At 40.3% G+C, this 50,777-nt stretch overlaps 8 protein-coding genes and 1 long non-coding RNA gene across 15 annotated transcripts; 4 read left to right on the top strand and 5 right to left on the bottom strand.

Annotated features, from left to right (window-relative positions):
* Positions 1-5,020: 5,020 nt before the first annotated feature.
* LOC112189205 (glutaredoxin-C3) lies at positions 5,021-6,660 on the bottom strand. Of its 3 annotated transcripts, none has more exons than XM_024328482.2 (4): positions 6,254-6,660; positions 5,632-5,705; positions 5,437-5,552; positions 5,021-5,333 (listed from the first exon to the last, which is right to left on the bottom strand). In XM_024328482.2, exons 1-3 carry the CDS (start codon positions 6,436-6,438, stop codon positions 5,449-5,451), a joined length of 363 nt encoding a protein of 120 aa, XP_024184250.1. In that variant the 5' UTR covers positions 6,439-6,660; the 3' UTR covers positions 5,021-5,333; positions 5,437-5,448. The 3 variants fall into 3 exon arrangements, with proteins under 3 accessions (XP_024184250.1, XP_024184249.1, XP_024184248.1); XM_024328481.2 differs by having other exon boundaries at positions 5,426-5,552; XM_024328480.2 differs by having other exon boundaries at positions 5,060-5,333; positions 5,454-5,552; positions 6,254-6,658.
* A 1,362-nt stretch (positions 6,661-8,022) lies between these two features.
* On the top strand, positions 8,023-9,306 carry LOC112189203 (eukaryotic translation initiation factor 3 subunit A-like). Its single transcript, XM_040513258.1, has one exon. The coding sequence runs from the start codon at positions 8,023-8,025 to the stop codon at positions 9,304-9,306; it is 1,284 nt and encodes a 427-aa protein (XP_040369192.1).
* Positions 9,307-14,289: 4,983 nt separating this feature from the next.
* On the top strand, positions 14,290-15,369 carry LOC112189204 (eukaryotic translation initiation factor 5B-like). The gene has a single exon (XM_024328479.2). The coding sequence runs from the start codon at positions 14,290-14,292 to the stop codon at positions 15,367-15,369; it is 1,080 nt and encodes a 359-aa protein (XP_024184247.1).
* A 603-nt stretch (positions 15,370-15,972) lies between these two features.
* LOC112186536 (epoxide hydrolase A) lies at positions 15,973-17,833 on the top strand. The gene is made up of 4 exons (XM_024324983.2): positions 15,973-16,359; positions 16,450-16,632; positions 16,750-16,985; positions 17,435-17,833. Exons 1-4 carry the CDS (start codon positions 16,060-16,062, stop codon positions 17,685-17,687), a joined length of 972 nt encoding a protein of 323 aa, XP_024180751.1. The 5' UTR covers positions 15,973-16,059; the 3' UTR covers positions 17,688-17,833.
* A 669-nt stretch (positions 17,834-18,502) lies between these two features.
* LOC112186537 (epoxide hydrolase A) lies at positions 18,503-20,028 on the top strand. Of its 2 annotated transcripts, XM_024324984.2 has the most exons (4): positions 18,509-18,913; positions 18,993-19,175; positions 19,380-19,621; positions 19,712-20,028. In XM_024324984.2, exons 1-4 carry the CDS (start codon positions 18,623-18,625, stop codon positions 19,959-19,961), a joined length of 966 nt encoding a protein of 321 aa, XP_024180752.1. In that variant the 5' UTR covers positions 18,509-18,622; the 3' UTR covers positions 19,962-20,028. The 2 variants fall into 2 exon arrangements, with proteins under 2 accessions (XP_024180753.1, XP_024180752.1); XM_024324985.2 differs by lacking the exon at positions 18,993-19,175 and having other exon boundaries at positions 18,503-18,913.
* Positions 19,804-24,445, bottom strand: LOC112186538 (folate transporter 1, chloroplastic). Of its 3 annotated transcripts, XM_024324988.2 has the most exons (12): positions 24,097-24,445; positions 23,929-24,005; positions 23,552-23,645; positions 22,972-23,065; positions 22,552-22,625; positions 21,786-21,899; positions 21,047-21,118; positions 20,927-20,947; positions 20,648-20,715; positions 20,201-20,294; positions 20,053-20,118; positions 19,804-19,950 (listed from the first exon to the last, which is right to left on the bottom strand). In XM_024324988.2, the coding sequence occupies exons 1-11, from the start codon at positions 24,292-24,294 to the stop codon at positions 20,086-20,088; spliced, it is 939 nt and encodes a 312-aa protein (XP_024180756.1). In that variant the 5' UTR covers positions 24,295-24,445; the 3' UTR covers positions 19,804-19,950; positions 20,053-20,085. The 3 variants fall into 3 exon arrangements, with proteins under 3 accessions (XP_024180756.1, XP_024180755.1, XP_024180754.1); XM_024324987.2 differs by lacking the exon at positions 19,804-19,950 and having other exon boundaries at positions 20,015-20,294; positions 21,786-21,896; XM_024324986.2 differs by lacking the exon at positions 19,804-19,950 and having other exon boundaries at positions 20,015-20,294.
* Positions 24,446-24,931: 486 nt separating this feature from the next.
* LOC112187773 (50S ribosomal protein L7/L12) lies at positions 24,932-27,101 on the bottom strand. Its single transcript, XM_024326697.2, has 2 exons — positions 26,369-27,101; positions 24,932-25,187 (listed from the first exon to the last, which is right to left on the bottom strand). Exon 1 carries the CDS (start codon positions 26,937-26,939, stop codon positions 26,370-26,372), a length of 570 nt encoding a protein of 189 aa, XP_024182465.1. The 5' UTR covers positions 26,940-27,101; the 3' UTR covers positions 24,932-25,187; position 26,369.
* Positions 27,102-35,583: 8,482 nt separating this feature from the next.
* On the bottom strand, positions 35,584-37,564 carry LOC112188912 (peroxidase 72). Of its 2 annotated transcripts, XM_040515151.1 has the most exons (5): positions 37,245-37,562; positions 36,992-37,117; positions 36,710-36,901; positions 36,457-36,622; positions 35,584-36,187 (listed from the first exon to the last, which is right to left on the bottom strand). In XM_040515151.1, the coding sequence occupies exons 2-5, from the start codon at positions 37,037-37,039 to the stop codon at positions 35,772-35,774; spliced, it is 822 nt and encodes a 273-aa protein (XP_040371085.1). In that variant the 5' UTR covers positions 37,040-37,117; positions 37,245-37,562; the 3' UTR covers positions 35,584-35,771. The 2 variants fall into 2 exon arrangements, with proteins under 2 accessions (XP_040371085.1, XP_024183910.1); XM_024328142.2 differs by having other exon boundaries at positions 36,992-37,564.
* A 9,342-nt stretch (positions 37,565-46,906) lies between these two features.
* On the bottom strand, positions 46,907-47,908 carry LOC121051573. The gene is made up of 3 exons (XR_005806120.1): positions 47,881-47,908; positions 47,579-47,711; positions 46,907-46,963 (listed from the first exon to the last, which is right to left on the bottom strand). It is a non-coding gene; the product is annotated as an uncharacterized LOC121051573 (long non-coding RNA).
* Between the last annotated feature and the right edge of the window lie 2,869 nt (positions 47,909-50,777).

Genomic DNA, 50,777 nt, shown 5'->3' on the forward strand with positions numbered 1-50,777 from the left:
TCTAGATCGCGGCACTGAGATGCTGCCGCCCGCCATCTTGTGACAAATGCCTTCAGTGATTCATCTATCCCTTGCCTGACGCTGAACAGCTGACTTGTGTTGTGATGTCCGGCGGACAATAAGATGAACCGAGATAGGAAGGCGTGTGATAGCGCGTGGAATGAGTCGATGGATCCCGACGGACATTCAAAGAACCAGTTCATTGCCTCACCGTCCAATGTTTCGCTGAACAAGTGGCACAGGGTGGCGTCGTCAAATCCCTTGTTGTTGGTGACCTTCTTGAAGGTGTCCATATGGACGAAGGGGTCAGACATGCCGCTGTAATGTGACATCTTTGGGGTTTTTGCGTACGCTGGTCTGATAGCCTGCAGAATTGCAGCGGTGAATGGTCCTGGTCTGGACGCGAAAAGCGGATTTGGAGTTGGCGGTGGGGTGCCCGACTCCGCCCGGATTAATCTCTGCTCTAGTTGTTGCATCCTTTCCAGTATTTGGGTTGTTGCGTTGCCAGCGGGATCTGCCTGGATATTCCGCTGAACCCGTCTGCGCCCTGGGGCAGGCGGATTGCCCTCAGTCCTTGCCCTAGCTTCCGAGCGATTGGTGCGCGGTAGTGACTCAGCCTCCTGCTCCAACATTAGTTGGGGGACGGGCGGTGGTCCCATCCCCGATAGTTCAGGTGGGTTCAGCGGTACTTGCATATGTACGATTGGTCCCGGTACCAACGTGCCAGTGTTGGGCCGGCTACGCCTGGTGCTTCGTGATTGCTCGCTCTGCGCTGGGTTGGCATTTGCATCCAGTGTCCTCTTTAGTTCATCAAAACGTGACATCAGCGTAGCCACTTGTTTTTGGGCCTCGGCCTTCTCTCTGCTATCCTCTTCACGCTCTCTGTTTGCCTTGTGAAGGTCCACCAGTGCTAGCTCGTACAGAGCGGTGAGATCTTGGCCCGGTGGGCGGCTGCTACTTGGATTTGCCTCACCGCCGGGGTTGGCTGGGGTGCTGAATAGTGCGCGGTTAATGCCTACCGCTGGGTTGGTGGGTTGGGGAATGGCGGATTGGTCCGCCTGCTCTTCAGCGTTTCCCCCGCTACCGTTAGTCATGGTAATTGTGGTGGGATGACCTCTTGTTCAAGGATTCCCACAGACGGCGCCAATGTTAATGCTCAAAGTCCGGCGGTAGCTGAACTTTCGTTTAACGAGGGTCCGGTGGGCGGACCGCTACTCTGAAGACTTGATGATCTTCGCTAGCTCTCAAATGAAAGACAGGGCGTCAGAGGGAGACCGCGTTGGGCAGTCTTCACTTCTCCGATGCCTAAGTTAGTCGATGCATATAGACGGCTTAACAATAAATGAGTAGTCAATGCGTAATTAATGAGGAGAGAGGAGAGAACCTTTTATAGATGAGGAGAAGGCTGATCTCCTCCTTGTTTTCGATGTGGGACTAATGTGTTTCGATTCCCAGTGCTAGGAGCTTCTGATGCCCTCTTGGCATGGCGCGCGGCGGCAGTGATCTGGGGGTGATCCGAGGCTCAGGTGGTAGCTCGCCTGGCTGTGTATCCGTAGGTCACTCCTTTGGCGGGAGTCTGTACCTCTGGCGGTACCATGAGCGTAGCTCATTATAGCTAATTATGCTTGCAAATGCACAAGTAGGTACAGAGGCAAAATACAAAATTGGTTAGCTCATCACAGAAAATTGCACACTCTCAGCTCCTCGGCTTGAAATAGAACCTTCACCTACTGAAGAGAGCATTGAAGAGACTCCGACAAGTCCCCTGAGATATTCATATCATATAATGTCAACACTGGAATAAATGCGTCTTCTTTAACAAATGTTAATCCTTCAGTTTCAATCAATATCATCGTGTTATATTAAACTGACATTTCATCATTGACTATTATGAAATGTGGAGCACAACCAGTAGTCAGGCGGTTCATTCAACTATATATGATGAAAATTGTCAAATGAATACGAATCTCTTTATGCTAATGTGAAATGCCGGATAGGGATGACAAAAATCCCCATCGGGTAGGGTACCCATCGGGTATTCGACCCTAACAGGGAGAAATTCGGGTGAAATCGGGTAACGGGAATGGGAATTCAGAATTCTCAGTATTCGAATTCTGAAATCGGGTACGGGGCGGGGATGGTATTTTGATCCCCATCCCCATACCCACCCAATAAGAATTATCTGAAATAATATATATATATATATATATATATATATATATTAATATATTATATATATATATATTTGATATTATTTATTATTTATTAATAAATATTTATGTAAACTTTATCTTTTTGTTAATATTTAAATTCTGTTAATAAATATGTTAAAAAAGAAGAAGATTCTTTTAATAAAAAATCTTTATTAACATGTTAATTTTCCTTGATTGAAATAAGAAAGTTATTTTATTTTGATGTTTGATTTTAACTTCATATTTTACAATTCATAATTATTTGTATGAATTTTTATATAATCAATTAGTAATATTGTTAATGGGGATTGAGGCGGGTATATGGACCTAATCCCCAATGGGGACAGGGAATCCCTAGCATCTTATTACGAGGATTGGGGCGGGTAAGGGGATGAGGAATGAAGTTGGGTATGGGGATGGTAATTTAATCCCCTTACCCTACCCTCCCCATTGCCATCCCTAATGTCGGATAATGCAATTAGCATTGGGCAAAAGAGAAGACAAATAAACGTGGACACAAATTTAGGAGTCACGAAAATGCTGTAAAGAATAGTAGCATTTCGTGGACTGCATAATCCATGATGAACCGTTGGTCATTGTGAATTACAAATTTGCATTTCATGCAATTTTTTAGGACTTTGATTGAGCTTCACAGTGCAAACCAATCTGTTTCTTATCCTACGGTTAGATAAGTGTTGGAGTTTTAAGAAAGGCAAAATAGCCAAATTACTCCCTAACTTTTCTCATGACTGCCGATTTACCCCCTGACATTTCAATTTTGATTATTTACACCCTCATTTTTCTAAATGTTGCCAATTTACACCCTATAGTAAAAATTTAGACTTTCCATCCAATTTCTCTGTTAACTTAGTTAGCACGTGAGGGGTCTTTTTGTCTCTGCAATTGTCACCTAAAAAAAAAAGAGTGTTGCTATTTGTACCGAACAAAAATCTTAGTACACCCCGGCCAACTCTAAATTTTTTTGCCTCTAATGTTCCAATATTACCCTCATATATTAATAAATTAAGGGAAAAAAACAAAATTACTTTGTTAAAAAATAATAAAAAAAATACTGTTATTCGTCTCCCACAACTGTTTTTTTCCCTCATCCTCTCCTCTTCTTCTCTGTCTATCTCTCAATTATCTTCTTCTCAGCATGACCTCTTCCGCTATGTTCCTTTTATCGAGATCAATATAACACAATCCCAACTTGGATCAATCAAGATGACCTTCACATGCTTGTTGTAATTTTAATTTTCATATTCCATACATATAAATATTTTAGTTTGTTCGATGACTCCTCAATCTTATACACAATACAAACCCCTCCAACTGGAAACATGGAAGATCAAATTCTCATATGAATTTTTGAAATATTAATTTATTCTGGCCTTCAAAGAAAAAGAAAACCAGAAACCTAAATGATCAAAGATGGTTTCTCCTTCAGTGATATGATCATCCAATCATTTGATGTGACTAGCAAATATTAATTAAGCGATCAGTTGTAAGCTAACAACCAATCTTGAAATAAAGGGAGTGAAGAAGAAGAAGAGATGGACAAGGACGAAGAGACAAAGGGCAATTTTTTTTTCCTTCTTTTAACGAAGAACAATTTTGTATTTTTTTTTTATTTCTTTAATGATGTGTTGGTTTGTTTTTTTTATTTTTTTATTGTGATAGTTGAAAAGACGCAAAAACCCCTCACGTGCTAACCAAGTTAACGGAAAATTAGATGGAAAGTCTAAAAAATAACGATAGGGTGTAAATTGGCAACAATTAGAAAAGTGAGGGTGTAGATAATCAAAATTGAAATGTCAGGGGGTAAATCGGCAGCCATGGAAAAAGTCAGGGGGTAATTTGGCTATTTTACCTTTAAGAAAAGAACAACATTGACCATGTCCATAGTAAGCACATCCATTTTTAACTTCACAATGTTAAATTAAAATGACGTAAACTACAAATATCGAGAAAAATATGGACCAACTTTAAATCAACAAGCAAAACATAAGGACAAAAAATACAATTGTTTCATGACTTCGTCATATATGTATATATTTTCAAAGTAACATATATTAAATGGTCCAGATATGTTCGGATGGGGGACAATTTGATGTTATGTTGTACCTAACTCGTAATATTTTGTTAGATTTTTAGATATCAGTTTCAACTCACTATGATTTGGAATACATATATGCGTATTCTCTTGAAAAGAACAAATATTCCTTACCTCCTAGTGAGTCCTAGCTGCTAGCAATCAAACATAATTTTCTCAGCTTTTACACAGTTAATGGGATTAAGAATCTAGTTAATGAAAAGATGATTTTGGCTAATAATCGAACCATTTAAGAATGTAGCATAGAGACGATATAAATCTTCAACTTCAAAAATGGCATAATAGTGTGGTAAGTGAGGCTGTATCTTTTAGAAAAACACATCTTGATTGAACTTCTAAACATGGTTAGTTTCTTCCCATATTTCATAATTTTGATAGGTGATGACTTGCAACAACAAAAAAAAACAGAAAAAAAAAAAAGCACATAGCGGAGATTTTATTATGTTGTGCTTTTAAGTGATAGAAAACCGAATGCTTGATAAAACACCAAAATGCATGCCTCATATGGTGGTATGAGGCCACATACATGTATCTTTTTTGTATGATATCAATTGTTGCGTTTCTAGTATGATGTCCTTATTAACCACAGAGGATTGTTGAAGAACATTCTGATGATGGAGATTGGCAAATGCGTATGTTTTCTTTATGGTAATGTAATGACCACCTGATATGCCGGTTAATACAATCAGCCTTTTAAGCAACTAAATACTTCCAATTCATAGTAAGGAAGACAGATTAATGAGATCTCTGCAGCAATCACAAATTTGGGATGCATCAAAATGTCGGTCGAAAACTACATTTAATTTTTCTTCCATGAATTCGAGCAAATTCAGCACTACATCAATAATTACATGAAGCATTAATATTGAGATACTATAGTGTCATCTCACAATCTTAAGCTCCCAGAAGTGTTCAGATGCAGCTTCATATCAGATGCTAGTCTACTTGTGTTTCTTGATTTCCAATGCTTTCTCAACTTATGCTAAGAAGCTTCTGAAGTTGGCCACTCGCAACAGCGGCTTTGAGATCTGAATTGAAAAAGCGCAAGTTATAAATAGAATGAGGAAATTGTGGCGGATAAATAACTGATCGACTATTGAAGCAAAGAAAGAAGGCAAACATGTTGATTACAGCAGATGAGAGCTAACCATCAGAACCACCGATGTGCTTGCCATTCACAAATACTTGTGGGACAGTGGATCGGCCTACCACATCTAGAAGAACACTCTGAATTTGCCCCCCATCATCTACAACACATAGCTCATTCAAAATCCTTTCCAAATGATGGAAAAGCAGCTGAGTAAAACAAGCATATCCATTTCTTACCTCGAAGATCAAGTTCTACAACATAAGGTTGCTCATGTAATTCACTGAATATGCGCTTGGCACGCAAGCAATACCTGGAAGCAAAAACATAAACAGCTCCTCATTCCACAGGACTCAAATTTAAGTTCTTTTCTGAAGTCATGAACAGTACTGTCCACTATGAGATGTATGAAAACAATCCAAGGCATGATTATGTACACAAGTACATATATATACAAAGGCAATTGAATCAACTTTGGATGTATTACGCTTATTATTCATCCCAATGACCTGCCTGTTCGTTCTGTGAGATATATTTTCGACAACAACTGATTCAGGTCCAACAAGACAAGTTCAAGATTGAGGGAGCCTTGTTCTATTGTTCCTTAAACTAGATTTTGCTTAAGGGTGACAAAGGGCCTTTTAATTGGAAGTAAAAACGTACAAAATTGGATATATATAACTCATTATTAACCCTAAATTGAAAACTCCACACATTTCTCTACCAACAACATTAGATTCGGCAACGGTCAACTCATAATTCTCAAATCCCAATTTGATTGGTAATAAACTTCAGCTGAAAACCCTAAATACATCAAATTCAGAACCTAAAATTGAAGAAGCGAGAGAGACGAGAACGTACGGGCAATACGATTTGGAGAAGATGGCAATCTTGTTGGAGTAGATGACGTTCTGCACAAACGCCGATGGTGAACTCGAAGCCTCAACGACGTCGTTTCCCAACAACAGCAGAACCGCCGCCACCGTGACGATCACAAACTCCGACCGCCCCATATCCTCACCGATCGAGCTGTTACGACATTCCATTCCCTTCCCTTTTCTTTTCTTTTTAATATACCAAAAAATCCACGGGCCAGGCCCATTAACAATTCATCCTTTCTTCTCGGCCCACTACTAAAAAGTCCCCCTCCCCAGAATTGAAAAAATGGATTCACACAGATCAAATCTTTTATATTCATTTCAAATTTTTCAAGAAACAACAGAGGATCTACAAATATGAAATTGAATCCAATAGAAGAACAAAAGCGAATCGAAATTCTAATTTCTAAGAGGTGGAGGTGGAGGTGGAATCACTTTTGTAGAGCTTGTTATATTCGTCGAGCTCGTCGTAATACACGTCCCAAACGCATCGGACGCAACCGCTGCCGCAGCAATCGCCGGGCTCCGGCTTCTCAGGCGGAGGCGGCGGCGGCGGGACTTCCTTTTCCGGCTCTCCGTCTTCTTTTTTCCTCGTCGGCGCCTCAATTGGTCGAGTCTCCGTCGTTGAGGCGCCGCCTTGGTCGCCCATGGAGTTGCCGAGGCACAAGGTTGGTGGTCGGTGGCGGTTGATTCTTGTTCTTTTGAGGGGGGTTATTATATTGGAAGGGATTAGCTTGAGAGAAAAAGGAGGAGGTCCTCCTCTCATGGCCGCCGAGACGGTGTGGGCCCCGGGCTGCATGGGTAATTATTGGGTGTGATGTAGCGCACGCAATGACAGATTAATTTGGTGTTTCGTTTGTTTATAAAACGGAAAGGGGGTGGTTTCTTCGTTGACTGTTGCGTTGACTGAATTGACAGGTGGCAGTACATGATGGATTGGTTATTTTTTTCAAAACAATTGTTCACCATTATGTTTTGTGTATTTGTTTTCAATTACTCTTTGTAGAGATTAAAAAAAAAATTGCTCAAATGAAATAGATGCATCATATTGCCGTATGAGAATAGTTGTCTTTCCACCATTCATCAATTACATCAGGTTACGAATTTGATTCACCTCCAATAACTGGACTGTCATGTAGAAGATACTTGCATCAAAACCTTTTAATCCTACTCTATGACTTTTATTAGTCGAGTTTAAAATATAATAAGCCACGTTCGATCTAAACTTCAATATACAGAAGTGTCCGTACGAGCATGCTGAAGCAGGTAGTTTGTAAGGTGTTAATGGTGTTAACTGATCCTCCACAGAGACATTTACATTCAAGTTGGATTTGCAAGTTTTAAATTGCCAATATAAATTTAGATACCTTCTAAAAAAAAAAATTAGTGTTATATATTTTACTAATTAATGCAGTCAATCAAGGCGAATAATAAGATATTGATTTTAATGAGACCCTAAAAAAGTTATGTGAATTAATCAGGAATCCTTTCGGGATTTGGATTGCTGAGCAAGTAAAGAATCCAGATCGAGGAAGGAAACCGGCCAGTAATATCACAATTACACATCGTTTCAGGAACACCAACTATTTCCAAGTTGTATAAGGAATACCAGCCTAACAAGGTCAGTAGCCTATAAATAACCCCAAGGGAAGACCTTCTTTACCATAAATCCTGATTGCTATCAAAGTTTCTCTCTGAGATATCTCAATTCTCAGCCATCTCTCTCTGCGTTTCAAAAACCCTTGGCCAACCATGGCTCGTCTCGCCAACGCTTTTGATCTGTTGGGCGAGGAATCATCAGATGTGAGGAGAATGATTGCCATCGTCGATGCGAAAGCAGACGCTGGTTTTCTAGCAGCAGAGAAGGAGAGGAAAGAGGAGGCCAAGGAAGCCGAGAGAAAGAAGGAGGAGGAGAGGCAGCAAGGAAAGAAGAAGAATATTCGAGATACCCTACTCAACTCGGTTCTCGCCTTCCCCACTCATCGCCCTTCTTCGTCTAGAAGACGCCCAAATTTTCCTCGAGAATATAATAATGAGCAAAACCAAGGCCAAGGAGTTCATGCCCCTGTCGTTAAAAAAAAGTGGGTGCCAAAGTCGGAGTTGGAGTCAAAATCCGAGAATGGTGCTGCCAAAGCCGCTGCTAGTCCTAGCTCCTCGAATAAAATTCAAGGGACTCAGAAAGAAGAAGTAAAGAATCAGGTTCAGAGTCATCAAGGCTATTATCAGCAGAGACGCGGCAGAGGGTTTGGCCACGGTGCTTATCAGAATCGAGGAACAAGGACTGGATCATACTCGGAGCATAGTGACAAGAAGAATGTGCTGGAGTTGGAGAAGGAGAGGGAGACTCAAGGCTGCGATGCTGCTGTGGAAAAGCAACAGACAAAGGAAGCAGTAGATGGAGATAAGCAATCAAAGGAGGAGGGTGTTAATAATGATGGAGATGGTGGTAGCAGCAGCAAGAGTGTTGATGGGAAGAAAAGGCAAAACAAGAATGGAAGCTTGCGAAGAAAACTAAGGAAGCAGAAGGCTGCTGCTGGAGGAGAGAAAAAGGACGGGGAGGACACTAATCAAGAAGGTGATACTAGTAGCGTGCAAAACCAGTCCACTCCTCGTCTGTACACTTTGAAAGAATATGAGGAGATGAAGACGAGGGAGAGTTTGAACGAGAAAAAAGAAGGTGAGAGTTTGGAGGAGAAGAAAGATAATGACATTAACTCTGCCCACCCCAAGAGAGTGACTGTTGATGTCAATAAGGAATTTCGAACACCGCAGGTGGGTGAGAGGCAACGCGGTTTGGAAAATGGAGGGCGGAGATTTAACAATGAAGGGCGGAGATTCACCAATGGAGGGCAGAGATTCAACAACGGAGGGCCCAGGTTTAACAATGAAGGCCGAAGATTTGACAACGGAGGGCAGAGATCTAACAATGAAGGCCGAAGATTTGACAACGGAGGGCAGAGATCTAACAATGGAGGCCGAAGACTTCAATATAGTTTGGACAATGCTGATGAATTTCCTTCCCTCGGAAGAAAATAAAAAAATTGAATGTGTTTGAATTCTACCATTGTATTGCTTTGCTTTGTTAGTTTTCTTGTGCAATTTCTTTCAAAGCCACAAAATTAAATTTCTTATTTACTTGTATGCATCATTTATGTATGAATATATTCACCAGCATAAGTCGGCCAAAAATGTTTAACTCCACTTGTACTTGATTTTTGGTTGCTAATGGGATTGCTTGGTGATATTGCTGGTTAATTAAATTTCTCCTTTTTAGCTTGTATTTGAGAACGTGATAGGAGTCTGGTAAATTTGGTAATCAGCGCCTGACTTGGGGTTTTGATCCCTTTGCCCTTTGGGTTTTAGCGAAAACTTTTCATCAACAAAAATTATCTGCAGTGAGCACATTACTTATCCTATTGTAATTAGTTCTAAAGTGCTTCAGAAGGTGACTAAACACAGTACAAGTAAGAAAACAGAAAAATATGGAAAATGCTGCCTGCAAGAGAGAGGCTAAGCACGTGAAAAGATGGTGTCACTCTAGAATGATGCTAACCAAGTTGGAACTTATCTTGAAATTTTTTTCTATCATGCCACTTATGTGGGAATTATGAGGCATGCATTACGTGCTTTAGCCATGCACACACAACTAGCATGGAAATGTGCAATCATGACAAAATCCAGTTTTCTTAAATATAACAGATGGAAGATCACCTCCAGCACTGTGAATAGTTGGAATCTTTGGCAAACGGTTGCACTCTATATTTTTCATATTGAAATAGATTCATGAAGTATTGGAAGAAACTAATTGTAATCGTGTTGGGTGCACGTGTTTGGGGGAGTGATTATGCACGGGTTTTCTATCTGAGAGGTCATGTGTTCGAGCCTCATCAATAGCGGAGAGGGTGGGGTTAAAAATAAATAAAAATAAACTATAATTGTTTTTAAATTGCCGGAAAGTTATTGTTGAAAGTGATTCGAAGCTTATCATCAATGCCATTAATAAGAAGTGCCTTCTGCCTTGGTGTCTTCATACCCTCGTGAAGGACATTCTCAATATTGCTAGCAACTTTGATGAGGTCTATTTCTCTGATATCCCTCGTGAAGCCAACTATAGAGACGACTCTATTGCTAATATATATTTTAGGGTATAGTTCGGATACTCCTATCACTTGGTCAAACAAGTTGTCGCTGTCTTCGTCTTCCCTCTTTTAATTTAACTGTGGAGACGATTTCATTGCTAATCTATGACATAATTCGGATACTCCTATCACTTGGTCAAACAAGCTATCGTTGTCTGCCCTCTCTGCTTTTAATTTTGAAAAGTTTAGTTCTGGTTGTATTAGAGATTTCAAGTTGTAATTTTCTTTTCCTCCTAAAAAAAAAAAAGAAAGAAAGAAAGAAAGAAATTGAACGTAATTATGTTTGACAAACACATGTCTTATTCTATTACTTAAATTGACTTTTGAATTTTTGAGAAATTTCCTATCCAGCATATTGATGTTGAGCAGTGTGAAATTGTAAAAAGGGTCATTAACTCAAAGCACCAAAATCAGCCAAAATTGTCCCACTTACCCCATCAACAAATTTTTATTCCCACTAACCCGATTTGAGGCAAAATAACAATTTTTTTTTTGAAATGACAAAATAACAATTTTACCTTTAACCAAATTGTTCATTCTCCTATGTCTCTGTTAGGGCACGTTTACTTACTTGGAATATGAGAGAATGATTACGGGGTAAAAAGAATGATTACGGGGTAAAAATATTCATGCGTTTACTAACACATAAAGGAATCATAATAGATGTAGGTCTCCCCTCCTTATCAGGAATCGATTCCTGAATACTCAGGAATTTGATTACGAAGGGGGGAGACGGGTTTAGGAATCAATCCTCTGGAATCAATACCGATTCCTTTATTCTCTCATTCCACTTGTCTCCAATTCATGATTATTTTCCATTCCAATTAAGTAAACGTGCCATTATTTCAGATCTCGGTCTCTCTCCTCTCTCATCCACGACGTACTTGTCAGTAAACCCGACCTGTCTCACATCCAAATACAACCCTAGCTCTTTGTTTAGGCTGGAAGCACGCCCATTCCCTCCGGCGTTGCCAAACCGCCGTGCTTCAAGGCCGGAGAAACTACCTGGAGGATCGTGCTCTTTGCGCTCTCGACCTTCGCATTCCATTTCCTGGTAATTAAATTTGGGGTTAGTTATTAATTGGGGTTTTGCTTCAGCCGAGAATGCAGAAATGGTGTTTTTGGTGCTCCTGATCAAGCTAATGATGATGATAAAGGTTTCATATTTATAGATATGACTCGATTTGCTTTTTCAATTTTGCAGCTGCTTTTTAGGTGTGATTGTTTTGTTGTTTGGGGTTTTGATCGGTGGTTTGGTAGTGCATGCAGAAGACCAGTAGTTATATAAGAGACACCTGCCATATATGTCACTTTTTTATTTTTCTTTTTTGGTACAAGCCATATATATCACTTTGGTATTTAATACTATGCACTTCCCGAGACTATTTTGGCTTCTCATTTTCCATTGAAATCGATTATGGTTTCTAGGATTCTAACCACGGGCATACAATTTGGGAAGCTTCTTATTTGAAACAAGCAGCTTCCTAGTTAATGGCTTCTAGGCATGCCCTTTAATCCCTTTGTTCTTTATTATGTTGATGAAGGTTTGACAAAAAAAGAAAAAAAGAGGTTGATAGAGGAGGCAGTGGCGGACTAGAGGTTTGAGGTAGTTATTTTCATTGCAATGGTGTTTAGAGAAAAAAAAAATTCTATTGGGGGCAATAGGCGTCTAATAGGGGGTAATACATATTTTGAATTGATGTAATCTCATTGTTTTTTTTAATCAAAGTTTTATCTGTCTAATTTAAAAAAGATTAGTTCCCATTCCGGTGACCGAAAGTTCTATTGGGGGGCAATAGCAATAGATAGTCTATTGCCCCTTTATTAGGGGGCAACATATGTCTATTGGGGGCAATAAACCTTTCCGGCGACTTATGAGATTTCCGATGACCACTTTAGGGAACTCCGGCGAGGTTTTCAGAAAAGTCTGGTGGGCACGCGGCCAATGACTGGAATCCTGCAGCCGGTGACTGGATTTCGGCGAAGTCTCTTATGGTTTTTCTTTGTTTAATTTTCTCTGTCTCTCTAAGTAACAAAGGGGTGAGGGTAAAATAGTCTTTAAAAAAAAAAAACTTAATGGAGTATTAGGGAAGACTTCGTTATAGTGTTTTGGATAAAGGGGGAATTAAAAAAACTTAATGAGGTAAGTGGGAAAAAAAATCCCTAGAAATGGAGTAAATAGACAAAAACCCTTGTAAAATATGTTCACTTCATTCTAGACTTTAGAACATCTCCTTAAACACATATGAGGAGTCGATATTTTGAGGCAAGATCAATGGCTTATATAATGCTCTTCACGTTTTAGGGTTGATGAAGGTATAAGCCGTATAATGGAGATACACCAAACTCCATGTTAATCCATAAAAAGAGTTTAGAGTAATTTGTAGTTTTGTACATAAATGAGACATTTCTTTACTACATTATACTGATAAAATTAATGTTTTACCAGTTAGTTAAATTTGTAAATAATATGAATAATTTGCATGTTTTGCCATTATTAATTTCGTACCTTTGACTGTGACTACTGCAACTCAATCTCAACGCTGCAATCTGATCATGAAATTATACAACTTACGTAGTAGATATGGAGGAGAGAATTTGAATTTGTCTCCAAATTGTTATTTTATATTTTGGACGAAGAAAAATATAAAAAAATGTGTGCAATATTATCTTGGCTTGCAGCGTCTGTTTCTTAATGTTGTTTGGACTTTGAGCCCGCCATATTTTCTTCAGCAAAGTAAATGTTTTTTTTTTAAATGTTTTTTATTTTATTTTTTATGTTCAAGTTGCCCATTACAATCAGATTCAGAAGATAAAGTTTTAACAAGATGTTTCTTTCCCAATCGGATAGTGTAAAGTTTCGGTTTCTGTTGCCTTGGCCTGCTTTCTTTTACCAATACTTATCATATGACAGAGCAAAAACTATCGCAGTTTGATTAAAGACTGCTGCTAAATGTAGCAAAGAAAGTCCTAGCTTGTCGTGGTAATTAGCATTTTAGCACTGACGTACACCTTCAGTCAGGAACTTCGTAATCCATCTGTTTATCAGGAATTCCATTGTTCGCTTGACCAAGATTGAAGACAGAACCATGCTTGCTGTTTGAAGTATATATAAGGTTTGGTTTTTACAGCGGTTTCTGTTTTCATGGTATTGAAGACCGAGGGACGGAGGTGGATCTGGTACTTTGATCTGTATAGGAGCTGCATCCACAGATGGGGCTGGAGCTTCACAAATACATAAGGGCATTCCCATGCACACTTACACTCTAAAACTGCTGACACAGGCTGAGACTGTATGGTCGGTTTAGTCTTTGAATCTGCATCCCCACCAATATCCAATCTACAAACTGCAGCTGTAACAGAACCAGTTCCATCGTAAGAAGCTTGTATAAATCGAAATCGATCATTCTCAGTCACAGAGAATTTGGGGATGATCCATTTCGATTTATACAAATCAATTTTCAATTCATTGCTGCCCGATCGTTTAGCAGATCGGAGGAGTCAATGTAACGTAAGTCAAAGTATTTTTTTTTTTTTCCGAATATGATTTAAACTTTAAAGTAAATGGTTAAATTATTTTGTTTTTCCATGTTTGGATATAAATTTACTTTCTTCTTTGCTTGGGGAGAACGAAAAGATCTAACAGAAAAGGTAATTAAATCAGGAATTTATTTTGGGTTTGGCTTGGGGAGCAAGTGCATTAATCAGCATAGATCAAGGACAGCCAAACCAATCGGGAATTATCGATCACTCTCATGAGGAGCCTATAAATACACCCAAAACGAACACCATCCTCCATCCCTTGTGATCACAAGGCATCACAAGCCCTAGCACTCACTCTGTGATCTATCTCAAAAACCCTAGTAAACCCCTCATCAATATGGCTCGCCCAGCTAAGAAGGAGGTGGAGGCTAAGAAGAAGCCGGTTGTGGTGGAGGTGAAAACCCAAGAGAAGCCCTCACCGCAGCCCTCTCCTGCTCCTCAAAAACCCTTATCATCGGCTGCCCTAGCCAATGCCTTTGATCTGTTGGATGAGGACTCTTCAGATCTCGTCAGCATCGTCGATGCGAAAGAAGATGATGCTTTTGTAGCAGCAGAGAGAAAGAGGATCGAGGAGGAGAAGAAGGCAGCGAGGGAATCCAAGATTAAGGTCAGGGTGGAGGAGAAGAAGGACGCGAGAGAGGCTAAGAAGAGGGCTATCCAAGAGAAGAAGGTTTATGAAGCCTCGATTCTCAGGTTCCACAGCGCTCGTCCTAATCTTAGTTTTTCCAGGCCTTCTGCTTTGGCTAGTGATGGTGTGCAGTCCCAATTAGCCAAGAACCTGAGCGGGTTGGAGTTGCAGGCGAAGGAGAGTCAAGGTGCTCCTGTGGAACAGGAGGCTGCTAGTGTTGATGGAAGCAGCAGCAAGAGTTCTGATGGGAGGAGGAGAGCAAATGTGAATGGAAGCTTGCGGCGAAAACAGAAGAAGAAGAAGGTTGAAGGAGAGAAAAAGGAGGGAAAGGATCAACAGGAAAAGCAAGACAGCAACAATGGTGCTCCTGTTGTGAATAGCAACTATCCTCGTTCTTACACTTTAAAAGAATATGAGGAGAAGAAGAAGAGAGAAGAAGATGAGAAGAACAAAAAAGCCGATGCCATCAATAATGGGATGGATCATAGACAACAGAGGTTTGACAATGGTGGGCAGAGGAGGTTTGCCAATGGTGAACCGAGGAGGTTTAACAATGGAGGGCAAAGATTTGATAAACAGCAAGCCCTTGCAGAAGAAGCTGTTGTAAAAGAAGATGCTTCATTTAGCTTGGAGGATGCTGATTTTCCGGTTCTTGCAAAACAGGTCCCTGCAGTAAAAGCCCCTGCCGAAGAAGTTATTGCCGGAAAAGCTGTTGTAGAAAAAGCCCCTACAGGAAAACCTGTTGCAGGTAAAGCTGTGGCAAAAAAATCTGGTGCAAAGAAAGCCTAATATCAATCTGCTCACTTTTTGCCATAGTATTTCTAGTTTTGAATTTTGATAATTCCTACTGGAATTGAGGTAGCCATAGAGGCGATTTTGGATTGTGACGAAAACTTGTTTGGTTTAGTGAAGATTTTATGCAGTACTTCTGCTTTATTAACTTCTATGTGCAATGTGTTTCCTTTAGCCAAGTCAGCCACACTTTTCCTATTTACATATGCCATGCTAAATCATTGGATTCAGAGAGAAGCAATACAATGTCACTGAAATTCATACTTCCTGATTATGTATGTTGGATCACAGGAAAAAAAATCCTGATTATGTTCCTGATTAAATTTGCTTAATGGCTAGATGTTCTGGGCCGAACTACACAAATTAATCGACTTCTTCACTAAATTCACTAAACAAGTTCACCGTGTCAAATATGTACAAGCTGCCCAGCATATGTAGTTCCTCGGAAAGATGGTGCCTATTTTGGACTTTAGCTCCAACTAAGGGTGCACATCATTGGACCCTAAAGCTCGAGTTTTTTAAGTACTGGTAAACCAATAACTTTAGGTGCCCAAGTCAAAATTCTCAGCTCTGACCATTCACACCATAATATAAAGTCAATTATGCACACAGCATCATGTTCATTTTTGCCGGCCATTGAACAAAACCTCTTCTCTTCTCTCTACCTGGGATTAGAGAGAAGCAGAGATGAATATGATGATGATGAATTATCAGGTTGATCACCAAAGGATCAAAACCAATGGAATATGGATGCATGTAGCAGAGAAAGGTATGGGTCCTCTTGTTCTATTGATTCATGGCTTCCCAGAATTCTGGTATGCTTGGCGCCACCAGATCAACTTCTTGGCTGACAACGGTTACCATGTCGTGGCTCCTGATTTGAGAGGCTATGGTGACTCTGACTCTCCCCTCAGCCCCAGCTCCTACACCATGATGCACATAGTTGGAGACCTCATCGGCCTAATTGACCATTTTGGTCAACAAAAGGTGAGAGTAAAAATTCACCGTTTTGTAACTGGTTAGCTCTAGAGCGCTAGCTTTTGTATACTTATGTGCATATTTTTGTGATTTGAGAAGGTGTATGTAGTAGGACATGACTGGGGAGCAGTTGCCGGGTGGTATCTGAGTTTGTTCAGGCCAGATAGAGTTATGGGGTTTGTCGCTCTAACTGTTCCATACTATCCAAGGTCTCCGAACTGTAAAACTGTCCAATCAATCAAAAAAATCTACGGAGATGGATGTCATGTCATTCAATTCCAGGTACCTCATTTCCCTAGAGCCAACTTAGTCAATGATCAGATCAAATTGATGGTGTGACAAATTGAAATGTGACAAAAGATACTTAATCAATTTATCCTTGTTTTCTTGCCTGAGAAGGAACCGGGAAGAGCAGAGAGAGCGTTTGCGAGGTATGACTACACGACAGTGATGAAGAAGTTCTTGCTTATAACCGACAAAATGATAGCCCCTCCGGACATGGAGATCATTGATTTCCTGGAGACAAAGTGGTCATTGCCACCATGGCTAACAGAAGAGGATATCCAAGTGTATGCTGAGAAATTTGAGGAATCTGGCTTCACTGGTGCTTTCAACTACTACCGTGCAATGGACCTGTAAGTATGCAAAGAATAATCATTTTTGTGCTTATTCCTTTAAGCATCGAGGAAGATGTTAAAAACATCGACAAACCTCACATGCGTTAGGTACAACCATCATATGCACAAGGAATATGGTCCCATTTAAACAGATATATATATATATATATATATATATATATATATATATATATATAAGTTAAGGATAAGTATTGCACAGAACTTTAAGGGCAAATGACATTCAGTCCCTAATTTCTTTTCATGGTTAAATGAAAACAGGAAGTCTTTTTCTCTGGGAGAATAATTTTTTCAAACTAGCATATTGAATGATCCCATGTTCTTACATCATTAATCGACCACTCATAATCAACAGATTGTTTTAAAGTTTGTTACCAATAATAGAGCCAGAGAAACTGTGCATGAATTTGGTCTTCTGTTGTGACTTTACCTGCTGAAATGATGAACAGGACTTGGGAGCTTCTTGCACCCTGGCAAGGATCAAAAATCACAGTTCCCGTGAAGTTCATAGTCGGTGACAAAGAATTTGGTTTCCAGTCTGGTGGCGCAAAGGATTTTGTGGAAGGTGATGAGTTCAAGAGCCTTGTCCCGGACGTGGAAGTGGTTATTATAGACGGACACCATTTTATTCAAGAAGAGAACCCTCAAGAAGTCTCCAACCAAATACTTTCCTTCCTGCGTAAACACCCCATGGATCTGTGAATTTGCATCGTTTTGTATCAGCTTTGAGTGTTTAATTTTATGATATTTGTGTTTTCTTTATCTTCCTAAGACATGTAGGAAACTCTCTGTTTATAGTCTGATGTGAATATTTGATATGAGGTACAATTAGCATTTTTCATTTGAAAGCTCTGGAAGGAACATAGCCACCTACTTTCTTAACCGTACGGTGGCTTCAAAGTTGATTTGGGAGACTTTTCTTTTGGTCAAAAGTTGATTTGGGAGAATAATTCAATGTGGTGAAGGTAAGCAAAACTTTATAATAGCCATATCAGGTACTCGGACAATTCGATACAAACTTCTTTTCATTTCTTAAGAAAAAGGTGTAAGATAGAATTGACAACTAATAAAATAGTATATATAGTAATGGCAACAAATTGCTTACCCAATTGTCATAAGCAGAGTGTTAAAGCTGAATAGCAGATGAAGTTTCCCTCTGGAGCCATGGGAATAGTTAACAATGTTGATGAGAAGAGTGTAGAATAAGAAATTGAGAAGACTGAAGATTAAATGAGATAATATCCAAGTCCAGCAACAACAGATATGTCTAATCATCAGGAAATTAGCATTATATATAGGGTATTTGTAATGTCTTTGTATTTTGCAACTAAGCCTGCAATTTCTTATCTCTAGTCTTCTTGGGTCCACTCTCACAAGTGCTAAACAAAATTGTTGGATTTTTCAGGTCAATGATTATTATCTTTCTGCATCATAACTATTTTTGCAGCATTTGACACGTTACGCTCCTCTGTTCCAATTCAAACTTCAAAGTTATCATCTTTTGACTGTTTGACAATCAGGAATACCTAACTCGCCAAATGCCAAATCATTTTCCACAAGTTAAAATATAACAATGGACTATATGTGCCAACACACTCGTACCATCAAGTTTTCTTTCACAAATCTGAGAAAAAGGAATGGTGAACATGAGTGAGGTAAGTCACCAAAGGATCAAAACCAATGGAATATGGATGCACATAGCAGAACAAGGGACAGGGCCTCTTGTGCTTCTTCTCCATGGCTTCCCCGAAATATGGTACTCGTGGCGCCATCAAATTGGTTACTTGGCTAAACATGGCTACCATGTGGTTGCACCAGATATGAGAGGCTACGGTGACACTGACTCACCTCTCAGCCCTAGCTCATACTCTCTTCTTCATCTTGTTGGAGACCTTATTGATCTTCTTGACCATTTTGGTCAACAACAGGTACTGATTTATTTTTCTGCCAGCATATTTGGGTTTTTGTACTATGAGGTTTTGATTATTTGTTTGTGTTATTTGAAAGGCATTTGTGGTGGGACATGACTATGGAGCAATTGTTGCTTGGCATCTGAGTCTGTTCCGGCCTGATAGAGTCAAGGCATTAGTTGCACTATCTGCTCCGTACTTTGAACCATCTTCAAGTATCAGGAGTATTGAATCTTTCAGGCAAGGTTTTGGTGAAGGATGTTATGTTTGTCAGTTTCAGGTGCTACATACTCTCCTGCCAATTATGTTGTCAAAACTGGGAATCAGAATTACATATCTGAACACAATATCACCTGACCAATAGTTCAGATTCATAGTTTGGTAGAACAGCAATGTCATACATTCCTGAAAGTTTAACATATCGGTGTATTAGAAATTGTGTTTTAATGCGTTTTGTATGATTTTATCTTTTACATGGGGGTAGGAACCGGGAAGGGCAGAAAGATCTTTTGCGAGATATGACTATTTGACAGTGATGAAGAAGTTCTTGCTGTATAACAAGACAGATTATCTGGTAGCTCCACCTGGGATGGAGCTTATAGATTATCTGGAGACACCAGCAAAATTGGCACCATGGATAACTGAGGAGGACCTCCAAGTCTATGCTGAAAAGTTTGAGGAATCTGGTTTCACTGGTGCTCTCAATTATTTTCGAACCCTTGAGTCGTACGTTTCCAATGTATATATTTGGGTTTTGAGGGTTTTAATAGATACAACTTTGCTAATCTTTACCCGGCTCGTTGGAAATGAAAACAGGTACTGGGAGCTAATGGGACCATGGCGAGGAAAAAGGATTAGTGTTCCAGCAAAGTTCATTGTAGGTGACAAAGATATTGGTTATGATGCTCTGGGCACCGGAGAATATGTGAAAGGAGATGTTTTCAAGAGTCTGGTACCAAACCTGGAAGTCGTAATCTTAGACGGTCACCATTTTATCCAGCAAGAGAAACCTCAGGAAGTCTCCCACGAAATTCTCTCCTTCATAAGCAAATTTTCTACAGAATAGAGTTTCTTTTAGTCTGAATCAGATTTTTCAGTATCAATACAAAGTATGAGATTCTTAATCTGTTTTAGATTGATGAGCATTCCTGACTTACATGTTTTACCCAGAACACCTTCCAATACTTTTTTCATTCCCACATTTTCAACCTCAAATAATGTTTCTGTAAAAAGAATACACAGGATTCAGAACCAAGAGAAAAAAACCTACTCGTTCCTTTTAGCTAATTTTAGAAATTTCAGTACATTTTCATATACAATAAATGTTATTGAAGCAGCAGGAACATTTTTAAGAAGGTTTGGTGTAATTCCCCTGTAGAAGCCTCGAACACCCTCAAACCTGCATATGCCCCATTAGAGAAAAGAAAGAAGTTAGCAACCTAAAGATAATAAAAAGGAATGGAATAACAGCAACTTAAAGTCTCAAAGAACTTTTTAACTGAAGAGTGATCCCAAATATCTGATTTAACAACTTGGGACTTCAACTAGTGAACGTCATGTTGCAACTATAACAACTATAGGTTTATAGCTCCTTGGTCTCTCTTTGCATTCATTAGTAATTCAATCAGATGTTAGAAAAAGAAATTCCATTTCCTTAACAAGAGGCATATGCTAGAAAGCTGGTTTTCCATGTTGGTTACTCTTTTTCTCTGACAATATCTACGACATATCAAGGCTGAATTTCATTCTTACCGTGCTGTTTCCCTTATTACATGCCAGCTATCCATATATCTTGGAATTCCCTCAGAACTAGGTCGTTGCTGGAAAAACAAGATATCATAAAGTTCAAATCATCAATAAAGTAACAGCAAAACCTATGAAACAAACGGATTGACAAGGGGCTACTGCAGAAGTTATGCTGAAAGGTGTGGCAATCTTCATGAACTGATCGTGATTAATAAAACCTCAGACAAGGAACTATCAACTGAGACCATATAAAAAGACAAATATTAAAATAATTTATAGATATACCTGCAATCGAGATCGTATAACCTGGGGGAAAAAAAATCAACATAACTGCATTAGTGATAAGTAACAAATAAAACGACCACCTACCAAAACTATAAAGGAATGCAAATAATATATGCCCACCTGGAATGGATATGATAGAAGAATGGCAGCGACTTTCGATGATGCCCCTAAGGCTGCATAGTCAAGTGAATTCTGCACAAAAAGCCAGAGTATAAGAAGCTAGTTAATTTGCCAATTGAGTCTCCAACTCTCCATCTAATATGCAGACCCTTAGACTCAATTAGTAGGAACCAAAAGCAATATCCAACAAATGAATGATTTAAATAACAGTAGCTGGCAAAAAAAAAAGTAATAGAAAGAAACTTAATAAATCATAATATTCCAATTCTTCAAGTAATATAAAAAAAAACAGAAGTTCCATATTCATAAAAATAGAAGAAAAGAAATTCAAAGATGGTGGAATTGATAACACAGATTTCCATTTTTTAAGTTTGTAGTACACTTCTTCCAGAATAATCATACATCACATGGCACAATCAGCATGTTTTGAACGGTAAACAGGTATCCTGAGCAGAAGAGACGCACAGTAATCTGATTCCTAATCTTCCCCAATTGACCACATTTACAAGTGCATAAACAGATATACACAAATTTGTACACCACAAGTTGGGATTTATTCAACCGGTGCAGTGAATACTAACCAGTGACTAGACATATTTTACAAACAGCCAAAAAGGACCTCTATATTAAAGTCTTTATGAAATGGCAATAAAAATATATAATTCTAGAGCACACAGATCTAGAGAATTTTAAAGGGCCTATTTCATACAGAACAACAAGTATATCGATAGAGAAATACCAATACAGTATCCGAACTTCCAGAATTACTTGTGCCTTGTTTAGACTTCAAGTCAACAATAACTTTACGGAGTTCTTCATATGCAGTAAATTGAATAGCACCATGGGAGACCTGCTGAAACAATACGAAAACGTTTAAGTTGCAGATTGTAAAGTAAGATTGATGTGTGTACATACTATCAGCAACAATCTTCACATTCAGTAAGTGCACAAGAATCTCCAGAAGCATTTCCTTCCATCTGCTCAGCAGTGTGAATAAAGATGTCTTCTGGATACCCTCAATATTAACCTTTTATTACCAATGCATACAAGTACAACTTCTTCACATGTTTCATTAATTTCTTTTGCATAAATTGACTCGACCATAATTCTTTATAATCTTTACATGACAACACAACCCAATACGCTATTACATAAAGTGATGCTCACAAGGCTGTACACAAAGGCAGTTAGGTATCTGTGGGAAAAGACTAGGGAACCTAAAATCCTATGTAAAAGACTTTCCTATAAATGATTGTGAAAACCCCTTTTTTTTATCAATCAGTTGTTTATATTGAGATGATCTAATATTTCTTCAAAGGAACTTCCAGACCGAGAAATCATAGTCAAAGAAAAAGAAAAGGACACTTTTACTCTTTGCTATATATCCAAAATCTTCAAAAGGAATACAGTCCTTATTTACGAATCTTGATTAATGTACATTTTTGCAAGGAAACAAAAACGAACAGTTATAGAGGAATACAATAAGCTGGTAGACAACAACGTACCAGAAAAAGACTAGGACCAAGACCCTTATACAGTGCAGCAAATCCTTCCTCTCTCATTATGGTTCTCAAGGCATCTGAAATAGAAATAAAGACATTGTGCGGTTTATAAACAAGAAATAGAAACTATGAACATGAGCACAAAGAATAAAATATCTCTAACAGACACAGTTTATTTAGCAGATGTTCTAGAAACCCGCAGCCCATGCTGTGGTGAAATTGAAAAGAAAATTTCTTAATGTTTGGAACCTATTCCATCTTACAAAATAGCTACCTTCAAATTCTAGAAGTCATACATTACTATGGTTTATCTTCAGCACAATCTAACTGCTAAAACAAATAAGAAATCTCTGATATATCAAGCGAGCCAAACAAAGAACCAGACATTGCAGACATCAAGTTAAGGTGAGATGTGAAGCGGACCATAAAAACCAGAATATGGGCGTGTTTGATGGAGAGGAGTCTGAAGCTGCAGTCTTGTTTTTACAAGCCAAATAGGATTTGTGCACAAAGAAACCTGACAAAACCACAAGTTTGCTATCATCTATAGGTACCACGAGGCAATCCTACGTCTACCTTCCCAAATATTAAAAGGAAACAGAAAATGGTGTGCTACTCATCCAAAAACTTGTCAATCTTAGCTCGAAGCAAAATCAAATAGTATCATTTTCAGAAAAAAAAATGTTCCAAAAGCAACAATATTCAGGAAGGTGCTAACCTTCCAATTAAGAGTTTGAAATATTCAAGTTCTTTTTTACTTAATCAGATAGGTAGTTGGAAAAAAACTAAAGAATTTGACAAAACAATTTGATTTCAAAACCTCTCCTGAACACTCTCGACAGCAAATCCCTTGACTTCACATTGCTAGACACCAAGGGTTACAGACTATGGGCACCACTTGACAGATGTAGGATAAATAGGCAACCAGGATTTGATCAAACTTTTCAGAAGAAAAAAACTAAAATTTCCGTCTGACAAAGTTAATTGAAGTATGCATACTCACCAGAGCACCAGCTTCTGCTGCAGAAGCAAGATGAAGACCAGGACTCAGCTTCTCATCCCCGTTTTTAGAATACCTCTGTTTGGCTCTTCCATAGCTACAAAGCGCAGAGCTTTCGGTTCATTCTCAACAGAAAAGTAACAGAACAGTACACATGTATTCTTTTCTAACAAGCATTTATCACGTAAAAAACGGAAATTTGTACTTGATCTTAAGGCATGTACACTAAAACCCTCATAAATTTCTAATATAACTACATAGCATAGACATTTTTTCTAGTGAAAAAAAGTCGAAATGAACTTACTAAACTAAGGTGATCTTTGCTACACTACGATTATATATCAGAAATTGCAGAAGAAAAACAGTACATTGTTACTTACAAGAAGAAATATAAACCCCAGGAACCAGTGGAGCCAATCACAGCAGGAGAGAAGCCTGCATAGAGTCCTCTCAGTCCCTGTAACACAAAGCAACACCGAAGCAGTAAATCATCAAAAACCCTAGGGAATTTAATTTACAGGAGGTGAAAGCTAAGGATCCAACTTTACCTCCAATCGAGCAATGGTGAAGATAGCGTTCGCCGTGTTCTTGTAAGTCGGAAGATTGGAGATTCGGCCGTCGTTGACTTGAAACCTGGTGCGGACGACGTCGAGGGGATGCATAGCTGCAACGGTTGCGAAGCCGGCGACGGCGCCGGCGGTGGCGTTTTCCCACTGCCACTGCGGAGACGCCGACGACGACGACATTTGGATTTCGGAGCGGCGGTGTCAAGGGGATGGTGGTGTGGTGTGGTTAGGTTAGGGCGATCAGCAGAGGTTTTCTTCTGCATTTCAAATCGAAAAAAGGCGAGCTCTTCAACTAGTAAATAGCAGAACAAACACTCTAAACCGTTTTGTTCTGCAGGGTCCAAGTATATTTAGTCCACTAAAACGGCGCCGTATTTGAGTCTAATTTTGCATTTAACTTGATAAGTGAAATTTAACCGCTCAGATTTGGTGGTAACCAAACCCTGATGTGAAACTAGTGGTTAACTAGATTGATGATTTGCCTTTGAGATGCATGGTAATAATCAGTAAATCAAGAGTGGTCATGTTGCCTAAAGTTACTTGCTCACTATGATTAATCAACCAGAGTCCATGGTTGGGGGACTCGAATCTTTAGTCACCCGGTGACCCTGTGAATATTATTAACTGCAACCAAGCCATTCCAACAGTACTATTTTGATGAGACTACAAAAGAAACAGAGACCTAACTTCCAATCCTCTAAGCACTGTCATTTCAAGTTTTTGAACAAACAGGCACAGTACATATTGTATGGTTCAACATTCTGACCTCTTATCAAAATTTTAACTCTACAAAAATCAATTGCTGACGGCCATCGAGTGAGAAGAAAATACTCAAATGTATGAAACAGCTAACAAAACTTTGCTCATACTGTGTTATTCTAGTACAATGAAAGATTAGCAAAACAGTTCAATAAATGCTTTGCATCATCAAGAAACAAATTTTGATCTCCAGAACATCTACTCATCTAGTAGACTATGTCACCAGTGTGATGAACCACCACTTGCTACTCTACATTTTAACAATCCTTGAGGCTAGTGCGTTGCGCTTCTTTATGTCTCTCCAACTCATGAGTCTACACCAAAACATATAAACCAAACGTTAGTGATTGTAGTTGCATTACTGCCTTGCGACAAGTAAAAAGGCTTTAGTAACAAAGAACGATAATGAGTGCTATGAAAGATCATTGCCAAAAAACATTGACCAATACGGTGGGTGCTTATGTGATATACGGGTAAGCACGTAAAATGACGTATGCCCAGCTGCACACACATTTCAGCGTGCTGCTGCAGGACATCACATCCATGCATTTTACAATCATTGCAAATGTTGCAGCTTTGTACCTCACATTGCCATTAGTAATCGGCCACTACCCATCATGCCTATAAACAGGCACGGAACCGGGGGTGGCTGAGGTGTGCTGCAGCCCACCCCATTTTTGAGAGAAATATATGCAGGGTATAGGTTATATAATAGTCTTTCACCAATATCCCCTAAAGACCTTTCCCTCTTTCTCTCTCTCATCTCTAATTCATTTTCTTCTATTCCTCTTCTGTGATTCTTTTCTTAGTTTTTTCTTTCCTTGTGTATTTACTCATTTCCAGTTCATCTAAGATAGACTTCTCTACTAGACAAAAAAAAAAAAGAATTCTCCAATTTTATCATTTTTCAATTAAGAGTTTAGCATTGAATTCTAATATAGGATCTAATTTAGATTTTCATCAAGGAAATGTCATAAAACTGATTAGTGAATTTGTTTTTTCCTCTAAATACATAACTTAGTTTGATTCAGCCCACCTTCATTTACAATCCGGGTTCCGTCCCTGCCTTTAAACAAAACCAGATGTACTGCTTATTCCTCTTATGGCATTCTCGACCTCATACCTACCAACATCAAGCTACAAAGCCTAGATACTAATCAACGATACTAGGGAATTGTCGATAACAAGTAAAATTCAAACTCCATACTGCCTAGCAATATAGTTGTATGGCCTTTACATATGACAATCTACTGCGCTAGTGAAGGTTTTTATCAATGTGAAATTCTACAACAGAAATTGTTAAGCTTCCATTGCTAGGTTAGCATTTCCAACTCTTTTACTCACTGAAAAGTACTTTGAGTAACTTCGATTGAAAGTTTTTGATTCACATTTTATAGCTATTACTGCCAAACTCATCAACTAAACTACACACACTACGATACACAGCCCAGAATCAAATCAAATTCAAATTCACAGTAACAAGAGCACAAATTACCTCACTCCATCGAAACTACAGCACCAACTTCCTTCATCTTCGCCACAATCGACTCCGCCTCCTCCTTCGTCACCCCCTTCTTCAACAGCGTAGGTGCCTTCTCCACCAAGTCCTTAGCCTCCTTCAACCCCAACGCCGTAAACGTCCTCACCTCCTTAATCACTTTAATCTTCGCCGCCGCATCAAAAGAATCAAGCTTCACATCAAACGCCGTCTTCTCCTTCTTCTCCTCCGCCTTCCCCGCCGCCGCGCCGCCGCCCTTGCCGCCGCCCCGGAGCCCGCCGATTCCCATCCCCGGCATCATCATCATCATCGCCGGCATCTCCTTTATCCCCAGTTTCTCTCTCAGGACCTCCGTCAGGTCCGAGACCTCGAGCAGAGTGAGCCCGGAGATCTCGTCCGCGATCGCCGAGACCTTCTCCGGCGGCGCAGGTCTCTTCTCCGGCGCGGCGGTGGTGTAAGAGGCGGCGAAATGGGAGGAAAGATAGGGTCTTGAGTGGAGATTAGGGTTCTGGGGGAGGGTTTTGTGAATTCGAGAAAGATGTGGGGAAATGAATCGTAAATATCTCATTTTCTTGGGGTTGGGATTGTAATTAAGAGAGAGTGTTATCTGGGCATTGTGGTGGTGGGAGGATCATAAGGTTGGTGTGTTCATGGCTTTGAAGGCGAGAGAGAGAGAGAGAGAGACAGAGAGTGGTATGCTGGAAGTGACCTCTGGAGCTTGCAGAGGCATAAACCCTATGGTGGAGGCTTAAGTTGGGCTTGAAGAAGATGAAGAGAAGTGAAATATGATGGTGGGCCGAAATCCATTTCTTGGGCCTGGTACATGAATTGTCGAGATAGTTTTTTTTTTTTTTCCTTTTTTTAGAACTCATGATTTTTTTTTTTTTTTTTTCTAACCATCACCTTTGTTAACGTTTTTCTTATCATCTAAGCTAGCTTTAGCGATCTCTGATTAAGATGATCCACGGCATATTCTTCTGTTATAAATAAGTAACAAGATTCGAACTTTCGAACTCTAATGTTGATGCCGTGGAGGTATTAGTCCTTAGACCAAACACTATAACCCTTCAAGTCCACTTGGTTATCCGAGAACAGTGAAATGTTGAGATCACTTCTTGTTAAGGTCGCTTCGTCTTTTACTGTTGACATCTTTTCATCTTTAGAACAAGAGAAAAGAAAAGAAACAAACGTTAAAATCTCACGTCTAATGAGTGGATTTCTAACAGAATTTGGTATTTATACCAAACACCTTAGAATTCTACAAAATCAAGCATTTACTAAAATTCTTGAAAGTCGACAAACTTTTGATTTTTGAATACCACCAAATTTGGACTGATACTTTAAAGTCCTGATTTTTTTTTAATGAGAGAGGAACATTTTAGAGTCCTGATTGAATATAACAAAATTTTAAATCTTAATTGATTACCCATAACCTTTTGAAATACAAAACAATCCCACAAACTCTTAAATTGAATACACCCCCACCCCCTAAAGCTACCCCTGTTACTTGTCTCACAAGGATTATTCATAATGTTCTAATATGGCATTAGAGAAATCATTACAGTCAGAACACACCAATATTAGGCCAATAGATACATCCATATATTGTGGAGTCCAGAATTGTATCCAGAGAATCACATATAGTGATAATTAAGAGTTGATCTTCCTGCAATTCTGTCTGATCTCTCCCATTGACCCAATAAGTGGTGAAAAGATGGGGTACATCACAATGGACTTGGCATATTGATCAAAGAAAGCCTCATTGTTTTCTGCGTATTTCTGCACCAATTGCATTGCTTCTTCGATCACTTTGTGTCAAAAGCTCTTGGTCAGAGCCTAGCAGGGGCATGTTATACACCAAGTTCTTGAAGTAGTAGTTGTCTTTGCTGGGCTGGTAAAGTCCAAGTAGAACAGCTTCTGGTCTCCACCAGATTCCGGGCATTGGCTTCTCAGTTTTTTGGCATATGAGTCAATAGGAAGCCCCTTTCCTGTTTTGTTGTAATTTGTAAAGTCTCTGCCTGAAAGAGACGCATCGCGCAAGTCCAATAGTGTGGCTTCCTGCACATCAGTTTTGGACACAATATATGAACATTAGTGTGCATATATTATATATAGCAATTATGCGTCGGTTTTCTTAACATTGTCCAATAATGTGGCTTCCTGCACATCAGCTGGTCAGAGGGCTGGTCAGAGGCTTATTTAATCTGGCTACTGGCCACAAATACATTTCAATACTAAAGGAAATGAAAATCAAACAAATGATTATTAAAAGGAAGAACATCTGTCTATGTTACCTGGTTTTTGCCCCCTCAACCCGTATAATAATATCATCCATGTCTCTTGGCGGGTTGCGTAATAGATTTTCATATAAGGGTGTACTTGGGAAGAGTCCTTCACGGAAGGCGATTGCCGCGCATTAAGGGTCACAATTGATGTGCATCATCTCTGCCTTGAATCTCTTGAAGAAACAATCGATCTTCTCTCCTACTTTTTGCTTGGTGTTGAATAAGGTCGCCGGCCATGTCCTTTTTTTGCTTGCGACTGCAGAAATATTGAGAGAAGAAGGTTTGGCTCAACGTTTCGAAATCTGGGATTGATTGGGGCTTGAGGTCTTGGAACCATGTCGACGCGGTCCCTGTGAGGCTTAAAGGGAAAAGTTTGCACAGCAGTTTCTCGTCGGTTGTCTCGATGGACATCTGCTGTTTGTACCCATTAATGTGGTCTACCGGGTCAGTAGTCCCATCATACTTTTGGAAAACGGGGGTGGTGAATCTGCAAGGTTTCGTCGCATTGAGGATGTCATTGGTGAATGGAGACGCACCGACGTCTCTTGCGATTTCGGCCGCGAGTTCTCGAGGGCCCGTGCGCTTGCACTGTTCGATCATCTTCTCCATTTTCTCTCACCATTCTTCATTGCGTGGTCGCTTGTGGCGTCCTGCCCCGATTCTACCATTATAGTTCAGCGTGCCGCTCAATCTCTCAACCAAGGTTTCACCTGCGCCACCAACTATTGTGTTGGTTACCTTGTGGTTGTGGTGGGCATCGCTGATCTCTTCATCCAAAGAGTCGCTGCCGAGCTGGAGGAGCCTTTCGAGCCTTCTCCGTCGATGAGTTTCTCGGTCCTGTTTTTCCCTCCGGAGTTGCTCAAGTTCTTGTCTCAGCATTTGTGCCTCACCAACTGGAGGCAAGTTTAGATCGCCGACCAAGTTTAGGAAAGGCTCATTCAAGGGATGGTCAGAGGGTTGGACTTCGTCGCTCCCAGTCCTTAGCGACAGAAAGGGGATTCCATCAGGCACAGCTCCCGCCATCACTTTTTAGGAAAAAGTGTTTCCCACAGACGGCGCCACTTGTTGGTGTCGAAAAATTCCGTTGAGGAGTTTGACTCACCAATTAATGCGGACTGGAGCGGGAGCTGATTGGGAACAATCGAGAGGCTTCTTTCAAGCGTTGACCTGGAGTTTGACCTTCGGCTCGAGGAAAAAAGGGGGGGCGTAACTACAGAAAACCCTCTGATGCCTAAGTCAGCGCGTTTCTCAATAGAGGAGTAGAGAGAGTCGGAATCAGATATCTTACCTGGTCAGTATGCCCCCTATTTATAGGTGAGGGAGAGGTTGCACCATAAGTGGTGTTTAATATCGATAATTGTACTCATTCTCGCCATAACTCCACAGTATTGAATAACGCCATCACTTCGAGTTACTCAATAACGCCATCACTTCGCGTTACGGAATAACGTCATTACTCCGCGTTATTTAATAACGTCATCACTCCGCGTTATTTAATAACTCCAACCGCGTTTATTAAATAACGCCATCACTCCTCATTATTTAAATAACGCCATCACTCCGCGTTATTTGCCCCCTATTTATAGGTGAGGGAGAGGTTGCACCATAAGTGGTGTTTAATATCGATAATTGTACTCATTCTCGCCATAACTCCACAGTATTGAATAACGCCATCACTTCGAGTTACTCAATAACGCCATCACTTCGCGTTACGGAATAACGTCATTACTCCGCGTTATTTAATAACGTCATCACTCCGCGTTATTTAATAACTCCAACCGCGTTTATTAAATAACGCCATCACTCCTCATTATTTAAATAACGCCATCACTCCGCGTTATTTAATAACGCCAACCGCGTTATTAAATAACGTCATCACTCCTTGTTATTAAATAACGTCATCACTCCGAGTTATTTAATAACGTCATAACGCCAACCGTGTTATTAAATAACACCATCATTCTGCTTTATTTAATAACGCCATTACTCCGCGTTTATTTAATAACGCCATTACTCCGCGTTTATTTAATAACACCATTATGTCACATCATTACGACCGCCTTTAATAGCCTTCTTCATTGTGGTTTTAACAATAACGCCGCATTTATGATCGTCATTACCTGCGTACTTATGGCGAAGGTGAACCGTCACAATGGTAGGCCAAAATCGTTGACTACCCCCACATCATGGTGGTAAGCGTACAAGTTTGTCATGGTGGCAGCAGTGAGCTTAATTACAAAGCTAAAGGATTGAAGCAGTAACTTAACGGAACAAGCATAAATTTGAGCTGATTCAATCCAATTTAATGTAATATCCTACATGATCGAATATATATATATATATATATATATATATATATATATATATATACAGATTCTATCCAGAGAGGAGTTCAGCTTTGAAATTACGGAGTGAACTTCGAGTTTTGGGTCGCATATCCGCATATCGACCGTTTAGTTTTTAGGTACTAGTGTATAGATCATCTCTGCAAATTTTCAGCCAAATTGATGACCGTTAAGGCATTGATAACTGCCTTAAAGCTAATACGTTCAGGTTGGACAGATTCAATTCGTCGATTGGTTTAAGCGAGTTAGATACCTTAACGATCATCAATTTGACTGAAAATTTGCAGAGATGTTCTATGCACTAGTACCTAAAAACTGAACGGTCGAGATACAGATATGCGATCTAAAAGTGACCAAAAACTCGAAGTTCACTTCGTAATTTCAAAGAGGAACTCCACTCTGGATAAAATCTATATATATATATACACGGGCGGGTTCTAGAGAGGACGTCCGCACTTTCACTAAAGTGCTAACAACGCTGCTACAGCAGCTTTCAGGCTGCGGGGCTTGCCAGACGGAGGCCGGAGGTATCCCAGACCTCTTCTAGGCAGCGATCGAGGTCCGAGGAGATCGAGGTTGCAGGTTTCTGGGCAGCGACCTCACTTGCAACTGCAGGTTCTTGGTAGTGCTGCAATGACGTTGTCGGTGACTCCACCCAACTGCAGACCGGTCCGTCTGACTCCTGGCCTCCGTCCGCAAGCCCCATCTCCCAGTCGCCTCCTGAAAGCTGCTACAACAACTTCGTCCGTACTTTAGCGAAAGTGCAGATGTCCTCTCTAGAATCCGCCCGTATATATATATATATATATATATATATATATATTTTCGGGACCAATGTGGATTTAGGTTTATCTGCTCCATATCTAATATGTTCTGACATGTCTACTTTATTGGATGGTGTTGGACACTCAGACAAAAATTATTGTTGTATTGGTAAAGTTACCGATAATGCAACTAGATCAACAATGTTAAGGTTTTGCTTCTTGAACTTGTAGTAGATGGTTTTGAGAGTGTCGTTCGGAGAAGGGATGTAATAGTTAGAGCCACCCAAAAGTGCACCTAGAGAATCTCTTCTTCCTAATGGAACTTCCCAGTTTGGTCCTCCAGCCTATAAAATGCAACAAATTATTGATCAGCTAGCTTGTGAGTTTAGGCTTATGAGTACACCTTATACATCACTAGCTTACTGATATGAAATGTAACTACATAAACCGATTATTTAGCAACCATAGCCAAAATGTCAACACAGGACACTGTGTTGGGGCACTCTTCCTTTAATGCAGATTTGATCTCATCCCTCAAATTGATTTATAGTGAGATGGAATTCTGCTTGGTGATGAATCTGTCAGTACTGTTCAACAAAACTGGTCCATCACAAGTTCACAACCCTGCAACATTAGCGATGTACAAGTGATTCATTCAATGATGTTAATATAGCTTAGCTTATTGTTAGAGAAAATCACTCTCCTACATTGATCCTCTCCATAATCAAAATTGATTGTGTAACTGTAGATTAGTCTTGAATATTTGTATTTATAGCATTGTAACAGTAGAGCATGTCTTAGCTATATATAATTGTCTAACTGTAAACAAATGGATCAAGTGGAAATCATTCTTTACATGGTATCAGAGCCATCGTCCACTTCCTTACCTTCCATGACCGACACCTCGGCTCTTTTTCAAAACCATCGCCCATCGTCGGTTTCCAGTTCGGCACCGCTAGCTCCCCCACCTGCCGTGCCATCTTCCCTATCAGCTCCCTCCTCACAGATTAACTGAAGCGCAGCCAGATCCCCCAATCTGATTCTCACCTTCCGCCGCCGCCAGCCCGCGCCGCCTGCTCCGCTACTACCTCCTTCTTCTTTGCTGCAGTCTTATGCTGCTCCGCCGGAGCTTGCTGCCGCACCACCTGCTGTTTCGACGGACCCTTCACCACCTCCGTCACCTGCTCTTGTTCAGCCCCCACGGACCCGATTGCATAATGGTATTGTGCGGCCCCGCCTCCGCACTGATGGAACCACCAGGTATCCACTTCCACGTGCTCTTCTCGCAGCTCTTGAATCCACTGAGCCAACCTATTTCACTCAAGCTTCCAGACAGCCAGAATGGCGTACAACCATGGTTGATGAGATAAATGCTTTATTAAAGAATAACACTTGGACTTTAGTTCCTGCCTCTCCCTCTCATAATCCAGTTGGCTGCAAGTGGGTTTTCAGGGTGAAACGCAATCCGGATGGCTCTGTTGAACGCTACAAGGCTCGTTTTGTGGCTAAAGGCTTTCACCAACAACACGATATTGACTATAATGAGACGTTTAGTTCTGTGATTAAGCCAGCCACAATTCGTAATGTACTCTGTCTTACAATTTCTCGCAGTTGGCCTCTTCGTCAGTTAGACGTTAAGAATGTCTTCCTCCATGTTTTTCTTAAGGAAGACGTCTACATGACCCAGCCTCCTAGCTTCATTGATCAAGCAAGACCGTCGTTTGTCTGCAAGCTCAACAAAGCTATCTATGGCCTTAAACAAGCCCCTCATGCCTGGTTCCATCGCATGACTTCTTTTCTATTGTCTGTTGGTTTTGTGCAAAGTGTGGCTGATTCTTCATTGTTTATATTTCGGCATGGAATTCACACCATTTACTTTCTGCTTTATGTTGATGACATTGTGGTCACGGGTAGTGATGCATGTCTTGTTCAAAGCTTCATTGCTGCTTAGGACGTGGCTTTGACATCAAAGATTTGGGCCCTCTTCACTTTTTTCTCGGTCTGTAGGTTACTCACCATTCCAAGGGACTTCATGTTCATCAACTAAAGTATGTTCATGACATCCTGGACAAGCATGATCTTTTGCACAGCCAGCATGTGCGCACTCTTATGTGTGCCAAGTCTTCTCTTTCTGCCACAGCCTCTTGACAATCCTTCTGTTTTTCGGGAGTTAGTGGGCTCTTTACAATACCTCACCATTACCCGTCCAGACATTGCTTTTGCGGTTAACTCCTTGTCTTAGTTTATGAGTCAGCCGCGAGTTCCTCATCTTGTTGCTGTGAAGCGTGTTCTCCGCTATGTGAAAGGCACGCTTGATCATGGCTTGTGGTTTGAGCCTCAACATTAGCCGGTGCGTCTCTCTGCCTACTCGGATGCCGATTGGGCTGGTTGAATTCAGTCCCACCGTTCTACATCTGGGTATCTTATCTATCTTGGTTCCACTTTAATATCATGGTGCTCCAAGAAGCAACCCACTGTCACTCGCTCAAGTGCTGAGTCTGAGTACCGCTCCTTAGCTCATGCCAGTGCTGAAACTACTTGGTTAGGTTTCTTGCTGTATGAACTTGGTACCCGACTTCATTTTCCAGTTTTATTACATTGTGACAATCTCAGTGCTACTTATATGGCTTCGAATCCAGTGTTTCATGCCCGCACCAAGCACATTGAGCTTGATTATCATTATGTACGTGAAAAAGTTGCTCTAGGCAGTCATCAAATGTGTTTTATTCCTTCTCTCGATTAGCCGGCTGACCTTCTTACCAAGCCCCTACACAAGTCTCGCCATTCTACTCTTTCTGCCAAACTTGTTCGTCCATTGCCGCCAAGTTTGAGGGGGGATGTTAGAGAAAATCACTCTCCTACATTGATTTTCTCTCCATAATCAAAACTGATTGTGTAACTGTAGATTAGTCTTGAATATTTGTATTTGTAGCATTGTAACAGTAGAGCATGTCTTAGCTATATATAATTGTCTAACTGTAAACAAATGGATCAAGTGGAAATCATTCTTTACACTTATGTGCATTACAGTGATTTCAACATAAGTTTAACTAGGGACCTGTAAAAATCAGTCATGGAAATGCTGCCTGAGCAAAGAAGCAGGCATTCTTCCATCTATTGCAGCAGCCTCAGCATCTACGAACTTTACAATCTCTTGAGCTTGTGGGCAAGTGTTGTCATAAAAGTGTGGGTCGAGACCGCCAAGGTTTTTTTTTGACATAAACAAAGAGCATATGAGAGGAAAAAAGAGCCAGAAAGAAGAGCAGGCTAGGTTACAGTGAGCCATAAATTTAGTGGTATTAGTATTCTCACTTCAAGACAATTAAGAATACTTGAACTTGTGAGTTCTTGGGTGGTTTATGCATGTGTACTTAATTATTTATAGAAGATACTTTGTAAAGAACTATGGAGAGGTGAGGAATAAAAAAGCTTGAGTTGGTAGCTTCCAAAAGACAAGAGAATGTTGGAGTTGGTATGTAGCTTTCAAGCTTTGGGCTAACTAGTTCATCATGATTATGAGTTGAAATCAGAAAATTAGGTATAAGGTATCAACTAAGCTGATCATAGAAGAACTAACATTTTAGTTTACAATCAAAGTATACTTGACATAGGAAAATTTTCATTATAGTTAAATTGTGTCTATTATGTGAAGAAATCTGAGCATCCAACTCATGCCAAAACCAATTGGCTCACATCCAAGAACTTGTATTGTGTTCAGTATAGCTTAGCTTTTTTCAATGTGGGAGTCTATTCTCATTTCTTCAACATCATGAATCTAAAATTGATGACTCAGTGTGTAAAGATACCAAAGAGCAAGTTTTTCTTTTAAAAAATAGACGATACTTTTATTAATGAGAATAACCAAAGACGAGTACATCTCTGGCTGATATAAAAGCTAAACACTGTAAACAAGAACTTCAAAAACATAGAGAAGGTAATAGAACACCCCATGATGATCATCATGTACTGCATGTCAACTTCTAGTGACCCAGAAATCACAGTCTAATCAAGAGTAGTTGACCTTCCTGCAATTCTTTCTGATCTCTCCCCTTGAACCTGTAATTGGTGAAAGATTCCCCATCTTAATCATGGACTTGGCAAATTGCTCAAGGAAAAGCTCGTTGTTCACTGCATATTGCTGAACCAATTGCTTGGCTACTTCACTCTTTGTAACAAGAACTTGGTCAGAGTTAAGCAGGCCCTTATTAGCCAATAAGTTCTTGAAGTAGCTGTTGTCAAACTTTGTTGGGCTCACAAAGTCCAGGAAGAACAGGTTTTGGTCTCCACCAGATCTTGGGCAATTTTTCCTCAAACTGGCAGCATATGACTGGTCAAGAGTGAAGTCAGCAAGCCCTCTTCCTGTTTGGTTGTAAAGTCTCTGTCTAAAAGTGGTGCACCTGGCATTTCCAATTGTGTGACTTCCTATATATCAGATGTCACAAAGATAAAATTTAGGTCAAAAAATTAAATCTTCATTTTTGACAAGCAACAATATTAGGGAAAAAAAAATTATATATATATATATATAATAGTGATATCTATGGGTACTGTGACAATTATTTTCGGGCCTCATTATTGAATAGTGAAATCTTCATTATAATGGAAAATAATTATGGTGTCCGTTAACTATCACCTATTTGGTGATTTTTAACATTTTGGGACATAAATAAATGTTATGTAGGCAATCTTACCAGATAGTGCAACAAGATCAACAATGTTAAGCTTTTGCCTCTTGAACTTGGTGAGAATGGTTTGGAATGTGTTGTTTGGAGCAGGGATTTCATTGTTCGAGCCGCTTAAACTCGCGCCTCTAGAGTCTCTTCTTCCTACTGGGACTTCCCAGTGTGGTCCTCCAGCCTGCAAAATGCAACCACTTCATGGTCAGATTGTGACTTTAGGGCTGTAGGCCATTTAGTTAAGCCAATATAGCTAGTTAGCACTTACTAAAACAGTGGAGTCTCTAGCAGCTAGAGCCACAATGTCAGCACAAGACACAGTGCTGGGACACTCCTTCTCTATCGCAGATTTGATCTCATCAATTACTTCAAACCCTCGGATTGAATTCAGATTCGGGTTAGACCTCTTCTCGGTGATTATGTTCTTGCTACTGTCCAAAAGGATTGATCCATCACAACCCTGCAACATTAACAACAAGTGGTTTTTAAGTCCCACATCTATAATGCTCATGCTAAAATTAGAGCTACGGGATATGATTTAGATAGAGACCTTTACAAAGCAGTCATGGAAGTGCAGCCTAAGCAAAGAAGCCGCCATTCTTGCTTCTCTTGCAACAGCCTTTGCAACAATGGACTGCACAATCTGTTGAGCTTTGGGGCAAGAGTGGTCATAGAACTGTGGGTAGAGATAGCCACCATGATTGTTATTGTTGTAACAGAAACACAGTGGAGCAAAGGCAATGAAAGAAAGAGCTAGAAGGAAGAGCAAAGACTTTGCCATAATGTTCTGTTAATTCTAGTACCTTCACTTCAAGGCTCGTTAGACCACTAGAGAAGAAGACCTGAAAATATTGTGAAGGTGGAAGAAAAGTTGGAAGACTTTGCTTTGATGATTGATATGTAGTGTTGGAGGTATTTATAGAGGAGACTTTGTACACAATGAAGGAAAGTGAGGAACAAAAAAGCTGGAGTTGGTATAGCTTTACTATGGAGTTGGTGTCCAGCTTAACAGCTTTGAAGCTTTGGGCTGACTATCACGTTCATCATGAATAACTCATCATAAAGCAGATGATTAGTTGGGACCAATTGGGAATTAACTCTAAGCTGGTTATAGTGAAGCAAACCTTTGTGGGTTGTAGACCAGGTTTTCTTGACATGGAAACAATTGTAATCTAGTGGACCTTAATTAGGTAAATTATTTAGAAGATCAATCCCACCTAGATCTTGGTTTCTGAAAAAGCCAATTAGAACTAACATGCTAGCAAGCAAGATTAAAGTGAAACATATTGAAACCTCTTTTGTTCCATTCCACTTAGCTTTTGCGTCTTGAAGTACTGTTCATGACATACCCTTTGCTTAAAATTAGTAAATTGTTGGGATTAAAAATCTCGAGTAATAACACAGTGGTCCTTCTCAACTCTTAAGTTGAAGAAGTTTCACCATTCCATATGAGACAAGAACTGGTCAAACCTGGAAATGTTCTTGATCATTTACGGATTATAATAAAATGAGGATAGTAGGAGTAGCTTCACCTGCTCTGTTGATAAAAGCTATAGGAACAACGCGTAGATGACTCAAAGTTTCTGATATAGTAACTTGAGTTTGAAACCTTCATCATTTTTCCTTCCTCCTCTGACCAAAGTTTTATTTTGTTATGTTCAATCACACTGACTTTCAATGGATATCCATTGATCTCATTGACTGTCAATATCAAAGCACTGTATGGCTTTTTCTGTACCCCAATATTCATGGATTGGCATTTGATTCTCTTCCCCCCTTTTTTTTCTTTTTTCTTTTTTCCTGAAAGGGTTTTGAATTTAGACCTCGATCTTCAACAATTATAGAGATAAATATCATCAAACTAATTAGGTTTTTGGTATTTGATTCTCTATACGCTAACCCTGATATAGACATCACTTTGCATTAATCCTCAAACTTTATCAGTGTGGCTTTTTGACTTCAGGATCTATGATAATAGTATATAAAATCGAGGTTCTGTTCGTCTGAAACAAGTGTCTGGGCATATAGAAAAAGTGAGATTTAACTAATCTACAGCATTTTCCTGGGGAATAGTAGGTTAATACGTGGTTATCTAATCATGTTACAAAGAAGTATAGTATAGGCTAGACAGGGTTGGGGAACTGCTCCTTTTGTCTCGTATTCTTCACTAGCCTAAAAAAGAGAGAGCATCATATTAGCATATAGCTCGTTTATTCCTCTAGGAATATTTTTCTTTTTCTTTCTTTAATTATATACCCAGCTTGACCAATCTGCCTTGTTCTGATGATTGATTTCTATTTTCCTTGCTCAACTCAATTTTACACTCTAATTTCGCTTCCCGAGTTCCCGGTATGAAAAAATCATTTAGGAAAAGCTGTATACATGCAATCTCAAGGTTGATAAATTTGAAAAATTGATTGTTAATCATTGAAATGTCTGTCATTTAGTGGCGGAACTCTTTGAGGGCCATAAATGTCCATGCCCCTTTGCAAATTTCTTATACGGTCTTAGAAAAATATATAAGGTGGTTCTAGTTGGACCTCCAAATTTGATATTTAGACCTCTGTTTAAGTAAATTCTTATTTGTGTGTCTAGGCCCAAACCCTAGGTTACTTGACTTAGTGGTAATATAGTTAAATTAGAAGGATCTAGATTCCTATTCAATGTATATGATTACATTTCTATGCATTGTAATCCTCTATATAAAGAGGCCCCTATTATCAATGAGAAGACACATCAATTTATTCTAAATTCCGTTTCCCTAAAACACGTTATCAGCACGAAGCCCTAACCCTGAAACAAATAGCCAAACCTTGATTCAAGAAGCTAAAAACCTTGAATCCGAATACAAAACCTTGAAGCATTTTCTGTCTCCACCTCACTCCTTGAAGTACTCGATCCCAAGAGTCCAGAACCGGCGGCGCCACCCCAAGAACCGGCCGGAAACCTACTGAACCGGCCACCGGAAGCTCCAAACCACCCGCAACAAATATTCCACCGGTTCACCAACTTTCGGACCTCCAATTACTAAATTTTTCCAGAAGTAGCGTCTCAACTCTATAATTCAGGAACCGGAAAAAAATTTCCCAAAACATGCCATTTAATCCCCGAACCGGCCAAAAGTTCAGGCTCCACTTTGAACCGGCAGAAAAGAAGAAAAGAAGAAGAAAGATAAAAGAAAGGAAGGCCCATCCCAGAAGAAGGAAGGAAGGCCAGCCCAGAAGAAGGAAGGAAGGCCAGCCCAGAAGAAGAAAGGAACAAAGCCAGAAGCCCAAATTCAACTCGGCCCACTGACCCACAGCCTTTGCCACTTCAGCAACGCCACGTCAGCAGCAGACCCACTGCCACGTTAGCAACTGAACCCCACTACCACGTCAGCAGCGGACCCCAACCCATGTCAACACCGGTCAACGCCGGTTGACCTTTTCCGGTCAACTTTCAGGCGACTTTTCTGGCCACTTCTGGAGACTTTTCCTGCCACATTCCGGTGACTTTTTCAGACACTTTTTCAGGCCAAATTTTCCGGCAACCTATTTCGAGGTATTTTTTACTAAACGTTCCCCTTTTTTTAGAGTTTTTCTTTTCAATTTCTCATCATTTTTCGGGGACTTGCAAACTCCCTTCTTCTACCCCCTTTTCTTCATCATAGGGGAGACCAAATTAAGCTGATCTGTGAGGGTTCGTGCTCATTCCAAGCTTAGAGGCTTGTTGAGATCTTCAAACTTAGAGTTTGTAAAGAATTTATGATCGACTACTTACGTCATTGTTTCGATCTAATCTAATACCTCTTGGAATTTAATTTCTTGGAAGCGATTATGCAAGTGATTACGCTCAGGAATTTTATATTTTTCGTGGTAGCCTTTTATGCTCCAAAACTAACCCTTTTTCTTGTTCTCTTTCAGGATGAGTAACCTGAACATATTGGACTTTGCTCCATTGGGAACAATTGGCTCTGGATATCACATATGGGTTCGTGATGTCCGCCAGCATCTCAAGACTGATGGAATCCTAGATATGATTCTCGAGCCTAGCCAGGATGTGCTAACTGTTGAGCAAGCTCAAGCTTTGGAAGCAAATAGACCAGCCTTAGAGGCAAATAAGGCGAAAGCCATCATCCTAATGACTCGTCATATCATATGGATGATTCGCTCCAGTACGAGTGTATGAATGAAGAAAACCCCAGAAGGCTGTGAGTCTCACTCGAAGAAAGATTTGGCAACGTCCGTGACTCCATGCTTCTTGACCTAGAAGTGAGATGGCATAGCCTCCGCTTATGTGATTTCAAGTCAGTTCTTGACTACAACTCGGAAGCACTTCGCATTAAATCCTTAATGGAATTCTGTGGAAAAGAAATCACAAATGTGATGTTGATTGAGAAGACTCTCTCTACCTTCCCCGTCTCTGCATTGATGGTTGCTAAGAACTATCGAATCAATGTTACTGCAAGACGGATCACAAGATTTCATGAGCTCATTGGAGCTATAAATGTCGTTGAAAAGCATGACAACATCCTTGTGAAGAACTATAATTCGAGATATGTGGGAACAGTGCATATTTCAGAATCCAATTATAGTCGCGCCCCAAAGAGAGGGCGGCAAGAGTGAAACCCTAATCTTAGGGATACATTTGGACGTTCTGGTCCATATAATCGCTCTACTTGGGAAGGTAACTGCCAAAATAGGCGAACACGGAACCGAAGAAGTCAATGTGGAAAGAGAGAGGGAGGTAACACCTCTGGCCATGTTGGTGGCGCCACCAACACTAAGAGCCATCTAAATGACGCTTTCAAAGTGCCGCAATCAATGGAGTTTGAGCAAAGAGATGTATGTTCTCGATGTGGAGTGTCTGAGCATTGGGCACACATTTTTAGAGCTCATGAAAAAATTATCACCGCCTACAAAGCATATTGTGAAGCAAGAGAAGCTCACTATATGGAATAAGAAGATCAAGAAGATGATCTAGAGTGAAGGGTTGAAGACTACAAATCTGGCTGGGATAAATAGAACTCCAATTATGTTTAAGTCTTTATTTTTCCAAGAGATGTAATAGGCAATTGCTATAAATTTTTGTAGTAGATGCCAATGGTTTAGTCTTTCTTCAAAGTAGGCTCACCCAAAGTAAGTGTGTTGTCTAGGAAGGTTCTGAGATTAGTGGTACTTAAGCGAGCTTTGCTCCACCGACATCTCTCTACTCACCTGGTCACATTTATTTTGAAATTACCGAAAGAAGTTAGACGACTACCATTGTTTTGCATTAGCTAGCATTTTGGATTAGATTTTCTTTGGTCAAAGAGACAATGATGTAACTCCGTTGGTTTATGAATAAAATTTTGAGTTCTTCTCATGATGACTCAATTTTTATTTTGAGCATATTACTTTTGTGACTACGATGGTTGGGTCATCAATATTAATTCAAGGACATGGAATAGCCGAAGTTCCCCCTGCCAAATGGCACCCTCATTACTGTAGCAAAAACTTTCTATGCTCCTAGGGCAAATCGCACCTATGAATTGCCAACGGATTCCATGCGAAAACGCATGTAGAGAACGAAAATGAGTTCATTTGCAATACCTCTAATGATTGCGAACAAAGGCGCATCTTAGAGAAGTTTATGTGTCTCTCTAGTGGACTTTATGTCACTATTCGAGCTATTAAATCCAATAAAGTTATGAGAGAAGATCTCTTGGATTTAGACACATATTGGCTTTGTCATGATAGGATAGGTCATCCTGGTCATGATATGATGATCTATCTACTAAAGACTTTACATAGACATCTTTTCTATCGAGTGAAATGAAGCATGAATCAAAAGTTGATTTCTGGCCTAAGTGTGACCGACGCTGCTGCCTAGGGCACCGCCTCCGTCCACCACCAACCTAGGGCTGGCACAGTCCCTATCCATGATACCATGGATAGCGTCTATCATAGTGATGGCGCCCTAGGTGATGTTGCAATCACCAACTTGCTTCAAATAGCGTTTCAGACGCTCAAGCCAAACCAAAATTCACATTGGTTGCTTTTAAAGTCTCTCGCTTATTTTACAAAGCCCATTCCTTAGGAAAATTAGGACTGAGACCGTCATATGCAAAGGATATGAAAATACTCATTATGTTCTTACATAGAATCTGTAGGGATTCTGTGGACTAGTTCAACCAACTTGCGGACGTTTAAATATCTCATGATATTGGTTGACACGCAAACACGCTGATCATGTGTTGTGTCATTGTCCACCTGTAAATGTTGCTTATGCTACACTTCTAGCACATATCATATGACAACAGGCTCACTCCCCAGATCATCCTCTTCCGTCAATTGGACTTGACAATGCTAGAGAGTTTACATCGAAGACTTTCGATGGTTATTGCATTGGGACTAATGTTGGACATTATATTCTCATGAACACATCCAATTGGTCTCGCGGAAACGACTACGATAGTAGTCCGAACATTGGTAATGCGCACTAATTTCCTTATATCTTCTTGGGGTAATGCAATATCACATGCAGCTATGCTAATTCGTTTACAACCTACCGCCACTCAATGTACCTCTGCGTTACAGCTAGTGATTGGGTACAAGTATCGTACTTACGCAAATTTGAGTGTGCCTTTATGTGCCAATTGCGCTGCCACAACGCTCTATAATGGGTCCTTACAGACGAATGGGCAACTACGTTGGATTTAAGACTCCAACAATCGTCCGCCACTTAATGCCCTTGCAAGACGATCTCATTACCGCTAGATTTGCGGGTTGTCACTTTGATGATATAGTCTTCCCGTCGTTAGGTGGAGATAAGAACACGGATGTTCAGCAGGAACGACAGGAATTGTCGTGGCCTGTCCTCACTATGTCTCATTTCGATCCCTGTTAAAGTGACGAGATCACACAAATCTGCTGCAAACATGCCTGCAAGGAAGTACGTCTCTACGAGAGGACGTAGCGCCACCCTACACGGAGGTAGGCATGGAGCCAACGCCAAATAGAGTGGCACTCTAGCGTTACAGGCCATGGCCCCAGCTAGGATGCGTGGGAGGCCCGTGGGTTCGAAGGACACTTTGGCACATTCCAATCCTTTGATCATCAAGACTCAAAATCAGTCTCATGAGAATCTTCCCGGTTAGGGTTATTGTTGGGGGACGCCTCAACATTAGAACCTATTCCTGAGAATATAGAGCTCTATGAAAATTACACTAGTGTACATGAGACGTGGGATAGAAACTTCATCATAATTGTTGATGTAGTTGCACATGAGTTTGTTGAGTTCTATGATATCGAACCATGCTTCGTTGATGAATGATTGCCAACATAGAGAGATTTGGCCTAAATGGAAAGATGCGATCCAGGTTAAGATGGATTCTCTAATGAAGAGGAAAATTTTCGAGCCAGTGATGCCAATACCTCCTAACATAAAACCTATTGACTAATGGGTCTTCGTTAGAAAGCGTGATGAGAAAAAGAGATGGTAATCTCACCTTATGGCTCAAGGCTTCTCACAAAACACCCTGGAATCGACTACAATGAGACATATTCTCTCGTAATGGATGTCATTGTACTCCACTACCATGTTAGTTTGGTAGTTTACGAATAACTGAACATGCAGCTTACAAATGTGGTCACTACATATCTCTATAGGGATCTAGATAAGGAATATACATGAAGGTTCATGGTGAACTTCATTTACCCAAGTCAAGTGGCTCTAGACCACGAAGCGTGTTTACAAAAAGGTTGAAACTCTAGCTAAAATGACTACTTGATTTGGATAGGATATGCCCACGCATTTCCATAACAAGTTTCGGATTCCATCGCGGTTCATGTTGGACATGATCTTCATTAGAAGCCCTGAAAGAGTTAAGGGAAACCGCTGAACACTTGAAATCCGAGTTTGAGATGAAGGATTTTGGGGGAACACAATTATGCCTCAGTTTGGAACTTGAGCATCGTGTTGATAGATGCTTAGGTATTTTGACAAGGTCAAACCTTCAAACACCCCCATGATCGTCCTTAGTCTTAGTCCAGAAAAGGATCCTCTTCGTCTGAAGGATGATGACGAAGATGTGCTAGAGGCAGAAGTGCCTTACTTGAGTAAAATAGGCGCATTATTGTACTTAGCTCAATGCACAAGACTGGACATCTCATTTGCAGTGAACTTGTTAGATAAGGTATAACTCTACGCCAACGCAACGCCATTTGATTGTTATAAAAGATATCTTTCAGTACTTCAGATGTATGATTGATATGGGCTCGTTCTATCCCTACAGAGAGATGATGGATTCAGACCCATCACACACTAGGAACGCCGCCAACACTGGCCTGCATCCACTATCCCCATCCTAAAACGACATAAGTGTTTTGGAAGGTTTTGCTGATGTTGGGTATCTCTCTGACCCATGCAAAAGTCATTCCCAAACTGGTTAAGTGTTTACAATGGGAAAACACTGTGATATCTTGGAGGTCTACATAACAGACCTTAGTCGTTATATCTTTGAATAATGCAGAGATTCTTGCTCTTCACGAAGTAGTTTGTGAAGGTATATGGATTGGATCCATAATTACGCATGTTCGAACAATTGTGGTTTGAAGTCTACCACAGATGAGCCTACGAGCGTTTAGGATAATGCTGCTTGCTTTGAACAAATGAAGCAAAGGCTACATCAAAAGCGATAACACCAAGGATAATCAGCAACAACAGACTCTCCTCAAGATCAATTTGAACTAGATTCAATTTGAGGATAGTATGGTAGACTTGCTCACTAAGTCATTGCCTAAATTCCACTTTCGAGAAACGTGTTGGTAGCATCGTTTGCGGAAGTTATCTGAACTCCAATGACCGTAGTCATCAGGGGAAGATGCAGACATCAGGGGGAGGTGTCTACATGTATGGTCTCGAAATGTGAAGGGTGTGTTGTGCTCTTTTTCCCCTTCGACCGAGATTATTTTTGTTCCACTGGGTTTTTGTTAGTCAGCAAGGTTTTTAGAGAGGCAACGAGAGAAGCACAGCGTTTGGGCGACACAAGGGGGAGTGTTCAAGTAAATTCTTATTTGTGTGTCTAGGCCTAAACCCTAGGTTACTTGACTTAGTGGTAATATGGTTAAATTAGAAGGATCTAGATTCCTATTCAATGTATGATTACCTTTCCTTTTATGATTCGGATTCTATGCATTGTAATCCTCTATATAAAGAGGCCCCTATTATCAATGAGAAGACACAGCAATTTATTCTCAATACATAGGGGCCTCTTTATATAGAGGATTACAATACATAGAGTTTGAATCATACAAGGAAAGATAATCTCTATATTCTTCTAATTTAACCCTATTACCACTAGGTCAAGTAACCTAGGGTTTGGGCCTAGACACACAAATAGGAATTTACTTGAACACTCCCCCTTGTGTCGCCCAAACGCGATGCTTCTCTCGTTGCCTCGCTAAAAACCTTGCTGACTAACAAAAACCCAGTGGGACAAAATGACAGGACCCGACCCAGGAATTACCCCAATTACCTGGATACGATCCTGCGGGGCCCACGTTAAGCGAAATCCTACCGAAAATTCGGCAGAACCTCCCCTAAATATGGGCTACCCAAAAATTTCACAAACCTGGATATGAATACAACATTAACTTCTACCCAACCTACAATATCAAATTTACAATCCAAGCATATATATTACATCCGGAAAGTTCAAATCCCAACATAACCTCCGTAAGCAATAACATCCATCAAATTCAAATGAAAAGGTTTATTAGAGCGACACTAAAACTAAGCCGATATCATACAAGGTAGGTTAAGTAATAACCTACGGACAAAAACGGAAGCGCTGAATTCCAAAGTCCTTGAGCCTGGACGCAATCTCGGCTAATCTGAAATTTGGGCATTTGAAAATGAAGGGCCCAGGGGAAAACATATAAAATCCATTAGAGTGAGTGGACAAAACCGAAACGAGAATCAAAACAATTTATGGTATGCTTTCCCATTTCTCGTTTTAACAAAACCATCATGCAGCTAAACCGTATGAAGTTCCAACTCAATCCTTTTCCAAGAAACTCATTTGATGACTAGGAAGGACTGCTTCCTAGGCATCTCATGCCATCGGGGAGGGTCTGCCACCCGATGACGCATCGGAAGGGACTGCCAACCGGAGTAGGAGGCGGTGATTTGTTGGGACTGCCAACTAGTCACAAGTAGTAGACGGGACTGCTGACTAACTACTTCAAGTCATCTGGAAGGGACTGCCAACCAGATAACGCGTCGGATGGGACTGCCAACCGAGCTGTAGTCTGGACGGGACTGCCGACCATACTATTACCTAGAAGGGACTGCCAACTAGGTAAGGTACGCATGCGCCAAAACTGGCCTCCTTGTCAACTGTTTCATTTTTAATCCTTTTCTTTCCATAAAATCACATTTCAAAACTTAATACCATGCCGCATGAATTATTTAAATAAAAATAAAGGTCCGCTCACTAGTGAGTCCCGCAGCTAACCCTGCTGCCTGCCTGTGTCCTCCTCGCTCGAGGGCTCAGTACGTCCTGTCACAATAGAATAGGATATAATTAACCATATAATGAAATACTCTCAAAAACAACCCATTCCCCTCGGAATAAGCATCCGTTAATCACAAATTGTTATAAAACCCCCACACTTCAATTCGGAATTAAATTCTATAATTCCTAACAATCTCAATGTCCTCTAACTCATACTACTCAACCGATTTTTAATTCGATTTCTCAATCGTTCAAAGACTTCACTCAATCTAAATCTTCACAAGGGCCGTTCGATAACTTAATCAATTTAATCTCACTTCCTTCATCACAAATTACCACCAATTTATAATATAAATCCTTTCCAAAAATTCCCACATTCATTCTTAATTTTTTCTCCTTTTCAAGTTCACAATTTCAACTCCAACAATCTCAAATTCTCTCTACTTCCTAACAAAAAATTCATAATAGCCCTTTACCAAGAGTTTTCACCCAACACTACAAACATGACAAATCCAACAACCAAGTTCAACAACAAAAATCCAACAAAAACTCAATATCCAACAATCTCAAGTTTAACACAAAACTCAAAGATTAAATTCAATTCTAATCAACCTATCTATTCCAAAATCAACTTCATAACCTACACAACTATCTCTATACCTGCAACAGCCACCAAAAACAAGCAGAAAAGTCGAAATTCAAACCCAAAAATATCAAGAACTCGGCATCACTATTCACGCTACTGTTCACGTCTCCAAACACCCTCAAATCTCCCTCCACCGGCCAACACAAGCTGCAATAGTTAGATATGATCATCAACAACAACCCAGCAACCCAAAACTTCAAAGAAATCCGGTGGAAATCGCCGGAAAAACCAAATCGGAGCCAAACCCCGATTTTTCCCCTTTTTGCAATTCTCTTCAAATCTCTAAAACCGAAGCTACCCAAGGTGAAATACTTACATGGCTAGAATGAGAAGGAAGAGAGGATCACGCCGTGCCCAACGATGAGTCCTGAGGTGGCCAGACGACTACGAATTCGCCAGAGGAAGTGCAACGGCGAAAAAAAAGAAAAGGGGGGGGGGAGACTCGGGTTCGTCCCGTGCTCTCTCTTTCTCTTTTTTTTTTTTTTTTGATTCTTTCCCTTTCTCTCTCTTCCATCTGTTTTTAACCCTTCCTTACTACAAATAGAAGCTCACAAACAAAAAGCCATGCCAAAAATAGAAATTTCTATTTTTGGTCATAACTTTTCCGATATAAATCCAATTTAAACAAACTACGTGTCCACGAACTCGATTTTTCATATTCTACGACAATCTCAAAGAAATTTCCCAATTTACCGGACTAAAGAAAAAGTCACTCCTCGGTCAACCACGGTAAAAAGTAACTAGTAGGTACGGGGCATTACACAAAAATAACCTTAGTCGAAGGGGAAAAAGAGCACAACACATCCTTCACGTTTCAAGACCATACATGTAGACACCTCCCCCTGATGTCTGCATCTTCCCCTGATGACTACGGTCATTGGAGTTCGGATAACTTTCGCAAACGATGCTACCAACACGTTTCTCGAAAGTGGAATTTAGGCAATGACTTAGTGAGCAAGTCTGCCATACTGTCCTCAGATTGAACCTAGTTCTCTTTGATCTTGAGGAGAGTTTATTGTTGCTGATTATCCTTGGTGTTGTCGCTTTTGATGTAGCCTTACTTCATTTGTTCAAAACCAGCAGCATTACCCTAAATGCTCATAGGCTTATCTGTGGTAGACTTCAAACCACAATTGTTCGAACATGCATAATTATGGATCCAATCCATAAACATTCACAAACCAATTCATGAAGAGCAATGATCTCTGCATTGTTCGAAGATATAGCGACTAGGGTCTGTTATGTAAACCTCCAAGATATCATAGTCTTTACCCATGGTGAACACTTAACCAGTTTGGGAATGACCTTTGTATGAGTCAAAGAGATACCCAATATCGGCAAAACCTTCCAAAACACATGTTGTTTTGGGATGGGGATAGTGGACACATGCCAGTGTTGGTGGCGATCCTGGTGTGTGATGGGTCGAATCCATCATCTCTCTATAGGGATAAAACAAGCCCATATCAATCGTACATCTCAAGTACTGAAAGACATTTTACACCAATCCAATGACATCGCGTTGGCGCGAAGCTATATCTAGCTAGCAAGTTCATGGCAAATGAGATGTTCGGTCTTGTGCATTCAAATGAGTACAATAATGCGCCTATTGTACTCAAGTAAGGCACTTCTGCCTCTAGCACATCTTCGCCATCATCTTTCATACTAAGAGGATTCTTTTCAGGATCAAGACTACAGGCGATCATGGGGGTGCTTGAAGGCTTGACCATGTCAAAATGCCTAAGCATCTATCAACTCGATGCTCAAGTTCCAAACTAAGATATAATCGTGTTCTCCCAAAATCCTTCATCTTAAACTCGGATTTCAAGTGTTCAGCGGTTTCCCTTAACTCTTTAAGGGCTTCTAATGAAGATCATGTCCAACATAAACCGCGATAGAATCCAAAACTTATTATTGAAACACACGGACATATCCCTTCCCAATCAAGTAGTCATTTTAGTGAGCGTTTCAACCTCTTTGTAAACGCGCTCCGTGGTCTAGAGCCACTTAACTTAGGTAAATGAAGTTCACCATGAACCTTCATGTATATTCTGCATCTAGATCCCTATAGAGATCCGTAGTGACCACATTTGTAAGCTGCATGTTTAGTTATTCGGAAACTACCAAACTAACAGGGTAGTGGAGTGCAATGACATCCATTACGAGAGAATATGTCTCATCGTAGTCGATTCCAGGGCGTTTTGTGAGAAATCTTGTGCCATAAGGCGAGATTACCATCTCTTTTTCTCATCACGCTTTCTAACGAAGACCCGTTAGTCAACTTGTTTTATGTTAGGAGGTGTTGGCATCACTGGCTCAAAAACCTTCCTCTTCGTTAGAGAATCCAACTTAACCTGGATCGCATCTTTCCATTTAGGCCAAATCTCTCTACGTTGGCATTCATTCATCAACGGATCGTGGTTCGATGTCATCGGACTCTACAACCTCTTGCACAACTACATCAATTATGATGGTGTTTCTATCCCACGTCTCATGTACACTAGTGTAATTTTCTTAGAGCTCTATATTCTCAGGAATAGGTTCTGACGTTGAGGCATCCCACAACGATAACCAAAACCCGGAAGATTCTCATGAGTCGGATTTTGAGTCTTGATGATCAAAGGATTGGAATGTGCCAAAGTATCCTCCGAACTCACGGGCCTCCCACGCATCCTAGCTGGGGCCATGACCTATAACGCCAGAGTGCCACTCTATTTTGCATTGGTGTCATACCTACCTCCGTGTAGGGTGGCGCTACGTCCTCTCGTAGGGACGTACTTCCTTGCAGGCATATTTGCAGCAGATGTGTAATCTTGTCACTTGAGTAGGGATCAAGATGAGACATAGTAGGGACAGGCCATGACAATTCCTATCATTCCTGCTGAACATTCATGTTCTTATCTCCCCCTAACGACGGGAAGATTGTCTTATCAAAGTGACATCCGCAAATCTAGCGGTAAGGAGATCGCCAAGTAAGGGCATTAAGTGGAGGACGATTGTTGGATTCTCAAATCCAACTGAGTTACCCATTCGTCTATAAGGACCCATTATAGAGCGCTGTGGTGGAGCAATTGGCACATAAAGGCACACTCAAATATGCGTAAGTACCATACTTGTACCCAGTCACTAGCTGTAACGCAGTGGTACATTAAGTGGCGGTGGGTCGTAAACGAATTAGCATAGCTACATGCGATATTGCATCACCCTAAACAGATG

This window comes from Rosa chinensis, chromosome 2 (genome assembly GCF_002994745.2).
Source record: "Rosa chinensis cultivar Old Blush chromosome 2, RchiOBHm-V2, whole genome shotgun sequence".
Lineage (NCBI taxonomy): Eukaryota > Viridiplantae > Streptophyta > Magnoliopsida > Rosales > Rosaceae > Rosa > Rosa chinensis.

Excerpts from the sequence above, each read along its gene's own strand:
- LOC112189205 (XM_024328480.2), bottom strand. The coding sequence starts at position 6,438 with ATGGAATGTCGTAACAGCTCGATCGGTGAGGATATGGGGCGGTCGGAG. Across the intron at positions 5,706-6,253 it reads TTCTCCAAATCGTATTGCCC|GTATTGCTTGCGTGCCAAGC; the intron begins GTACGTTCTCGT and ends TTTTGCTTCCAG. Across the intron at positions 5,553-5,631 it reads TGTAGAACTTGATCTTCGAG|ATGATGGGGGGCAAATTCAG; the intron begins GTAAGAAATGGA and ends TATGTGTTGTAG.
- LOC112189203 (XM_040513258.1), top strand. The coding sequence starts at position 8,023 with ATGGCTCGTCTCGCCAACGCTTTTGATCTGTTGGGCGAGGAATCATCA.
- LOC112189204 (XM_024328479.2), top strand. The coding sequence starts at position 14,290 with ATGGCTCGCCCAGCTAAGAAGGAGGTGGAGGCTAAGAAGAAGCCGGTT.
- LOC112186536 (XM_024324983.2), top strand. The coding sequence starts at position 16,060 with ATGAATATGATGATGATGAATTATCAGGTTGATCACCAAAGGATCAAA. Across the intron at positions 16,360-16,449 it reads ACCATTTTGGTCAACAAAAG|GTGTATGTAGTAGGACATGA; the intron begins GTGAGAGTAAAA and ends TGATTTGAGAAG. Across the intron at positions 16,633-16,749 it reads GTCATGTCATTCAATTCCAG|GAACCGGGAAGAGCAGAGAG; the intron begins GTACCTCATTTC and ends TTGCCTGAGAAG.
- LOC112186537 (XM_024324984.2), top strand. The coding sequence starts at position 18,623 with ATGGTGAACATGAGTGAGGTAAGTCACCAAAGGATCAAAACCAATGGA. Across the intron at positions 19,176-19,379 it reads GTTATGTTTGTCAGTTTCAG|GAACCGGGAAGGGCAGAAAG; the intron begins GTGCTACATACT and ends ACATGGGGGTAG. Across the intron at positions 19,622-19,711 it reads TATTTTCGAACCCTTGAGTC|GTACTGGGAGCTAATGGGAC; the intron begins GTACGTTTCCAA and ends AAATGAAAACAG.
- LOC112186538 (XM_024324986.2), bottom strand. The coding sequence starts at position 24,294 with ATGTCGTCGTCGTCGGCGTCTCCGCAGTGGCAGTGGGAAAACGCCACC. Across the intron at positions 24,006-24,096 it reads TCACCATTGCTCGATTGGAG|GGACTGAGAGGACTCTATGC; the intron begins GTAAAGTTGGAT and ends TTTGTGTTACAG. Across the intron at positions 20,716-20,926 it reads TTATACGATCTCGATTGCAG|CAACGACCTAGTTCTGAGGG; the intron begins GTATATCTATAA and ends TTGTTTTTCCAG.
- LOC112187773 (XM_024326697.2), bottom strand. The coding sequence starts at position 26,939 with ATGAGATATTTACGATTCATTTCCCCACATCTTTCTCGAATTCACAAA.
- LOC112188912 (XM_024328142.2), bottom strand. The coding sequence starts at position 37,222 with ATGGCAAAGTCTTTGCTCTTCCTTCTAGCTCTTTCTTTCATTGCCTTT. Across the intron at positions 36,902-36,991 it reads TCCATGACTGCTTTGTAAAG|GGTTGTGATGGATCAATCCT; the intron begins GTCTCTATCTAA and ends TTAATGTTGCAG. Across the intron at positions 36,623-36,709 it reads CTAGAGACTCCACTGTTTTA|GCTGGAGGACCACACTGGGA; the intron begins GTAAGTGCTAAC and ends TGCATTTTGCAG.